The sequence below is a fragment of the Pleurodeles waltl genome, chromosome 3_1, assembly GCF_031143425.1.
Source record: "Pleurodeles waltl isolate 20211129_DDA chromosome 3_1, aPleWal1.hap1.20221129, whole genome shotgun sequence".
Classification (NCBI taxonomy): Eukaryota; Metazoa; Chordata; class Amphibia; order Caudata; family Salamandridae; genus Pleurodeles; species Pleurodeles waltl.
This window is the reverse complement of record NC_090440.1, coordinates 71,713,107-71,785,195: the sequence shown is the minus strand read 5'-3', so window position 1 is coordinate 71,785,195 and position 72,089 is coordinate 71,713,107. Positions and strand designations below refer to the sequence as shown.

General features: G+C 43.7%; 1 protein-coding gene across 4 annotated transcripts; it reads right to left on the bottom strand.

The window, feature by feature from the left end:
* Positions 1-13,189: 13,189 nt before the first annotated feature.
* On the bottom strand, positions 13,190-49,169 carry COMMD9 (COMM domain containing 9). 4 transcript variants are annotated; one of them, XM_069221825.1, is made up of 7 exons: positions 49,099-49,169; positions 35,872-35,997; positions 29,027-29,166; positions 25,486-25,520; positions 19,377-19,480; positions 18,605-18,765; positions 13,190-13,637 (listed from the first exon to the last, which is right to left on the bottom strand). In XM_069221825.1, the coding sequence occupies exons 1-6, from the start codon at positions 49,147-49,149 to the stop codon at positions 18,625-18,627; spliced, it is 597 nt and encodes a 198-aa protein (XP_069077926.1). In that variant the 5' UTR covers positions 49,150-49,169; the 3' UTR covers positions 13,190-13,637; positions 18,605-18,624. The 4 variants fall into 4 exon arrangements, with proteins under 4 accessions (XP_069077926.1, XP_069077928.1, XP_069077925.1 ...); XM_069221827.1 differs by having other exon boundaries at positions 18,611-18,765; XM_069221824.1 differs by lacking the exon at positions 13,190-13,637 and adding an exon at positions 14,633-17,515.
* Positions 49,170-72,089: the final 22,920 nt, after the last annotated feature.

The window sequence follows — 72,089 nt, the reverse complement described above, 5'->3', positions numbered from 1 at the left end:
GCCCTCCCCTCCCTGAGTTGCATGTCTATTTGCCAACTGATGCCCCTGCAGTGTTCTCTCCGTATTGATGCAGGTAACAAGTGGGGACTTAGACTTTGCCCTGTGGCCATGTGGCCAATGCGAACTGAGGACTGGGCAGTGTCCCTTTTTTGTACATTTGTATATATCTGTTGCATTGGCATATTTATTATTTATAATAATGTGTTGATATTATTACAATAACTTTAGCCAATTCCTGTAGTCCTTGCATTATTCATCCGATTTAGGGGGATTAACTTGTTTTCTTGTGCAGCTAGTTGTTATATGGTGTGTGTGTATGGGGAGTGTATTGTGTGTGTCACTCTCGTTTTCCTCCCCCCCCACCATGTGTGCTAGGCAGCTGTACTCAGCGTCGTTGTCTTCGCCGGCATTGTTGTTCGTGGTGGAGCAGGACGTAGAATATCATTGGAAACACTTGTAGTTCTGGGTCCATGGTGGCATGGTTCTTCCCTGTGTCTCCAATGGTGAGTCCTTTAACTTCTGTGCAGTGTTTCCACCAGGCTTTTGATGTTGTTGATACCGCTCCAGAAAAGGTGGCGGATTGTCTGGACATAATATTGTGGGGGCGAAACGTTGACTTCCGCCTGGCTGTAGGCGGCTACCGCCAAGGTGCCTGTTGTTTCTACCCTGGCGGTCAGTATGGTACACTGGCTGTCTTTCAGAGATCTTTCCGCCATGGTCATAAATTGGCAGAAGTTACTGCCAGCCTGTTGGCGGTATTACTGCCACTTTATCACCGACCTCCAGGGTCATAATGAGGGCCATACTGTCTTAACCAATAGTTTTTCCTGATGCTGTTGGCATTAGCAAAAAAATGCTTTTACGAATGCTGTGCTGCATCAGCATAGCATTTTTTTAAAACTCCAAAAAAATAGGATATTGCATAAATGCACACATATGCATCATGATGCAATGGCAACCCAGCAACTCTCATTTAGAGCACCATCAGGGTTCTTCACCCTAGCCAGTGTCTCTGGAGACAAATTAGGGGACACGTTGCGGTAAGGAGGTGCACAACGGTATATACCCATAGAACAAGGAGCCACCCAGGCAGCGGGCGCTAAGGGTCAGTACAGTGGCGCCGGGGTACAAAGCAATTTGGTAGGATGGTAAGGGAGTTCTACCAGGTAGAAGCATTTTGGCAAAGTAAAGAGGAGGAAGAAACCTAGAGTCCAATCTCCAGCCAACATAAAGAGCAGAGAAATGGTGGGGCTGTGATCTGTAATAAATGTTAATTGCGATGAAGGCAACTATCAAATCAGGAAGGCAGAATAACAAGCGCCAAACCCACAAAATGCCAGAATGAGAACAGTTCTATAAAACTGATGCAACAAGACTACCACAAATCATGCGCATTAGTAGCAAGATCTGAGCAAGATCTTAAGCCTCACCCACAATGACTCACATGCACCACCCCTAACCTTGTTTCCCACCACTCCCACATATCACTGAATCTTATCAGTGGATGACACATTTTTTCTCAACATTTATCCGGACTATTCCACACTCTATGGAAGTGTGGAATAGTCAGTGCTTGCCTGGTGGTGTTTGATGTGGGCTTGCAGCCCCAGCAGCTTTTCATGATTTATTCATGAGCAGGAAGTTGAAAAGTCTGCTGCCATAGGTCTTTGTTGATGATGGGGTTTGCGTTGGTGTTGACCTTAGTGATGCACCTGTGGACTCTTGCAGCCAGCATCAGTGAAAGTGTGTCCATCATTGACTTCTTCATTCTTGCCTGTCAACCCATGCCGGGTAGGTTTGGTGAGGGTCACTCAATACACACTGGTCACTTCTTTCAGGATATGGAAGCATCAGGGCCACCTGCAATAGTTCAGTTACTTTTAACTCTTACCTTTAGTTTTGTGAAGACGATGCTGGATCCTGTTGACCGTGTGATCACATATTAACTGCTTAGATTACAAGTATTCCATCAAGAAGTGCTTCTTATAAAGACAGTGCCTAGACAGCAGAGAGCGCTAAGTGCTTCTGCATGCACCTTGATGCACCAGAAGAGGGGAGTCCATGTATTGCCGTCTTCAACGCAGCGTGGTAAGGCTTATTAGAACAATAATGTAGGCGGGATCTAGTATGTTTAGGTACATAAACGGAAGCAAAGCTTGACAGCTGGAATATTGTTATATCTCTGAGTGATATGAGATGGGTAGTCACTTGCTTAGCTATCATGTGGGGCTTTAAGCTGAGGTTTAAAAGTGTTTAAGTGTAGTCAATGTATAGGAGATGTTATTTTTTTTATATACATGGATAGGTGTATTTATGACATATATTGCAACATTGGTTAATCAATAACCTCTCAGAGGTATGTCCAAAAGTGGGCAGAATATCTATGAGCAGGCCATCCATCATTAAAAGAGTATACACATCGTCTGTGCCATGAAATATTTGTGGCTCGTAAAGCCATAAGGACTTCACTGTCTTCAGACTAGTGTTGTTACATCATCAGAAATATGGTTCCATTTCCCTCATTGGTAGGACTATCTAATAAGCAAGCCTGATCGCCATAGGTAGACTGCGTCACATAGCCTACCTCCCTTTTGTGATCAGTCCCTGCAGACCATCTTCCAGCCCACCAGAGGGCGCTGCCCCGCCTGCAGTTTTTAGAGATCCCTGCCTGCCTGGGGGGGATCTTAGTGCCCCCGCCATGGCGCTACCTTCACAGCACTGGAAGTCTGCCGAGCAGACACCATGTGCAAAGCACCCGCTCGGCAATGGTTTTTGATCAAAGAACTCATTTTACCAAAATAGCTGTTTGTTTACTCACAACAAAAAGTAAATGGTTCCCACGTGAAGGGGGTGTTTTTTCCTGCTCATGGGGGCCATTCAACATTTCCCGGCCTGTTCCCTCTGTGCCTCGCACACATATGTGCTGACACATCAGGTACAGATGCAAAATGTTAAGCCAAAATGACTTTTTGTAGCTGTCGCCTGTCTCCATTTAAGTGAAATTCAGTGAGGCTAATAAACTCCACTGATCTTTTTTTTTTTTTTAAATCTCCCTCTTTCCTTTTTTCCAAATGTTCGAATCCATGCACACAGTGGACACATACAAGTAAAATGAGACTGTAGAGCTGCCTTTAATAGGGGGGGCATCTGTTTCTGTGGCCCAGTCTTTGTGTACCAGATGGACCACATAGTCAGGTGTTACTATCAGTGAAGCCAGCGAAAGCTCAGCCGACAATAAGCCAGCAGGTCCCTCGACTCCAAAATCGAGAGTGGGAACCACAGCTTTGGCACAGCAAGAGGCTACCAGCCTATGGCATTCCTCCTCATCTGCGAAATCCTAAATATGGCCCCAAATTAAGAGAGCAACAGGTTACACAAAGACTGACATCCAGCTTCACCTTTCTGCTCACAGCACCTAGACTCCCACCTACTGAGCACTCTCTCTAGGTGCAGGAGTGCCTTTCATCTGTGGAGAAGCAGCTCTGCTCTTTGTCATCTTCAAATAAAAGTGGCTACACATCCATTTTAAGGTTTCACCTGAGACAGTGCACGTGCGGTTCTGAAATCCCAACCCAAAAAAGCTTAAAATGGACTTACAGCCCACCGTTACTTATCATTACTTACCATTGGTTGACTTTGACGTTACTCTTGTTTCCTTGCCTTATTAGTTACAGCCTTCTGCTGATCTGTTTCCTCCTGAGGCTTGAAAGTTTGAACCTGCCGTGGAGCATGGTCCAAGTACAGCTTCCTGTCCTTCCAGTGGGCATGTGCTCCTGTAGGTACTTTTTTTTTACATGCACTCTGTAAGAGTGCATGTCTTTCCTCCAGTCCCTCCTTCCAAACACCGTCCGTGCTCTAGCCCCAAAACCCCTGTTGCCCCGCTGTCTGCTGTGTTGCTTCTCCCTCCCCCTCACTTCCCTTGTGTTGCTTGTCCCCACCTTCCTTTAGATGTATGTTGTGTTGCTGTGCCCCTACCCACCTCCCACGGTTTGCCCTGCTCCCATCTCTTCTGTTTGCCATAAAAACATTAAACAAAGCCAAATAGGTCTTGCAGTGCGGGCTGTTGTACAACACGCCTTAAAGGAAAAAAACGATATGATGTGGTCAACGGTGGGAGCACTATATCACTTTTTTCCTTTATGCCGTGTTGCACAGCAGCCTGTGCTCTCTGTGATATGTATAAAAAGAAATTAACAAAGCCAATAGATCTCTCATAGGCAAAACATACTGGCTTTGACAATGCTTGTTGTTACTGTACTAGACACTTTTCATTGTTGATGTCAGACTGGCAGAGTTTTAGGCCCAGATGACAAGTAAGAGTAAAAGTTTTTAGAGGCTAGATTGGTAGTATTTGGTAGCTCTTTTTTTTTTAGGTAATTCACAGCGTCAAGTGAAATCAAACAGCAAATTATTTCAGGTGGCACTCAGTAATACAAAATGTACTCATGCATGAAAAGTTGAAACATTAGTAAAAGTGATTGTTGTTTTAAAAGAACTAGTTAAGGTACAGATTTAATTGAATGCCTATGAATGTAGACAGCAAGAAAATTTTTGTGGTTAACCAGGTACATCAGAACTAATGAGGTATGTTACTGAGTAGATATGTTTTAGGGTGCGTAACATTAAGAAGGGGCCGGCCATGGAGGGTGTCAGAGGTGAGATGGGGTGCATGACAGACCAGTGGCTCAGCCAGTGTGTTATGGGTCCCAATGCAATGAAGGAAATAGGCCCCCTGACTGATGTTTGAACTGTGAAAAACAGCAATAATCAGGGTTCAGTAGGCCACTCAGGCCTGTGACCTTGGTGCCACTGCACCTACTGCACCAATGAAAGCTATGCTCCTGTGTCAGACATGGGAGCTTTTTCTCGATTTAGAAATGTAAACTCCCTGATTCCTGTCATCATAGCTGATCCCCAAGAGTCACCTCTCAGGTCCTGGGCCCTTGGAAGAGGTTTTTTCAGCTCTTAAAGTCAAGCTTTTGGGCTCTTCGCAAATGGACTACTTCACTCTGGAAGCTCGTCGCTTGCCTGGAAATCCAGCACGATTAGCCACAAGTTCATTCCTGCACACAGCATGTATCACTGCTTGTGCCCGCATGGCACCAGCCCGTCTGTCCTTTACGCCCGGCCCACTCCCCGCTGACCGTCAACAATGATGCTCTCCTTGCTCCCAGTGAACTTCTTCCTCGTAAACGGGACTCTTGGCACAAATCTTGAGAAGGTAAAATTTCAGTGGAACTAATCGGGAACTGTATCCGACCCGTGCTTCAACACGGTCTGACTTTGACCCGATCTAGCCTGACCAGATGGCCACGGTTGGCGCCTTCTGCTTCTAAGTGCTATTCCACACTGAATTAGAATGACCGCTACTGTGCTGTGATCTAGGCGCCGGTCTGTACAGCACCTCATGCAATCCTGGTCTCACCTGGGATGGGCAAGGACATGTGGACAGGGCCACAGACAGGAGGCTCAGGGTAAGCAGCCGGACCTCAGACTGAAGGAGTGCACCAAGGAGTTTTCCTCCCGGACAGATCTTTGGTTCTCATCTCCGGCTTCCAGAGCTGCTTTCACGTGCTGGGCACAGATTCAACAAGCTGCAAGCAGTCTGCCCATGCTGTGCCAGTCCTTCCAACGAACAATCATAAATGATATCCTGTCCCAAGCTTCCCACCCTGCGACAGTCACCCGCTGCGCATTCATGGCGGCCCTGCCTCGTGCTCTTTTCAAGCGAGCATCGCTTTTATTTAAGGCCCTGTGGCGCCCATATAAAAGTGCCCATTGTATTTAAAGACCCAGCTGGCCTCTGAAATCCTGCACGGCGTCGAGTGAATGGATGGAATTATGGGGCGTCTGAGCCTCCAAGCACAATGTGCGGGGTAAGCTCGCCATCTGGCGGCCGGAAATATAATGGTTAGTGTTAGACAGTTTCTGGATGTTACAGGCACTGCTTCTCCGGGCTCATGGTCCCTGCAGCCGACTACTGACTCAAGTGTCTGGGGTGCGTGAGAGACACATATCTCTGATAAAAAATAAAACCGAAATGCTAACTGAACCCATAGAAAGTGCCAGCACTATGCCAAAGGTTGTTGGATAAATAGCCCTACCCTAGACTTCTGCACTTTCCTGCACAGAAGTGCCTATCTGTGCAGTTGCCTCCTGTGTAGGGTACAGAGGACGCAAAATATTCCTAATTCTTCCTTATGTTGGTCATCTACAGGGCTGTTTTTTTTAACTTTGCATGCCATTACAATTGTAATTATTTCGGGTTAGCTGCCATACTGTGCAGATTAGATCTGTTACAGTAAGCACAAACGCTAAAATGCCCCAAAGTTGTCCTTCCCGGGCTGCCTCTTAAGCTATGTCTAAAATGAATTCAGTTTTGACCAGGCCTGGGCAAAATTAGATTTTTCTCCTTTGCGGAAATATAAATTGTATAAATTCCCCAAAACTACACGAAGTCACATATTTGTAAACGAAATTCCGGCGACTGCATTTAGCAATATTGATTTAGCACACGATGTGTCCTCATCATGTCCATATTTTGATGCAAGAACGCATTTCGCGCCAAAACAAGTGGTAAATCACGTATGACGAGAAAGCTGTTTGTGTTCACATTTCCTCCTGTCCTCACTCAATAGAATTTTCACCTGAAGTCTCAACTACATGGCGTAACGGAGTAATCTCGAGTATTTTGTTCAACAATCATAATGCAAAATGCCGGAAATTGCGCAAGATTTCGACCAGGCAGCTTTGTGCTTAAAGATACATCATTGGCAATAACTTTTCTCCAAGACTTGACTTGCTAAATTCTATTCAATTGTCGATAAAGTCACTGGACCAATGTGTTTTAGAGAGATCTATTCTCCACAAACTGTTCTCAAAATAACGTAAACCACAACAGTACATACACAAACCACAACCATCGCCAGTTGTGAAACCAAAAGACCACTCACTGAAAAATTGGGGGCGTCTGCAGTTGTTTTGAGGTCGGCCATTTAGCTTTCTTGCTTTGGGGCCCACCAGGCCCCCGCAAAAACATCCCTTTGGGTTTTGGCGCTGGTTGGAGTCAGGTGGGAGTAATGCTATTTGCATCTTGCAGTTTTTCCTAGTTAAGTGTGAACAATTGACCTGTGTGGCAGTAACCTTACGCCTGCTCCAGAGTGCTGAGAGAGGCACTGTGTCCTGCAGCTTTCCGCAGAATGGGTGTGTGCATGGACGTAGCCATCAATAGTGCTTCGGGTGCAGTGGCACCGGGACCCGCTGGTGTGAAGGGCTCACTGCACCTCAATTTGTAGCTATATTTTTATTACCAAACCAGCATAAAGGGGGCCAGATTCCGTGCTTGCAAATTGCATCAGGACCCACGGCACTCTGGTCACTGCATGTGTACTGATTATTCAGCCTAGGCCGAGAGGGGGCTATTGGCTCAAAACAGAAGACTGGTTCAGTCTAAACTAGACTGAAGGTGTCTGTGAGCCAGTCTTGACGTTTAAACTAGCACTGTACTTGTCGTCCTTGCATCTCTGGCGTCACATTGGTCACCTGGGGCAAATTAGATTGCTTTTTGGTGCCAGGCTAAAATCCTTGTGGGGTCAGTGTGACAGCTTTTGGGGCCAAGGACTGTTTTTTAAGTTATTTTTTTCTGGTTGTTGTGGGCAGAATACCAGGTTCCTGGGGCTCCGCATAGCTCCAAGCACACCATCGGTTCCAATAATGAGCTATGAACTTCCCTGAAGTGTCTGAGGGTTAGGACAGTCCATGTAACTTGAGAGGTGGAGCAGGGCTGGATCGTGACTGGGGGATGGGGTGTCACGCATTTCTAGACAGTCTGGATGTATAAATTGTGGAATCTCTGAAACACAAAGGCCTCTTGCATTTCACGGCGCCTGCAATGAAAGACCGCTCTTATAAAACGCCAGATGGATATAAACCACTTTATTAAATTACCATCTCGTCTGGGACGGGTTTATGGCCCCATCTCCTGGGCCATTAACAAAAGGCTCAGGTGGTCTGCAGGTGGGATCCCCTTCGCCTCAAAGGGCGTACCTCCATCTTCCCCTTGCATCCAGCACCCCAAGACTTCCAACTAATACCTGAAGCATACTCAGGCCTATATTTACAAGCAGCTTGCGCCGCGGTGCAGGCTGCTGACCCATATCTACCAGGCAATGCAAAGCCACTCTGCATGGCTTCTCATGGCCTTGTAGATTTGGAGCAAGGCAATGCAGCGCAAGTGGTTGTGTTGCCTTACTTTGCATCAGGGAGGTGCAATATCCATGGATTTTGATGCATTCCCAGATTTACAAGGTTTGTAAACTTGGAAATGTGTCAAAAGCCTACGACACCCCAGGGGTGGCCTAGGAGTGACACAATGGAGAGAAATATCTATTTCTCCCTGTTTTTTCCTCTTTCTATGTGTATTGCATTCTGCAGCACAGATAGGAGGAAAATGTCTCCATCGACTGTTTTTGTGCAGGAAGGTGTCTCTTCCTGCACAAAAACAATCATCCCTACAATGCAGACACCCTTGCACAATTGTGTAAGGGTGCAGGTATTGGGCCATGGCAGCAATTTCTGCACCAGCGCCGGGGGAGAGAACAGAAAAGTGCTGCATCTTGTAGATACAGTGTATATTCTGCCATTTCCCTGTGGCGCAGGGCGGCGTAGCAAGGCACTTGCTGCGCCGACCTGTGCCACGGAGCCTCGTAAATATGGCCCTCAGTCAATAAAGCTGGAAGGCGAAAGACAATCTCTTTTAACACGAAGGGAAAAGAAAACCACTTCTAACCCCTTCCTCCTTCAGGTAGCTCCTCCAAAGTCTAGCACCTCGAGACTATGCCAGTCCTAACGTGATTTACGAATCTCTCAAGGTTCTCAGATCTACGTAACTGACAGAACTCCGGACCTAGTGTAAAACAGGCCAAATATGCAGTTGTCTTTTGTATATTCAATATAATTTTTTGTGAAAAGTATTCTTATTCCATTATTTTCACTGAAAACACCACAGGAAATTCCTTAGCCAGTTTTTGTGAAGTAACTTTGACCTACACACAAGGCCTGTTCTGTGCTGCTTGAATTCTAAAGGATGTCCAGTGCCCTCTCATTCATTTTACTTAAAAATCAAGCTCCCAACGATTAGTGTTTTGGTTTCTCTCTAACCTGTCTGATATTCCATCCAGATATGTAACCGAACTGACATACAGCTAAAACCCTACCAAGACTGTTGGCTTTGCCAATGGTTGTTAGCTGTTTAAGATAAATGAGTAACAACGTTGTTGTAAATTAATAACATTGAAAATGTTCCTATTCTGATGTATGCTTTTTTTTCTCTCCCCATCTCGTCCATCTGCATATCTTAAACCACCTCTCTTTCCCCTCTTTTCACTTTTTCCTGAAGGCACTTTCTTGCAAAAAAAAAAAAAAAAAAGGAAGTGAGCCCCAGGTCCTAGGGCACCACATATGGGGCAAGACTGTCCTCCTTGTGTTTCAAAATAAAGATCCACTATATTCCTTGATCATAAATTTGTAGTGCCCTTTGAAGCTTGTAGTCTGTCAACGTTTCGGTAATACTTAAATCATCTCTGGGGCCCTTCCACAGGACTTGATGAAAGTCAGATAGTTTTAGGGTACTGCAATACTCTTGTGATGCCCTTCAAAGCAGGTCCAATCAAGTCATAAAGGACTGCACTCTGCATGCACAGCCCACATCAAAGCTGTACTCTTCAGGCTCGATAACACAAAGTGGTTCTTACATTGAGTGAGCAAAGGTCCAGACCGCCAGAAAATGAATTTCTAGTACTTCAAAATGAATGACTGAGTTTTCGCTGTAGTTCCCGGCTGCTAGATGAAAGGAGCTCCTCCATACATTCCCTCCAAACGTGAACCCTCAGGGGCCATGGGCTCACTTCCTTTGTTTTTCCTTTTTAATTGTGTCAGATGTATTGTATGTATGTTTTTAGGAAGGAAGGTGGAATAGGGTTATGGTGATTCATCTTGTGGGAGCATATATAGGGTAACTGTATGCCGCTGCTAGACTCGCCCTGGATCTCCCACGTCGTGCCCCCATCACACCTCACCTCAGAGAGCTCCACTGGCTGCCAATACACAAATGCTGCCAATTCAAACTCCTCGCACGCATTCAAGACACTGCACGACATTGGACCAGCCTACCTCAACTGCGGCCTGATCTACAAGACACCTACCTGTGCTCTGTCTCACTCTCTCGCACACACCACTCACATGCACCAAAGCAGAACAGGAGGCCTAGCCTTCTCCTACCTCGCACCCAAAACGTGGAACAACCTCCCTCTACACATAAGGACCTCCTCCTGACTTCTGAAATTCCACAAGAAGCTGAAGACTGGACTCTTCAACTAACAACCGGCAGATGACTTTCACACAGGCTCTGGGACCCGGATGCACCTCAGGTGATAAGTCACTCTTTACAAATTCTGATAACATAACATATTGTCTGTGACTTTTTCAATACTTCATTTCTCCTATATAAAAATTAAATAAGAGAATTTTTATATTTTGTGTTGCTCCCTTTGGAATACTTTTTTTTTTGGAACAAAAACTATTTGTTCTGAATAATTTTTGGTAATGTCCAAGAAGCATCTATTCAGGGATTTTTTTACTGGTTAACCCAGCCCTTTGCTACAACATTAAGCAGGGAACCCAGTGTATAAGACCATACTCGTTTTTTAAACTCATTCTCCTAATTGTACCTGTTAACCTTTGCCAATTGTTTTGTTCATGTAATAACTCGGTTGAATGTTTATTCTGCTTATACCGCTCCAGTATCACTTTGACGATAGACAACAGAAGTGGTTTTATGTTCAGTTCCAGTCCCCTTTAAATATATAGGAAACTTTCAGACCTAAAGAAGGTCACTGGGGAAGACCCTCTCTTAAAAATATACACGCGTACAATGTACGACGACATCAGCATCAATGTTTTGGACAACTTCCATTTCCACCCAATTCGCTAACCTATCTACCAAAACAATTATATATTTCCATTCTATTACCATTATATTTCCATTTCTGTTGATCATTCTCCATTGGACACATAAGATCAATGACCAGTGTTTCCCAAGACATTCTACGGCTTCTAATGCGACATATGATGGTTTTATTGTTACTTGTGATTTATTACAGTACATTTCACACAATTCCTGACTCTTCATGCTATAACCACATCTATATCTGGCCACCAGTACAACCCTTTAATTCTTTTCTTGCTTTAAATAAGTATTAGGAGACCTGTGTGACGTACATCCACAACTCTGTCTCATACATCCTTCAGTGGGATACATTTTCCACCACCCAATTAACTACACCCTCTACTGTTGATTATTTTCCTATCTCCCGGAATGCCTTTAATCTATTCTCTATAAATGTTTTGTCCGGCCACCTAGTCATCACACATTCCTTTCTTTTCTCTGTTGGTCAGAACCTTCCAATCCTTTTTTCTATGACTCATGTCCAGTGGCTCCCACTTACATGTCCTTATTAGCATCACACAACAATCATCCCATTCATCTACTGGTCACTTCTTCATCAAGAAAGGTTTTCTACTTAAAAAATCTGCCACCTTATATGAACTTCCGGAACATTATATGCATAACATCTAAGCACACGTCTTCTGAGATAAACTATTGATATAAAGAACTCAAGGCCATATGTACGAACACATTTTCCCATTGACACAGAATGGGAAAAACCCTTTGCTACATCTGGCCCTCAGTCCCAACAGATTCAAAGTTTCTTCTTTATTCCTTCTTATTGGTGTCTTTCCAGCCAAGCCAACACATGTTTCATCTGGGGTGTTTCCCCCCCATGACTTCTTCTGGGCTTATTATGACTGTCCTCTCCGGTAATCTTCATTTAGTAACTTTCCATCAGTAGTATTTTATTTGTGATATCCAGTGCTCCTTTTATTTGACTGTTCTTAGACGTATATTTGTTATGAAAATTACTTCTCGTCCACAAAGTTAAGCATGTCCTATATTTAAATCGTGTCTCCGTATTCTAACAAAGCTTCCAGTTCAAAGCGTTAAAGTATAATCCTGTACGTTTGTTGTGTCATCGTTTGGTCTGCATGTGCGCTTTGTGGCTCCCAAAAGTTGGCTTGACCGGAAAGACACCAATAAGAAGGAATAAAGAAGAAACTTTTAATCTGTTGGGACTGAGTTCTTTATATCAATAGTTTATCTCAGAAGACGTGTGCTTAGATGTTATATATATATATAAGGTTAACAACCATCTGATTGTCAATTGTACAAGGTTTGTAAGCGGAGGGACCTTGCTGAGCACCGTCCGGCGTAAATAAGATTTGACTTGAAGTCGATCACTCATACTTTGCAAAGGTGAGCACAAGTTCTCCAGCTTACCACCCCATCCTTGTGGAAGAACTTCCGGAACATACCTTACAGTGTAGTTATATTCCTGCGATCTCAGTGAAAAAAACATGCAACGCGGTGAAGCGCTGAGCAACCCAACCATTGTAAGTGGTATTAGCACGGCAAATCGCCCATGAGCTGCAGGAGATATTTTAGCCTCTACACATGCCCATGTTTCCCTTTCAATAACGGAATAATTCTCTTACGCTCGTGTCAATCAATGTGATCTAAATGAAATCCAAGCTCAATTTTCTTCCTCTTCAGACTGGTTGAGCACTGATCCTTTTTCTTTTCTGCTAGCATCAGTCATTTATATGGTTTTGAACTCTATCAAAACCATGGAGTGGAGGTGCCTTACAAACATAATATTTTGTGTTTTCAAATTCAATTTGGCATTTCCTAGACCAAAAAAATGTAATCTGTGCTTAAGGAATTGCCTGATGCTGTATGTATTTTTCAGCTAATGTATACACAAACCTGAAATAAAACTCCACCAAGTTCAAGAAGGCCCTTACATTATCTTTATTCATTGGAGGGGGTATTTCTTGCTACCTCAATCACATTTTGCTTTGGTCTAATCTCCTGACTTCCTTCTACATAGCCAATATTGGTCACGCTACTCAATACAAGTTTACATTCTTACACTCTGCAGTTAACTCTTCTCTTCTAAAATTCTTTTTTTTTTCAATAATCTCTCATGTTCCTTTTTTTGATTCACCCAATCAAAAGGTGTTGTCTTGGAAAAACAGGACATCATGTTTGATCTTGAAAAACTTGTAACACAACTGAGGTGGCTGAGGCCAACACAAATGGCATTTTAATAAACTGAAAACACTTTATGGGGTTGTGAACACGGTTAATCTGAAGCTCTTTCTATGTAATACATTTAGAGGGTATGCAACCAGCAGGTCAACTGTGGAGTACCGCTTTATTCCTTTTATCATGGGCAACAATTAATTATTTCATCAATTTTTAGTAGCCAAAACCTGTGCACAAGAATGTTAGGATTGAAATATCGGAGATCTGCCACTGTCTAGTCTGGTCACCACAGAGGGAGGTGTCCATTCAGATGGTCCTACTGACTCTATCATTCCTTCTCTCTGCAGTCTGTCCAGTTCCTCTTCTACTTCCTTAAGGATCAACAGAAGTTCATTCCTCACTTTGTGTATTTAAAGTTGGGCATTAGACTTCAATATTATTTTACTGGAAACGTCTTCTTATTCCACTATTTTCACTGAAAAAAACACAAGAATTTGTCGTCAAATAACTTTGATCTACACATGAGGCGTGTTCTGGTCTAATCCAGGAGAGGGAGGTGGGGGCAACTGTTCTCTTAACTTGTTTGTTAAATTTATCTCTACACACCACCTCATTTACAATTGTATAGGGAGAACCTGAGTCAGCAACAATGCTCAAATTCACTGTCCCCTAATTCTTATGTTATACTCAATCTTCTTTTTCACACATCCACCTGTGCTCAATACATTATCATTTATGCTCTGCACACATATTTCATCCTGTGAAGTACCAGAATCAGATAAATAATCTTGGTCTTCTATTACACATTTAACTTTATTGGCATGCTTGTTCCTAAATACCTAACATAGTGCCCAATTTTCCCACAATCAGAACATTTCTGCGATATTGCAGGATGTTTTTTTGCTTAAAGCTAAACGTTGCATGCTATCACATCTGTAACATTAGTTGTACATATAATTCTTTTCATTCACTCCCATCCTTCTTTTCATAAGGCTCCTCCTTGCGGTTGTTCTTGTCGTCCATTTTCTTAAACGTTTCGTGCTCATTTCTCTTCCATATCTCTGTGTTCTTCACCACGTCCCCCCAGCACAGCTTTGACACATGTCCTAGATACCTTTGCTTTCTTTAACCAAAGCAATGACATCCTCCAGTTCACATTCTCCTATTAGCCCACAGTCTGTCTTGGGTATTAGGGCTATTCCCATGTGCATGATTAGCTGATCTCTAATCCACTTGCCATATAATGCTCCTAAACAACAGTGATCACTGGTTCGTTCACTCTATAGTAATCTATATGTGATATTTTCCTTGTTTCGTCTAAATTTTATTTTATAGACCTGTGGCTACATACACTGTGGGGAAAACAGGTATCTAGATCTTACACAGTATGCTTGAAAACATCATCTTGCCCAGCAGTTCTCTTTTTTAATTAATTCTGTTATACACCTTCAGACCACTAGGACCTAAACATTGTAATAATATATATTTTATTTATTTTCAGATGTACATCCTTATTCTTCAACTGTACAAGTATACTTTGAAAAATGTCTTTCCCTGCATCCATTTTTCTGAACGTTCATCATCCACTGGCATAAATAGTTGTGGAACTGCAAAGTTCACACATTGGTTTATACTCATATTGAATAGTAATCAACAACTGCTGCCAAAAGTAAATAAAGAACGAATGAAGTTTTTCCATTTGCCCAGTCAATGAACTTCATATCATCAATGGCTGTGTCTTTCTATGCGCTATGAACACATGCAATCTCACCTGGTATTTCGCCTTACCTCTGAAGCAGCCAGTCCATTACTTCTTGCTTTCTTTTTTTAAGTGATTTTAGAACAACACTGCCCATTCAGTCACAGAATTAGTTATATATTGTGGGCTCCAAAGATAAGGATACGAATGAGCAACCTTATGTCACCATGGCCCGAGTCTGCAGTTGGACCTGATCACCCACTGTTCCTTGATGGTTCTGAGACAAGAAGATTGATCCTTCGCACATGTCACTCAGAACTGCAGGGATAAGCGAAAGGTAAAGCCATGCATGCTCCGTGCATTGTGGAAAGGGCACCATCTTCTGTGAACTTTAAGTCCAGAGCAACTGGCACAGGATATGGCCAAAGGTCACATGTGGTACCCACACTCCACTTGGCATAACCAAAGGCCCTGCATACTCTGCGCACTGCAGGACTGTATGGAGAGGCACCATACCCTGTTCACAAAGAAGCCGTACTTGTTATAAACAGTGGTTGGCAGCGACCACGTATACCACAGCCAGCTCGGTGCAATCAAAAACCATGACATGGAAATCTGTTTGGATGTGGGGTAGACGCAGGGCATGGTCAGAGGCCATCTACTACAGAGCTGGCTGGGCATAGCCACACTTTATGCCTAGTGGGTTCTGATATTATGATGGGTGCAGAGGAAAGGATATGGGTGGTGTGAGTTGAGCAAATGGTAAGGGTCGACTAGTCTAGAGAGGGCTATCCAACTAGGCAATGTTCATTCGTAGGGAAGGCTAAGGTTGTCTGACGTTCAGAAACCTTTAACTGACATTATTGGGATTACCCTCTTAAAGACTTTTCATCACCCTCAATTTTAAGTCAAGAGGTTGACATGTGTACATTCGGACACGTAAAGACCCATTCTGTTAGGTCCTATGGCTGACGCTCCATAGTTTGGTAAAATACAACACACACATCCCTGGGATGGGCATAATAGCATACAGCCCTACATCCATGATTACAACACAAGTATAAGATAAACTACCTCTAGTAGGGCCCCCTACATTCTACATTATTCAATAATCTGCACTGCCTCAACATCTTTAGTGAAGTTCTGAAAATAAACATGCACAGCTTATAGAATTTGTCTTTATCACTGCATAACAACTATTTAGCATGGGCACATGCCTAGATGTCCACTTGGTGGATGATGTAAAATCACCTTAGAACACATCAAAGTTTCTAAAATTAGTATGGCACTACCAACAAATGATTTATATTGTGACTAAAATCTGTTATCTCCCTTTATAAGTGCTTATTCTACTACATTGCATTTTAATGTGGACCATGTCCTCAAGCCCTGTAATGGCTGCCATAACATGTTATCCATGTCGTGGTCAGCCAGTCGTGGGGAAGAGTCCAGACGCATGCCCCATGGAGTCAGGGTGCACTCCCCTTGCTGTCTTATCTTTTTTAATTCATGCTCAAGATGCAGGGAACCGGAGCCCTCTAATGGCTGCCACAACATATTGTTCAGGTAGTGGCCAGCCAATCAGGATTGACAGGGCCCCTTTAAAGTGGCCAGTCAGAGAATATCTGGACATCAACTAGTCCAAATATCACTATCTTTGTAACCCCTTCATGACCACTCAGAACATGACTTTCAATGAAAAGTTCTCGAAAGCGTTTAACCAGATTTACACCAAAAAACAAAAAGCACACTTTCTGAGTAAATTTCCAAGTCTTTGCCAAATTTGGTGTAATTCCCTTGACCTGTTTATTCTGTATCGCTTCCCAAAATGTCTTAAGGGAAGTAACAAACGAAATCAACCATTTAGGACTTCCCTTATCTTGGGCGTGCTTGATGGATCAGAGTTCCAGTGACGCCAGGAGAGCCGTTCCCTGCCACAAGAGACCTAAGTGAAAGTCCCAAAACCGATCAAGAGTTAATTCTCCTAGGAGAGTTGAAGAAAGAGGTCGAGAAGAAGTAGTTGCAGAATAGGAGGAGCAAGGACACTCCAACCTGTTACATACAGGAGGAAAGACGATGGTTGCCTGACTCGAAGCTCCAGGTAAGAAACAGGAGTGGGGGAACTGAAGTGGAGGCCAAACTTCAGTGTTGCAGAAGCAGAGGTAGTGGCATTCAATATGGGAATATAAAGGATCCGGAAGAGTTCATAGGCATGACTTCCACCCGTTGACCTGAAGAAGACAAAACATTGCTGGCTTGTGGAAGTTTACAGTCAGCAATAATGGCTTGGCCTCTTGGCAACCCTTGTTGGCTTTTAACATGTAGAACCATAAGGAGTTGTGGAAAATCTCAAAGAAGTAGCAGATACCTCAATCTTCGGGATCTTCGGGTGCCACAGTGTGAAATATATAACACAAGGAGTAGAAGGCTTCCTAATCCAGACAATCAGTCATAAAATCAGGGAACTAATGTAAATTGTCTTCACAATTCTCAGAATAGGTAAGACAAGGTAAGGAAAGAACAGTGACAATGAACATCATCAGGTGACCCATTAAAAGTGAATATTGTTTAGCAGTAATACGTTTATTACTGCTATAACACCTCTCCAACAGCATCCAGCACAAGGATTGCCATCTTTCTCACCATGTATGTTGCTAGGAGAAATAAAAAAATATATAATGTCAGAAACAAAACTAACTTTTGATAGGAAATTAAAATGGTAGTAAAATAAATCATTTAAACCAGAAAATAATACAAATAATGTTCTAACTAATAAGTCTAGTGCTGGCCTGTTAAATGTCACTGGTCTTGTGACTTTTTTGCTAAAAAACAAAAGGTATAATATAACTGAATTATAGCGCACCATATCTGCCACTTAATGTAGCATGTATTTTACCTTTATTTTGAGACTTAGGCCCTGTCTTCCCTTTATTTTTTAATCTTGTCCTTGGATGCTGAACTTTCTAAAGTAAAGAGAACAAAGTATTGCTGTATCAAAACTACTATGAAAATACAATTAAGGATGATTATAAGAAGGGGATCCTTATGCTGCTTGAAATAACCCAGAAGCAATAAAAAGAAAACAACAACTACTTCCATCAGTTAAACAAGAAAGAGTAAATACCAAGACTGGGCTAAGTAGCCAAGACACATTCCTAGAGATTTAAAAGTAGCATGTCCTACTTCTGTGCTAATTATTTTGAATACCTTCCCTTTGGCAGACTTCTCACAGAAATTAACAGAGAACGCTGGAAACAAAGACTCTTCGTCCTTGCGGTACTGCATGGAAGATGAGGCTGGATTAGGCTCAGGGGCAATAGCAGATCTATTGACTGGAGGGGGCCCTAGACCAGATCATGCCATGATGCATGGCCATGGGGTAAATACCCTTACTGGGCCAGGGTCGTGAACAGCCATGGAGGCTGGGGCGTGGGCACTACCATGTGTATGGTACAATCACAGGACAGAATCTGAGGGGACAACGAGAAGAAAGGGTCCTGGGACAGGTCCAGCTTTCCTTCAGTGAATTGTGTGGAAAATTCAACCCAACTCGCAATTTCAATGTCCGAAATCAACTTAGTAAAAACAAATCAAGAATTATTTTTGATTGCTCTGTGCACAACATGAACAGGTATGAGGATATCAATTCATTTCACATAGCCTTTTATCTGTGATCTTCTCCAAAGATAGAAAAAATGATATCTTGGGAGACAACACAAATGCAAAAATGTTTTTTTATTTACATTCACCAATCTGGGTTCCATCACTTGTTCGCCACTGTAGATAGCTGGTCTCGTATCCGCCCGAGCCCGTCCAACATGGTATCCAGCGTCTCCTTGCTCAACTCCACGGTTACCGCTGATACCAAGGGCTCGTTCCCACAGAGGCTGGCATCCTCCTGGATCTGAAAAATAATTAAGCGTGAAAGACAGTGATAATCCGACCACAAGGGCTTCTTCGGAGAACATCACGAATATTCCTTTCGGTTTTCAGGCTCTTCTCTAGAAGGCCCAATCTGGTTGGATTCACAAATGTCGACACCAGGCTCTCCGAATGTGACAGCAGGTAGGGACTGCAAGACCCTTCCACTCCACCCCTCATGATTTTGCAGGTGGTGTTTGGCAAAGTTTACAAATCTTGCATGAAGTTATAAAGATTGTCCATTTCCAAACTCTTCACTATTTCCACAACAAACCTTGAGCTGGGTGATTATTTTGACAAATATATGTTGATAGTCAGAATTTTCCCATAAATAAACGGGTTTGGTGGGTTTTTTTCTCCCTCGAAACCTACTTTTTGCCAAATTTTAACTCAGCATTTTTTTAAACTTTGCAAATTTCATGAACTTAGTGAAGGAAATATTGAAAACAAATTCACAAAGTTGTCAGAAATCAACCTTAAATATTTCACACACCAGGGGGCTGAGTAATATGGCAGCAATCATGGGTAATGTTTCTTTCTACTGTCCTTTGAGGTATGACGGTTTGGTATTACAATAGTCAGACCATGTCTTACCTTCATCTGGAGCAGGCAGGTGGGCACAGCCATTCTGCTGATACTGTCTGACGAGGTCTTGATGTCCACTCGCCAATCCATGTCAACGAGACGCGGCAGAGAAACTGCAGGAAGAGAGACACACAGTATAAAGGTTATAAACAATGTACAGAAAAGCAGAAATCATAGTTAAAAACATATTTTGTGCATATGTATGGCCCAACCTTCCTCTCACCCATGTAGCATTGATGCTGCTGAACTACTCTGGGTTTTAGCTCAGGCTGCCCGTGTCAAGACTCCACCTGCATACATCCACCCGCTGACCCCAAGAAGGCAAAACGTTGCTGACTTGTGGAAGTTTACAGTCAGCAATAAAGGAGCATATTATGCAGAATAAATAAAGTCAGCCTGCTTGTGGAGGATGAAGGGTATGGTTTAGCACAGCCACAAGCTTTCAGCTTGTGTCCTTTAAGCTAATACTCATTTGTGGTAAAAAAATTTTTACATCTTATAGTCGCCCTGGGCGAACACGTATGGTCAAGAGAATAGATTGGCTTATTGTGAAAGTTGTCAGATATAACAGCTCGGATGTGATTTTCAAAAGATATGAAAAAAAAGGATGTTTGCCTTATTTATTTTGAATGCTTTTGAGGGATTAGTGCTTTAAAGGTTGTAAACAGGTATTTTGTTAGATGAAAGCTCACAGATTAGCAGATTGAAAGAGCAGATGCCGAAGACATACTGTGACCAATGCAAAAGAAAAACAAAACTTTTCAGCAGCGTTGCTGAGAAGGTAGTTTTATCTCCATCACCATGGTGATTCCCTTACGTACAGCATTTGATTGGGAAGAAGTCGTGTGCGTGATCTAAGCCTAGGCCTGATCAGTTTATTAAGGAAACCTTATGGCAGGCGCACCAGGTCTGACACATTTATTGTGAAAAGCATATGTAGGAAATCAACATTTTGTGTATTGTTACCTGGGTTTTTTGCCTTTTGTTGAACCCTATATTTGTGCTCACTTTAATGCTGTGTACTTTACCCTGCTAACCCGCTTTAAAGTCCAAGTATTTTCCCTTTATATATGGTTGAATTGGCACACTCCTAATTGATATATTTAACTTGCCTGTAAGTCCCTATTATATTGCACAAAATGTACTCAGTACCTGGACGTTTAATGCCACTAGAGGACTTCAGCACCTACTGTGGCATCCACTACAGTGGCAGTGCAAATATGGCTCCAGGCCGAGTATGGTAGACTGGCTGTAACAGTCTAAAACATGTATTGCGACCTGCCAAAGTTGGTAAGGTAAAATCCTCCCTTTTAAATATAAGTAAGTCATCCCTTTGAAGCCTTGTAGCCCACAAAGTAGAGTGTATGGTATTTTAAAACAGATCAACATGTAGAAAATCAATATTACCAGGTCACTACAGTGACAAAGGCCCTAAAAGCTATTTGCACTGTGACAGGCCTAGCTGCCCCAGGTACAAAACCAGAGCACAGAGTAAAATACTGCACCCTAACTCTGGAAAGGGGTCGGCTAGAAAAATAATTAAACAACTATTTTTTAATAGTTATTAAAATCTATGTAATGGTGAAGTTGAATTTTTAATAAATACTGAAAAACTCAGCTTTAGAAATGTACCTGCCTCAACTGTGAGAAGGCTAATTAGAGGCATGTTCGTGGTCTTGAATAATTGGGGAAAAAGGTGTGAAAGTGCCCTAGGAGTAAACAATGAGCTGACCTGAATGGCTGGAGATGATCCTATAAATTCCACTGAATATGCAGGGTGGGGGCTGTGCAACTCCTTTTTGACACTATAGTGTTAAATCCTGTTTGACAGGTCCTTTGAACCACATGTAACTCTTGGACCATGCATGATAGGAAGATAACAGCTTGCCAAGACAACTCTTGTGGATCCACTGTGTGGTTTCTGGAGGACCCTTCTTTTGTCCCACCAAGCTGCTCTCTCTAGGATTGCTCTGAGTACAGTGCTTGCCTCGAACTGGATCGCAGTAGTAGGTGTTGGAAGACACTAAGATTACTATAGTGCACTCCCCACACACACCCGAACCCTACCCCGCAGTGCCCAGGTTTCATGCAGCGGAAGACTTCCACTGTCTTGAAAATGTCCTGACACGTGGCATTTTGGGCCCGTTTTCAGGAAGCCAAGCATGAACTATTTCAAAAGAAGGCAGGTAAGGCCTGGAAACTTTTATCCCATTGGGCAGGGAGCAAGTGTCACATATCCAGGCATCCACTTCAGAACTCTTTCTGGACCTGCAGAAGATGAGGAGAGGACTGGACCTGCTCTATATGACCTAAGAGGGGCCCTGAAGGCTGGACCTTGGATTGGACCTGCTCCCCCTTGTACCTAGGACAAAAAAGTGTACTCCAAGAGTGGGTTGGCTGACTTCCTGTGAGACTACACGGAGACCACGAGCTTCAAGAGGCCTTTTCCCAGAAGTACCCAGCTGACCAGTGGCAACTAAACCTGGAATGGATCCTGCTTTTGGCCTTTTCCTTACATCCTGTGAGTCTCTAAGTGACTCCCCTGGGGTCATGGGGTTTTTAGAAGTGTACTCCGGTGGTGGACTGGGACCTAAAGAACTAAGTCCGAAGGAAATATCTTTGACCAGGACATACTTGGTTGGTGAACCTGACCTGAGATCAGTGCAGTCAGCCTCAAATCTCACCAGAGTCCTTGCCTAAGATGACCATTGACCAACATTGGTACTTAGAGTTTTCTGGCACTATTTCTACTTAAGAAAAAAAATCACACATCTCTGGTTTCTCTTACTGGATTTTTGCTATTCTGGTGTCATCTTTTTTTAATTAACTTTGACTCTATTTTTCTAATTTAGTTTGTGATGTTTATTGTTTTGCATTTTGACTTTAGCTCTGTTCTGGTACTGTATAAATACTTTACCCACTGCACTAAGTTAAGCCTGTCTGCTCTGTGCCATTGCTACAAGGGGGTTAAGCTCAGGTTAGTCACTGGAGCACTCACCCTGACAAGGGTTGCGATTAGTCCTGAAGTGGGCAGTCGCCCACCACAAATAATAATCCAATTTCAGACAGCATACATTTAAGTTAAGGGTGAATTGTTATTACACTTTATTAAAGCATGCAGACCTGTATTTAGTTACACAAACTAGAGGATGCAGTGTAATAATCCGTGTTGGGCCATCTTATGAGAAGGTTTGTTTGTTTCAACAACTGCAGTTTTGTATATATTTGTAATTTTATGATCATGTACCTGATGGATGTCTTGTGGCAAAGTGAATCCTCATTATAGTAGCCCTGAGTTGGTTATGGTGGCAAGCCAATGATAAAGGCTATAGGCCTGATTGGTTCATTTGTAAAAGTTATGACAGATGCCATAGGTCCATTCTAAGTATCATAAAAAGTTACAACAAAGGAAATAGGCCTGACTTATTTATCAGGAAAATCAATTTTTAAAGCCAATTGGCTTGTTAGAGTGGATTGTTAATATACCATGTCAAAGCCTGTATACGGGTATTTTTTTTCCAGAGAATCACAATGATAGTCTTAGCAGGCAATGGCTTGAGTGTTTTTTGGCCTCTTTGCCTAACTATTGACTGCTTGTAGTATGATAAATCTTGCTAGACACTATACACACACACGTACACACTTTAGGTCATATCTCTTCAGCCATTGGTCTGTGCCAATTTAATTCATACCCTGCTTCTATCCAGCGTAGGGCAGTGGGTCACTCTACTTCAGGCACTGCCTCTATTGCCTTGAGTGGTGGCATTTTGCCTGATGATGTGTGCACCTATCTGAAAATATGTGCCTTTCAGCGCTAGGGCTGTTACCTAGCTGCTCATTTCACCTGCAGTTTCCTGCATTCCATGCAGCCACTGCATTTAAACCAGGCAACCATTATGGAATGGAATTGCCCATAGTAAAATGTTTTACTGTCCAAGATGGCCAACATGTTATTTCAAAACATGGTGGCCGTGTTGAAAATTTAAAACAATGCACTATGTACAACACTATTACAAGACAGCCGTCCATAGTTATCTTTAATTTCATTTTATGGTCTGGCTTGACAGCGCAGCTGCCACCAAACAATTATGTGAGCATCACAAGGAGAGGTGCTTTGGCTCCGCCCACATGTTGATAGCCTGGAGTACATGTTTTGATGGGTAGTCGTGTGCTTCCGCAAAAAAAGGGTTTGGCCTCCAAACACCTGTGATTCTTTTGTTTATTTATCCAGCTTCCTGTGGTTGAACTTTCAGGAGAACACACATGACATTTGAATGCTATTTAAGTGTCTTACATAACTAGATAAGGTATGTGTTTCCTCTGGCAGCAGCACAGATGGGAGGAGGGCAGTCATGAACCTATATGGATTTTTAGGTCTGGCTTAACAGTGCAACTGTTACCTGACCTTTTAACTTAAACCAATATTCTACAGTTCTTTGCTTCCACACCAATACATATCCATTACCATGAAATCAACGTGTAATGCTTCACATTACCATACAACTTCTTTTAAAGCCAGACCTACTGGCATTGGCAATGCCTGTTTTTATTGCAAGCACACACTTGCCATGTTTCTTAAAATAAATATTACATTCCCAGCTCAATTTCCCATCATTATGATTTTGAGTTTAAAAGGTTGAGCATTCTTCTGTGAAAATATGCATTGGTACACCTGCATGTGCCATGGCTCTTGAGTACCAACCCTTGTGAATGGGCTACAGGTGCCTCTGCGGTGTACACAACAATTGTGGGGGCGGCATCGTCTTTAATGAACATTACAGTGGATGGATTACATGACACTGTCAAGCCTTAACAGGTTCAACAACGTCTTGTGAACGTTTAACACCTATGAATATGCCAACTATTGACTCAGAGCCTTAGGGTGATCATGTCCTTCGCAGGTTTATTTGAAGTCGCTTTAGTTTGTAAAGAGAGGCGCTCCTCAGTGCAATGTTTCATACGCACAGATTCTCTCTGTGAATTTTGGAATGAACCTTATTTACACCACATGGTTTGAAAGCAAGCACGTTTTCTCTTTCTCTACTTTTATTCTTTAGATTTATTTAGCATATTTTGGTCGAGTTTGTGTGTTTTATGGTGGATGAGTATGTGTGTTTTATTGTGGATGGGTAAGTGTGTGAATGCAAGAATGAGTCAGTGGATGGATAAATACATGCATAAGTGTAAGGATAAGTAACATAGTACATTTATGATGACTTACCAAGTGCCCAAACTCACCAGAGACTAAAGAAACACTTTCCCTTACAAGCCAGAACAATTAGCATTGGCAATGCTTGTCAGGTTTTGACTTTCAACAGGTGGTAATGGGGTCGAACAATCAAGGTACACTCTTAGAAGATTTGTCTGAGGGTACCAAGCCTGGTTTAGAAAGCACACATCACTCACAATAAGTAAATGTTACCAACGTCCTTTAAAATAGTATGACTCTTAATAGCTTAGCGCTTCGATGCTAAGGCCGGAATGCGCTATATAAATGCCCTTATACATACATACATTAATACCATTAAGTAAAAATGCTCAGTAATTTTAAACGGTTTATGGCGTTTACCAATCTTTGACTAGTCTCAGGAATAAGACAGCTTTTAAGTAAGGAAGGCCATGCAATGATGAAAGCTAGGTAGTTTATTAAGCTACTAGGAAACGACCCCTGGCAGCAGTCTCCTCCTCTGTGAGCTGCCAAAATCCCCAGATAGAATTCCTACCAACAACATTCCACATTCTAATATCTCAAGTGAAGATAGAGCAATAAAAGCTTAAGAAATACATGAATATGAATGTAACACATTACATGCCAGAATTAACTATGACAGTTGCTCCAACCACATATAATCAGCAGGATGAAAGGGAGGTACTTGGGAATATTCAGGGTTACAATCCTGCATATATTTAACCAAGGATTAGCAAAGTGGAATGTCTATTCTTAGGTACCTTGGCACATACATATCTTACTGCTTAAGAGCCTCTTTTGAGTCAAAATTGCAAAAGGTAGATGGCCTAAACTCAAGCAGGTCTGCACCTTAAGGGACAGTGTGGATATTACATTGCCTGACTCGATGTGTGGACATTGCTGAGAAGGTTTGAAAATATAGTAACTTACTTTGGCTAGCTTCTGCTTCCTGTCTCCAGCTGGACCTGTGAAGTTAAACACAAGTCATAAGATCCTTCCTTTCCAGGCACTGTTTTTCCTTTTAATAGTGATTTCTATTTAAAGGAGAGCTCCTATCAGCATTTGACTGGACTTGTGGAAACTCTGGCAACAATAAGGTTTATGCTACAGCCAAAATTTATTTTTGACTTTTGAGCCGGGCTTAGGCAGATGGATGGATGAATGGACAGATGCATTTGTGCATGCACATATACCCAAACACCATTTAATGTCACAGACCAGCCCATAAGAAATGTGGCTGATTATGAGGCCAGGAGATGACCTTTAAAGCTTGTTAGAACAGTCAACATAAGCGGTGCTGCAGTTTTACTAGTTCTATTGACACAGTACCCCATGACACATTACTTCTTGGAATGAAATAATTGGTATAGATCACATCACTCTAAACTGGATTTCTTCTTACCAAAACAACAGAGAAACATACTAGACTCACACACCAACTTCATCTTTAATTTTCTACTGCATAGAAACAAGAGTTCCACAAGAATCTATTATCTCATCTCTACTCCTGAACATATTCATGAAATCACTGCTAAATCTTATCAACAGTTTTAAACTCATCTGCAACAACTATGCTGACAAAACACAGATAATTCTCAAACTGGAAAACCTCAAGGACGTAGGTACATCAACACTAAACACCTGTCTCGTAGCCAGAGATCAATGGATGACGTTGAGCCAACTTGTGTTGAATGCTTCAAAAACGTAACTACTGACCTGCAGGTAAAACTATAACCCTATATCTTTCTGGCGAGATGAACGGAGAACTTGGACAAAAATACCAACAGTGGTGAAAAATCTGAGAATTTTGTTTGACTTTGCTCTTTTCATCAATACTCAAGTGGACAGGTTGTCCCGATTAATCTCCTACACAATGAAAATACTTGGACGCATCTTTCATTTCCACTAAAAGTATAAGCAACGATTATTCATCCTCTCAAAACGTGCCTATGCAAAAGGACTATAGCATAGCACTCCACTCTCAAGTGTCAGAAGGCTACAAATAATCCTAACCTTAACAGCAGTGAGATTACTTATAAATGTAAATATACAAACCCATATGTAGGCAGTTTGGAAAGCTCCAAACTGGCTCCCAATAGCAAGATGATCCTCTTTCAAACTACTGTGCATCACTCACAGAGCTATGAACGGCAAAGGACCAAACTTTATTCAAGCAAAAATCAAAAAATTGTCACAACCCGGGAATTTATATTCCAGATTGCCACCACATGTATTATTCCTGCTTATAGGAAGAAAAGCATTGGTGGTGCTACTTTCTATGTTCATGTAGCAAAACCTTGTAATTCCCTACCTGCAAGGATCAGAACCACGGAAAATTACTTCAAGTTCAGACGGATATTTAAAACCTGGTTATTCCCAATGTGATGAAACAAAGAATCCACACGTTCTCATTTCCTGCCTACAGGCAGATACACTTTCCAGACCCTCTAAGATCAAGGAAGTGTTACATCAGCAGAATACCATAACAACCAACCCCCAATATCAGAGAGAATCACACCACACTAGAAACTCAACACCCAAGCATTTTCCTCAACAAAACAAATATGTAACATTATGATAATTGCAAATATCAATGATTGTCCACTCCTCAAAATGTCAACAGACACGCCTCAACAAATAACTATCTGGACGTACCACGTAACTCAACACCGCATATTATAAAAACCAGTACAAAGTGAAACAATGTCAATAATGTTCAATATCCATGTAAAAAGGAACAGACAGTATCAACATCATGAACGGCCAAACAGAACAACCTAAGGCAGAACAACCGATATCACCTGCCCACAGGTAATCAACTTTCAGCCGTTCTTTCTACTTCCTCAGATTGGATCCTACCTCAACACTGCAAAACTCCTTGTGTGACAATAACCCGATTTAATCTAGGGTTTACTCTCTCCCTCCAGCCTTTCTATCTGAATGTTACTCTTCATACGCGGAAACGTCTGTGTGCCCCAGAGTTAAAGCTACCCTTGCACACGCATGCTGCCTTACTCTCCGTTATATCTCAGCAAACTAACTAATTCCTTTCTTGTGGATCATGAAGTCTCCTTCTGAGTAACCAATCCTGGAATACCAAAACCTTTTAACCTATCTACTCCTCCGGCTCAGATAAATGACAATTTCTCATTCTATTTAACCCCTCATTGCTATCTCACAATATCTAACCTTCTCTGCCATATCTACTCACCCCTCTTTTTCACTTGCATTAATTCAATTTAATACTGCAAACTAAATCGTATTACCCTGATACCGTTCTACTTGAAAATGGAGGAAAATCTTCAGTTCCTTAGAGCACAAGACTAAACTAGTAACCAACAATTCCACAAAACTAATGAAAAACCACTGGAGTAACCACTAACTTTAGGGCTACGGAGTAATGTGTTACCTGCCATAAAGCACTTTAATGCCTCATCAGGATAGTAAGCGCTATATAAATGTAATTTCAATACAATGCAATACAGTTGTGTGTGAATCAATCCAATTTGAGCTACACTCAAGCTCTACTGGATGTAGCGATAACTCGGTCCGAATGTTTTTTTTTTTTTTTATAAAAATGTTGGCCTCTTTAAAACGAACACATTATCCCTCTAGGACATCAAGCCTCTGGCAATCAAGCAAAGAAAATATGAAAAACAATTTCAACTAAATACAGTTGTTGCCTGTTTAAGCAGTCCACACACCCACCAGTTTCCAGCCATCCAGAGTTTATCCGCCAGATGGCATATACAAGCCAGTGGGAAATAGACATTTTGCTGGAGGATCTTATTTTGAGGAATGGGAAGGATGCTCATTCCGAACGTTCCCATATTGTCCCTGCTCCAAATATAGAAAAGCAGTGCCGGTGCCCCTGCACGTGGCCTCACACGGCCCAAAACAACATTAGTGAATGCTGGTGGATGTAGTCAAACAGTCTGAAGTACAAAATATGGTTTCAGATGTTGTATTTTTAATGTTCGCTTTAAGGATCGCAACCATGTCTCCCTGCCATACAGTATTCTCTACCCACATCATGTCAACCACCAGAGCATGTCTACTGCTAGGTAGACCACTTCTCACCCCGCCCAACTCCTTCGCGAAGGCCTGGCGTCTACTTCCACAATGCTCAACTATCTCTTCTCAAGTGCAGACACAATAGCTAGTCTGCTTCCGAGGTGCCATTTTTCTCAGTTTTCCCCAATGCTGGATATGGGAATGGTGGTCACAACAGGACTAGATTTCCTGCAGTTAACCACCAGTGCAAAAAAGAGAAAAACTCTTTGAAGCCCCAGAGCAATTGGTTCCATCAGACTGGCCCTTCCCTAGCCCTAATGGTCCTTTCAAGGGAGCCAAACTGTTCAAAGCATATCAGTCTATGAGACAAATCTCCTAGCCATGGCAAGTGGCCTCACATGCCCACAATGTTATCTCAATCCCTATAAGCAGCTTCTTTCAAAGCTCAAACACTTACACGCTTTGCAGGATTATTTTGGTCAGAAGGTTCTTCAGACTCTGGTGAAATGTTTCTGGAAAGAGGGCTAAGATCTCTTCAGCGGAGTTCATGCCTCGGTACACGATGTGTCGGGTGAGGTGGTGTAGGGCGCGGATCAGCTGCAGGAGGAAGAAACGTGCAAGATGCAGACAAACATGCATATACTGAAGGACAGTTGTATCTCTAAAAGAAGGATGCAGAAAGGTAAAATTCCATCACAGCAGACACACTTCTTCCTTCGCCTTCCTCATTCCTGAGGGTCTGCATAACAATTTGCTGAGTAACAAATTAACAGCACAGATTTGCAGCATTTAATTTCTTGGACGTGCTCTGCTGAATCAAAATGAGACAAGGAAAACACTGTTGATCGTGCGTGTACCCTTCAAATGATGGGTTTGTGGGCATCATCGTGTGAGGTGAGGGTTGTCGTGTGGTCTTCGGCCGTGTTTATGGTGGTGGCTCTTGCTCCCCACTAGTAGCCTAGTCACAAACATTAAAGCACTACAACTAGATAATAAAGTTACTCTTTTTGGAAACTTCACTCTCCAGAGGTAGCAAAGACAAGCAGTCAATCCTAACACTAGGTGATAGTAGTGTTTTAGAAACTCAGTCACAGAGTATACCACAAAATAGGTTCAATGCACACCTAAAACTAGCCTTTCAGTGAAGAATAGAGTTCTATACACTGGTATGCCAAACAGGGCAGAAAAAAACCTAGAATAAGGTAAAAACTCCTAGTGTCAAGATAGTACTCCAAGTGATTTTAGATTGTAACAGTTAGGCTCTAAATTACTTTTAACGAAATCTCTATGGTCATTGTTCAATGTTCACCCATGAAGAATGGTTTGAGTGTCCTCAGAAGTCCTTCAGGATTACCCATATTATTTTCTTTTTGTTTTTTAAAGGGGTTGAATAGTAAGGTAGAAAAACAATATATTTCATAGGATATAGTCTAGCTTCAGGGGTACCAAACCTCAGGGATCGACTGTAACCGGGTCAGTTACAGTTACATTTTCTGACTCAAAAGGGCATCACCATAATGGTAATTTCAGTTTTTACAGTATTCATTTTATTTTTTGGAAATTAGGTTCCATAGAACAAGAGTTGACATCAGAGGAGATTGGGTCAAAGAGAATAGATGGCTGAGCTTAACCGCTAAAGGTGACGGATGCACATCTGTAGAAAGCGATACTAGGACACCCGACAGAACTACAATGTTGGTATCAAAGAAAGAGTAAGCCGACATTAGTATAAAAGCTTGGGTGGTTCTACAGAACCTTCGCAAAGAATGGAAAGAGTGCTTAGGGCCTGATTTAGATATCGGCGGAGGGGAATACTCTGCGACGAATATCCGTCCACTGTATTATGATCCCATGATAGCCTATGCGGATCGTAATTCGGCAGACGGGATATCCGTCATGTTTGTGACGCAGAATTAAATCAGGCCCATACTTTTCCTCTTCTTACAATCACAAAAATGTGCAAATCCCTAAAAGGGGTGCTCACCTCCCTCAGACAGGCTTGGTTATAGAGTAATGGAATTAGAGAGAAAAAAAAGATCTCTGGAAAGAACCAACTCCGAGCTGGGCAAATGAAAGGAGATTAGAGCAAACAGAGATATTACGAGACAAAAGTGAAGACCTTGAAAATCGTACTTGGGCACTAATGTCAGGGTAAGAAATGTATTAGAGGAGGCAGAAGGCACTGAGACTATGACATACACGAAGTATCTCTCTGGCAATATCCTAGATCTAAAGGAAGGTACATTAAGTGGGCCCTAAACAGCAAACACCCAACAACAGATCAAGCGATACTGTGGCCAAGCTAACTTTGTTTCAACAGAAGGAACTTCTTATCAAAAAGGCAAGACGTGAGGGTCTACTTAATTTCAACTGGGCAACAAGAATACGTTTGCAAGATTTGGTGCATTCACTTTAATGAAAAGGAAAAAACTCTTAACAATGGTGGAAGAACTAAAGAGAAGGCGACTCCCTTTTCCCATTAGATGTTGCTCTGTGGTAGACAAATTGGAATGAATGGAAACGGTCAGCATATTAGAACAATGATAGAAGAGAAACGACTCCTGGAGATAGCAACAGAGGAGGCTGAAACTGAAAAAACAATGAATGATGGAGCGCCACAAATATACAACTCGATGCATGGGAGAAACCAGCACATTACAAAGCAGGCGAGTCAGTTCCAGGGATCGGAATAAAGTTTGAATAGCTATGCCCGAACCTGGGCTACTGATCCACACTGTGGAGAATTCCTGGAAGGGGCGCTTTGCAGGGACAACAAGACAAAGTGCTCTGAGAAGCCTCAAGCGACACAATTTGTAGACAATGCAAGTTTCAGACAGTGCCTTAGAGCAGAGAAAATATGAGGGAGAGCGAAGGCTGGAGGACAGAAATGGAGAGATGGCGTGGGAAAGTCAGTGAATGTCTCCTCTGATGTGGGAGCTAGTGCTGCGTTTCATTTTGAACACTGATGATCGCCAGTGAAGGTGTAGTTTGTTACTGGGAGGGGTAGAGAAGGGCGATTCAATGGTAGGGGAAAACATGTGATGACTATATCAGGTAAAGAGCACACAAAGACGCACACCTGTAACAAACATGTGTCTCAAGGGCCTAAATATCCCAATTAAAAGATTACTGCTATATGGCAGCATTGAAGAGATGGGTTTAGAGCATGGGTACTCGCAAACATTTTCCCAGGGGGCCACAAAGTTTGGTCTGTGGTGCGACCGAGGGCCGCATTGATGCTAGCAGCATGTGATCAAAGGGAGGAGGGGGCTCTGGGTGGGGAGGGTTTGTGGCGTTATGGTGGCGATAGGGGGCAGCAAAGCATATGGATCTAGTGGCTGAATCGCACAATGTGAAACCAGAAAACCTGGCATTAATCCCAGCTTCCCCACTTTACCAAACTGCGTGATCCTAGACAATTGTCTTATTTCACGTTCCCTTCTTTTTCTTCATTATTGTATGTAGGAGGACCTCACAATGCATGACTTTGGCATGTGCGCTTTGCAAACCTTTCTCCTGTGTTTGATTTAATAAAACTATAAAGTTGTTCATGTATAACAGCAAATCAGGCCAATCAAAGAGTGCAGATAACAACTGACTTGCCTCTTAGTTCACTATTGGCATTGTTATCAAGGTGAGGGTAAGAATGAATGTCGGGGTGAGGGAAAGTTTCTGAATTTATGTTTGAAATCTCTCATTTAAAAAAAATACTTCTCCATGCACTGATATAATCTTATGTACTTAGATTAAATGGTTCTGTGTGTAAATGAAATACACTTTTTGAATTTTTAAGAACACTTATCATAGTTGTAGACATTTGGTGCAAGATTTCTTAAAGAATAAAAGTGTTCCTGCAGTTAAAGCGGTGCAGGACAAATTCCTTACTTCCTTTCTTTATCTACAATCATGTTTGAATCAAGTGTCCCCTGTTAAATCGAGTAAACAGCAGCCTAGTGCTACTGCTACCCTGGGGGCCGCATGTAAAGGTCAAAAGGGCCCCCCTGCATCGGACTATTCATGTAACAAACATGTAGATCCTTCTCATTCCGGCTTCGGGACTTGCCACAGCAACTAAACTGTATTGATGGGAGATGGTGATGATATCAGGCACAGCTGAGGTTAGGGCAGACCGGTAGCGCTCATTCTGCTAGATCTCTCTGCAGCATTCAACACTCCGTCTCATGCTTTACTTATCCAACGCATGCATGCGGTCAGTATCCATTCCAAGACCCAGCAGTGGTTCCAGGCTTTTCTTATTCAAAGAAATCAATCCATATATCATCTCCCATCAAATCAGACCTTTTGTTTTTAAATAAATCAAGGAACCCGTCCACTTCCAGGGTACTCTCTTTGTCCAACCCACTTCAAGCTTCACATGACAACACTGGCTGCCATCATGAGAACATGTGGCTTTGTAATTGATGACTTTCATCCCATTATCTACATCCTGGAGAACATTATACCTAAGCATAATGGTGGCTAGGATTTCCAGATGTCAAAAGCCAAACTGAGAATTGTAAGTGTATGGTCACTGAGATATCCAGGTAGACACTGAGTGCATATGGATATGGCAGTTGTGAGAAGGTCCCACATGGGATGTTCTGTGGCTGTCAAAAGCCCTGGAGGCAACAGAGGCTGTATTGTAGTCAAATTACGAGCACAGCGTTAGAAATATGGGATGTGGTTGCACTAACACTTCAGCTCCCTGGTACCCTAAAGACCTTGCTGACAATAAATGATCTATTCGCAGACAGGGAAGAAAAACAGAACTGATGACCTTATGATACCGAAGTCCATCTGCACAACATGCAGACAGCTCATCACATCAACCAATGCACAGTATTATAGCAACACCTAGTCAAGCCACTAACAGAAGTAGAACAATTTTCAGGACAATAAAGCACTGTATCAGCCCCCTGCCAGACCCACCTATTCCTCACTCCACAGAAAAGTGCAAAGCCACTAACCTCTTCCTTGATCAAAAAGATACAGAAGGTCCGGGAACGCTTTGACAACACCAAGCCTGTGTTATCTCATTCCCGTAGAATCCAGAAATGGTCACTCTTCAAAGCCCTACCTCTTGACGGTCTTGCCAACATACTCAAATCCCTCAAAGCCACTTTTTATGAAGATGAACTATAACTATCGTCCATCATCAACGCTCTCTTAAGAGACTCTTTCTCACCTTTACTCACTATTGTCAATGCCTCCCTCAATCAAGTCACCTTCTAGAAGCTCTCAAAACAAGACATTACAACCCACTCCTAAAGAAACCCATACTAGAGCATGATGACTTTGCCTACTACCAGTATTTCACTCAATGACCATTCATCCGAAAGATCTTTGAAAACTACTTCATGTTCAACTTCATGATCACATCCATGCAACTCATGTCATGTATGACACAAGTCTGGCTTCAGATCACACTGCGGCAGAGAGACTGCTACCTTACACATCGCAGCCACACATCTTGACCACAGATGAAGATGGCCTCCGTCTCCTGATATTGCTGTTCCTCTCAGTTCCCTTTGATACAGTCGACCATCCCACACTCATGCACACACTGAAATCTTTAATGGGATTTGCCAGCAATGTCCCTTCACTGGTTCTCCTCCTGTCTTTCCCACCGATACCAGCTTGTTCACTTGGGCAGCTCCAGGTCCCAACACATCCCTGTCACCTGCAGTGTCCCCCAGGGTTCCACATTGTCTCCTTCCATCTTCAATCTCTACATGGCACCCCTTCTGCTCAAATCACAGATAACGTATCAAGATTCACCATTATACCGTTGATACGTAACTCTACTTCAAATTCCCCCCTGCTTCAGACATCCAGCGCCTCAAACAGTGTCTGCACATCATCTAGTCCTAGATGTCCAGTGTTTACCTGAAGCTCAACCACCCAGCTAAGGGCAACAAACAAGAAGCAGAACAAACCTGGCTCAATGACATGAATCTTGCCAGCTGCAAACCCCAACTTTCACTGAATGCCAAGTTACTTGTATTCACCCTGGACACCAACCTCAGCTCAAGGAACACATCGCAAAAAACAATGACTGCTTTGTGCCAGCTCTCTTTTCTAAAGAAAGTGAAACAGTTTCATCCAGAAAGTGACTTCATTACTGCTGTTCAAGCCTTCGTACTCTCGCATATGGATGGGGTAACACCCTGATCCAGGGCCTCCCACACTCCACACTGGCATCCTTTAAGGGTATCCTACGCGCTGCAGCACATCTCATCCGTGGCATTTAGAAATAAGACCACATCAGTCCCATCCTGATTAAACTCCATTCGATTCCCTTACCAGACGACATCCTCTTCTAAACAAGTCGCATCATTTATAAAGGAATTGCGACCAGCACCCTCGCTTATCTTGCAAACAAGTTCAACATCCCGGGTGCTTTTCCAAACACCCACAGACAGTACAAGAGCAAACTGCAGACTAATATGTGTAAAAATGAAAAACAAGGCGGCAGGCCTTTTCTATCTATGCGTTCCCAATGTGAAACAACATCCCAGAATACATTAGGACCACTCCAATTCATGAAAACGTTGAAGACTTGCCTCTTTAAAGAACACTACATCACAATGGATTAACCACTCATAAACTAGCTACCTCTCTTATCACTCGTTGACTTTATGCTTGTCTTTGACCTTCTACGGAGTTCTGCTGGCTTTTGGCTAGGTTTATGCTACAGAAATACCATGTGCATACACACAGAGTAAAGAAAGGACTGACTACCTTCCCTTCCCCATTAACGCCTGTAGGAAATCTGCCTTTTCTGTGTGGTGATTATGTGTTTTTGCCTTTTTTCTAGACCCTATGTTTTTGCTGTTAGAACTTTGTGTGGGAATATGCATGCCAGATTCTGAGGATAATCACTCACTGTAGCATGAATTACATTTGGACTCATTGCAAGTACATTTATATGGTGTGTATATGCTAAAGCCTCAGCTCCGAACTCGTCTTTCTATATCTATGCTGAACAAACCTCTTTTGATACATTACTTTGTGCGTGGGGACGATGTCTTCAGTTATTTTTGAGTCTTAGTTTTAAATGTTTGTTTCAAGATTCTTTGTGGGAAGGGGCTCAAGACAAAGTCTATGTGGAAATAAATGTTACTATATGAAGATAAACTGTAGGGAAAAAATTATAAATATCCAGAGATAACTTAACACACTGTTTCACTTTGACAAAAAGTAAGAACATATACATCATATATGTTGTCAAATGCAGATAGAAACAAAAGAACATTCCAGGAAGGGTCCTTTAAAGCATAACTCAGTGCCCCTCCCACTTACCTTATCAGCCTCCTCTGGTGTAGCAGAGAGGCTGGAACATGTGCTGTCAATCAACCTGGAGGAGCCAACTGTGGATGTTGCAAAGCAATCGCAACACAGCTTTCTGACCACATCCTTGGAGGAGGCCTGGGAATAGGAGGAGAACATAAAATGTTTTCCAAAGATGGGTAAATTGTGTGGGGTGCAGTAAAAAGGACAGCCCCTCCCAGACGTGCGATTGCCCCCGCTAACTCCCAGGCCGTTGTCAGGTGCACACTTTTTACCCTTTTACACACAAGAGCCACTTCTTGGTGCACAAGGGCCGCAGTTTATTCACATAACAAAAATCCTAAACAACACAATAAACGATCATCTCAATCTCCATGAATAGTTCATATTTATCTGTTCTTGTTGGAACTAGGATCTGATTTAGTCCATCTTGCCACAACAGCAATTCATAACAGTGCCTTGAATGATTCCCCCCTCCTGGGGGCACCTAGCACTTAGGTGGCTTCTAGGCTTCCCCTTGCTGCTCAGCTTTGTGTGGATGGTCCTTGTGCCTAGCCGGTGCTGCAAGTGCTGTGTCTGTCCTATGCTGACCCCTTGCTGACCGTTGGCCTGCTCCCAGTGGCCCTACCATGAGGCATCCCAAGGATACATACTTGAGCAGCTCCTCTTTTAGACTTTTGCACTCATCCTAGCTGTTCTTTTGTGCCGTCTCTGCCCCAGCCCCCTCTGAAACCATGGCTGGGTGCCCAAGTGCCTGGGGTGGGTGGGTGGGTCACTGCGCTAGGTGCAGGACCGTGCCGCCTCTCGCCCTTTAATCCCCGCTTCTGAACAGAAGGAACTTCTTGTGATTGGGCCTTTTAAATGACTGGCCAATCCCAGCATTTGCCTTTTCGCAGGGTTCTGCCCTCAGTAGGTGTTCAATGTGGCCCTCCCCAGCCAGAGGCTCCTCTCTGCCGGTGACCAGCACCCCGCTTTTACTGTCAAAGAGCCCGGGCGTATCAGACAACGTGGACATTCTGTGTCGCATCAATAAGGAGGACACCAGTGGCCTATGGAAAAATCTGGAGGTTCCAACACACGCATAAGCCTTTGTAAGGACGATAGGGCTGAGGCAGAGTCAGTTACATATCAGACGCTCTTTTATACACTGTGCATGTCAGAAAGTCTCTTAAATTTCCTGTTGGTCATCTCAAATCTGCTTAAAACAAAACAAATCCTAAAACGAATAGCTTGCAAAACATACAGCAAAGTTCAGGTATGATAATTACAACATGCACCTTAAACACACCGTTTTCAAACCTTATTACTGATAAGAGTATTGCCTTCCCAGGTCCAGACATGTGGTAGGAAGTGCTTCAAAGAACAATTCTCTATGAAAGTTTGTACTTTGAACAAAGTAAGAAAGAGTAAATCTTTCACACAGTGGATGACTTTCGAGCTGGCTACAAAGCAAACAAGCATTTACAATGCAACGGGTCTCGCGTTTGCTCATGTTAGAGCTGATTGCGCTGTAAACTCCTAACCCGACTTTTCACCTATCGGGCAAAAGTGCATTTATGTACATAACCCGAAAAAGTGAAATTAACTATGTAAAGTGCTCGACTCCTGCAGAAGCGAGATCGCGCTCGTAAATTAGAGAAAAAGAAGTCCACGAGCCCGATGGAAAACAGCGAGACTCGCATGTTTTCTGTACTTGGTCGCTGCGCTCGAGGAGGGCTATCTACCGGAAAAGGCATGACCTATGCGTGCCTTCGACTAATGAAAGCAAGCAGATTTTATTAGGCAAGCCCACGAACCAATAAAAAACACTGACGTGAAGTTGACAGGGCTCCGAGCCCTTTTCTAAATGCTAAAGCGTCTCGCTGCGATACGCATGCGCGAGCGCATGCAACGCAGGCTCGACCCTAAAAAGACATTGAGGCCCATTCCCAAGAGTAAAAACGTCTAACATCAATTAGAACAAAGTCAAGCGACAAAGTTTACAGCACAAACAACTGCAATCTGATTCCTCAGTTCATTTGGTTTCACTGTTGGAATTTTCAATTGCAACCACCAGAATGGACTAAATTGTTAAATAAAAGGCAAGGACGGAAGTACTACATGCTTCGTGATATGGAGTCATTTAACAAACTTATTTACAAGCAAGGCTCTACCAGCTGTTTAACAAGTTCCAAATATTTTCCATTGACTTTTCCCAAACAACAGGTAACTGATCCTTCACCCCGACGGAATTCCAGTAGCTCCCCTTACCAGCTATATCATCCACAAAGCCATTACGACTGGCACCCCTGCCAATGCGGCATATAAGAACAACATCTTATTACTCAATAAAATCTTTAAAAAAAAAAAAAAGAACTCTGGGGGTTATTACAACTTTGGAGGAGGTGTTAATCCGTCTCAAATGTGACGGATATACCACCAGCCGTATTACGAGTTCCATAGGATATAATGGACTCGTAATACGTCTGGTGGTATATCCATCACTTTACTGTCACTTTTGGGACGGATTAACACCTCCTCCAAAGTTGTAATAACCCCCATTATCTTAGGCGGATTTTTCTTCATCCCCGCATTCAGGTCTCCATTAGACTTGCCACAAAGATCTATATAAGCAGGATGTAGAACAACAGCCCAGTTGGTGCCCATGAGGACACGGCAATGCCCTGCTCAAATTTAGGTAAGAGCTGAATACTCACCTCTTTGAAGAACAGTACATCATGGTGAAGTAATGGTGCCCTTAACGCTCTTTGAAAAAAAGCTACCATCCAATCACACGTTTACTGGATCTTTGCCTTGAACTCTGTACAGCGCTCCACTGCATCTCGGCTAGGTTTCAGCTCTATAAATGCCGCAAACATCACAATTTACAATCAGAAATTCAGGAGACAAGAGAGGCAACGAACCGATGTAGATCTTTTGGTTCCTATTTGTTTAGAGACAACCACCTTGCAGCAGGGCCCAAGTTCTGCTTCCAGTCTATGCCTGTGCACCTACAGGGTACTTTTTATGGGCGAGCGCAAAGCGCTCCGTCCGATAATCTCTCTTTGGGCTTCAAACCACGCCCATGTCACGTCAGTCACTTTCATTGGTCCGTCGGCTTGCCTTTTAAAATCCACTTGCTTTCATTTGTGAAAGGCGTGCATACGTCATGCCTTTTCCGGTGTTTAGTCCACCTACACAGCACCGGTAAACTACTAAAAACATACGAGGCTCGATGTTTTCAGCCTGGAGTCCGGACTACTTTATCCGTTTATTTTCCACGCAGCGCGATCGTGCTGCATTTTACAACCCTAATCGCTCTAACTTGAGCAAATGCGAGACCCGTTGCATTGAAAATGCTTGTTTTATTCTGTTGTGTAGCTCTCCATTACAGTGTACCATTTTAAAGGCTGTCTGTGTAGCGAATCAAACCTCCACGCAATGGCCTCAGTTTCTGATCTGTCCTATATTTACGGTGCTCTCATCCTCCATGACAACAACATGCCTGTCACAGTAAGCCTCAGGAACCGCAGTGTGCAACATGGCGGAGCACGCGTTGTGGATCGCTCAGTGTATTTTAAATACAAAATTATAAACCTAATGGTAAAATTCCATATTAGGAGTGGTTTTCGTTGGGACTGATACAATGGAAAGTCGCAAAAGTGCAATCTGTATGGGCTTCTCTTAATATGGTCAAAAATAAATCAATACACTAGTTATTTTTTTCCACTTTCGAGCTTGGCACTGTAGTGTTCTATTGTATTTCAGAAATACTTAATGATAAACCAACCCAAAGATCCCATTTATTCTATACAAATTTGGTCCCTTAAGTCCATGCTTAAGTAGCACCTCTGGTTATAAAGCTTCCACTCTTCTTGAAGGTAATTGAGCACTTTAACAGTATCACCAGCTGTCAGCAGCTGTGACGCCACATCTTCTTGCCCCAAACTCCCTCCCTAGAGTTGCATCCACATACAACCCCTTCTGTTCAGTACAAAAACATTAACAAAGCTAACTAGCTCCCGCAGAGGTATTTGGCTTTTTTAATGTGTTTTAGACATATTGCCCAGCATTGCAGGCTAATGTGCAATATGCATTTAAGGTTAAAAAAAGTGATATGACACGGTCAATGCTGGCCGCGTCATAGCTCTTTGCTTCTCCTTACTCCAAGTCATGTTGTACAGCAGCCTGCTGCTGTGAAACAAGTCTAAAAACATGCATTGGCCCTATCGAGGGATCACAGTTTGTACTGTAAGGTGCATCTTGAGCACAACTCCCATGGTAGGGACTACTGGCTTGCCTTTGCACTGTAGCGCAAGGCTGAATGTCACACAAAGTGGGTCATTTTTTGCACATGCACCAATGACATCACTGACACAGAATTATTTTTTTGTCATTCGCAAAGCACAGCAATTTGTTCATACAGAGCTCCATTGCGTGAAGAATGGTGAATCTAAGCTACATTTTAATATTAATTTGGTAGGCTCACACTTGCATACTGCTGAAATACACTAGGGCCCTCATTACAACCCTGGCGGTCTGAGACCGCCAGAGCTGTTTTGGCTGAAGCACCGCCAACAGGCTGGCGGTGCTTCAGAGGGGATTACGACCGCGGCGGTAGTGCCGCGGTCGCACCGCCGGGGCCGGCGGCTTCCCGCCACATTTGCCCCGGCGGTGATAATCCGCCAGGGATTACGAGTCCCTCTACCGCCAGCCTTTTCCTGGCGGTTTGAACCGCCAGGAAAAGGCTGGCGGTACGGGGAGTCACAGGGCCCCATGGGGGCACCTGCAATGCCCATGCCACTGGCATGGGCAGTGCAGGGGCCCTCTGACTGGGCCCCGTGCAGCTAAGCGCGATTGGGTGCAACTGCACCCGTTGCACGGCCGCAACACCGCCGGCTCCATTTGGAGCCGGCTCCCATGTTGCGGCCCACATCCCCGCTGGGCCGGCGGGGATGTCATAATGGGCACCGCGGGAGTGCGGCTGCATTGGCGGCCGCACAGCAGTTACAATGTGTTTCAGGATGTCCTCCTTCCCCATGTGATTCTGTAATCCCCAAAGTCTTCCTAAAACAACTAAACACCCTACATGGTACCTTCTGTTTGCACTTCTCTCTTACAAATAAAAAGTATTTTAAAATTTTCTGGTAAAGAATGGGTCCTAGAGCTGGTGTGCCCTTTCTTAAGGTAACCGTCCGCTTTCAAAGTCCACAATTACTTTCAAGCTTAGACACCTATCTCCCTATAAGATTATATGGGTGAAGGAGTGACATGTTCTGCCCCAACCCTTTATCTTCCAACAGCATTATAGGCAGTGGGAGTGTACCAGAGTGGAAATTCACTGGAGATAAACAACAGTAGCACACAGCATACAATAAATGGTGTTAATTGGCCAGTCGTTCACAGGGCAGAAAACAAAACAAAGGATTCGATTGCAAAGTCTCCAGCTGAAGGCAAAGGCAATGCCAACCTCAAAAATAACAAATAGCATTGGCATTGCCAACTGCAGCAATAATGCATCACACAGGCCACTTGACTGCACCAGCACTTCTAACTGCACAAATAGTGCATAACATAGGCACTGCATGAGTACTGCCAACAGCACAAATAGTGCATCACTCACGCATTATGAGATACAACATTAATTCACTGCACTTGTACTGCCAGCAACAGAAATAATGCACCATAAAGGCACTGCCATTCACAACTGTATCCAACAGCAAGTGATATGAACTGTAGAAATGATGCATCACACATGTATAATCAGATACAGTCTTCCTTAACTGCATGAATAATGTCAGGCCCAATGGCAGCATGCCTCAGGAAGCACAGTATGGCTGGCAAAACGTGGCTGTCAGGTCATCCCTGAAGCCAATACGAAGCCCCACAAGGAAGCAGAGACAAGATCCCCAGCACTGACCCAGCTTTTTATAGGGCTGTGCTTCCAGTCTTTTAAAGAAGTCAGGAGAGGAACTGAGGTGGGTCTACCTCTTTTAGGTAGAAGCCTACCAAATAGCGCAGCTGTCAGGGTTGCTAATGAAATCTGGAGGATATTTGGAAAGCTTTCCTGGGAATGCATTCCCCTCCATTACTTACCATTGACTTTGTGGTTTGTAAGTCACATTTGGTTGCTTTTTATTTGCTGGCTTTGTTTGTTTTAGGCTTTCCAGCTTGGGTCATCCCTTGTGTGGCTGATAGATTCCAACAGTGCTCAATTTCTGTAAATAGGCCTTTAAATCGTGTTCTTATCTTGTCACATTTACTGTGCATTCAAAGACAGAGGTCAAATGTCAAGCTCTCTCTTCTGAGCGAGCTTGGCATTTACTTTTCTTTGTCTGACTTCAAGTTAAGACGATTTTTTGTACAATCATGGTGTCACTGGGGGTGTGCTGGATGGAAGGCTGGATGTTGTTATTTTTTCTAGCAAATAACAAAAAGTAAATATCCGTAAATGAATTGTGCAAATATTTCAGAATATATATGAATTGGGGAAGTACAAATGAAGCACATTTTTTGTAATTCTGAAGTGTTGTGGAGAAACAAAAATTTAAATACGATCAAAAAATAAATCAATACACTAGTTGATTACAGTTCCACACATTATAATTTGTGCACAGTATAGTTTTAACAGTAAAACTGTATGTGCACATGTAATGATCATTTCAATTGAAGATGTGTTGTCTGTAATGGCACTGCGCTATCACACCATGCATACTCCACTTTACACCACTCTACATCTCTCCACCCCACTGCAGTCTCCTCTGCACAACTCCACGCTTCACCACTGTACGTCACTCCACACTGCATCACTGCACTCTACTCTGTACCACTCCATGCCACTTCACTCTACACCTCTCTACTCTAAGCCAATGTACTCTAGCCCTCTCCACTCTACTATGCACCACTGCACCGTTTGCCACTGCACTCTACTCCACTTTATTCTAAGCCACTCTACTCTACAACACTGCACTCCACCACTGAACTCTACACCACTCTACTCTGTGCCACTGCACTTTACCCTGAAACCATGCTACTGCATTCTACACCACTACACTCTTCTATGCACCACTCTATGCCAATATATTTTACTCCACTCTCTTCTATTATGAACCACTGCACTCTGCACCACTCCACCCTACAACACTCCACTCTGTCACTTTACTCTGCAACACTACACTCTGTGCCAATGCACTCTATGCCAATGCACTCTACTCTGTACCACTACACACCAGTGCACTTTACTACACTATTCTATGCCACTGCACTCTAGCGTGCACCACTCCACGCCTCACCACTTCAATTTACTCTGAAACAATGTTCTCTATTATTGAAGAACCTTGGAGTGCGGAGAGGTGATGCCGTCCCCAGTTTGGGGCAGTGCTGTTTTTGTGTATTTACAAACTACTATATGCCACTGCATTCTATGCCACTACACTCTAATTTATTTTGCACCATTCTACCCTACACAACTGCGCTCTATGCCAGTTTAGTCTAAACAACTACACTCTCCGCCAATGCACTCTACACAACTTTACTTAAAACTAATGCACTCTACGCCAACTACTCTGCACCAATGCATTCTACACCACTATACTCTACACCACTCTACTGAATGCAACTGCACACAGTACGCCACACTACACCATTGCATTCTATGTCACAGTACTCTACGCCACTTTAGTCTACTCTGCACAACTGTACTCTACATCTCCCCACCCCACTGCAGTCTCCTCTGCACAACTCCACGCTTCACCACTCTACACCACTCCACACTGCATCACTACACTCTACTCTGTACCGCTCCATGCCACTTCACTCTACACCTCTCTACTCTACATCACTCTACTCTAAGCCAATACACTCTAGCCCACTCTACTCTACTATGCACCACTGCACTCTTTGCCACTGCACTCTAGAGAGCACCACTGCACTCTATAACACTCTACTCTGCAAGTATGCACTCTTCGCCACTAAACTATACACTATCTACTCTACGCCACTGCACTCCACCTTGTGCCGCTCCACTCTTCACCACTCCACTGAACGCCAATGCACTCTACACCACTTTACTCAAAATCAATGTACTCTATGCCACTTCACTCTACGTCAATCTATTCTGTACTTTACACCACTTCCCTCTAGGCCATTCTACTCCACTCTATGACAGTGCATGATATTCCACTCTATGACACTCTGCTCCATTAAACTTTACTCAATGACACGCCATAACTCTACTCCTCTCTATGCCACTCTACGCCACTACTCAACTCTATGATGCTCTACACAACTCCTTCAACACCACTCCATGCCACTTTACTCCACTTTAATCTACGACACACTACTTCACTCTATGACACTTTATGCCACTCCTCCACTATACAACGCTCTGTTCCACTCCACTCTATGTCATTTCACTCTACTATACAACTCCACTCTGTGCCGCTCCTCTCTACGACAATCTACTCTGCTCTACACCACTCTACTCCACGCAACACCCTCTACTCGAGTGGTTCCCAACCTTCTGACTCCCGACGACCCCCAATGAATCAATTATGGAAACGGGGACCCCAAAGCAATTTGTATGATTTAAATTTCAAACATTAAAACAGTAATTCGCAAAGAATACACAAACAATTACACACCAAATACTCAAATTACTAAAGATATCATTATTTTATATTGAAAAAACATGCAAAAATCACATTTTGATGGGAAGGTTGGTGCTGCATCTCGGTGACTAACTTTTCAATGTTTGGTTTTATTTAGGAAAGCTGAATCTTTAGGTCAGATTCTACACTTCCAAAGCGATTTTTGTTTTTATTTTTTAGGTACATAAGATCGGAGAAAGCTTTTTCACACACACATGTGGTGGTGAAAGGATGTAAAACCATAAGGGCTTCTCATATCTGCATAGCCTCTCTGTGACATGTAATTCTTTTGTTTTATACCACCTCTCATACCTGTGTAGGGTGTTGGAGCACTTTATAGGGGCTACAAGATGTAGGATTCACGTCATCCACACTTGTAATCATTTTCTAAGAGTGCCTGGTGTAAAGAAGCACAAACTCAGGGTTCAAAACATAACACAGTGGTTAGCGTTGACTTTAACAAAGTAATATATTTCTACGCAGGCAAACCTTTTTTCAGCAGCAAAAGGATAATGAAAGACTGGAGAAAAAAAAATTATTTGTGCCATGCAGTTTGCATGCAGCTCTTTGATGGCAGTTCAAAGCTCACTGTGCTAGATTACGAGTGTAACTTAAGAACTGCACAGTGACAAAAGAATCTTTGTGACAAAAGCAGTAACCCACTGTGCTATGAACATAAAATACTGTTCTTTGCATGATACACACTCTTTGAAGCAGGCATATTACCCATCTGTACACCCTTAGGTGAGTCAAAATTGACAATAGACAAAACTCCCATCTCTTTCCAGCAGGTACATTATTCACCAGAGATATCTTGAACCTTTTATTTTTGCCAGAAAGCTGCTGGTTGAAGGAGGAACTTTCCAGTGCCCTTAAATTGGTGCATAAATGAAGCAATATATATAAAAAACATGCATGTATTTCTGTCCAGAGGCCCCAGCTGGAGAATTGCCTTCCTGCCGTCCCAGGCCTGCAGACCCCCTAGGAATGTGTCACGGACCCCCTGGGGTCTGAGGACAACAGGTTGGGAACTGCTGCTCTACACCACTCCACTCTATGACACTTTATGACACACCACTCTACTCCACTCGACACCCTTCCTTTCAATGACAGTCTACCCCCTCCGTGACACTCTACAACATTACACAACTCCATGCCACTTAACTCTATGCTCCACTTACCTCTATGCCACTCCACCCTACTCCACCACACTCCACTCTCTTTTATAGAACTAACTTTTAGCCACGCTGAACAACAGCCACGCTGGAGTACAACATGGCTGAAACATATTGGCAAAGCCGATAGCTCTTCCATAGGTAAGACCTATTGGCTGTGCCAATGCTTGTTTAAGTGATCCTGCTTCTCTGTCTGGCTCCTCGTTTGGAGTCATCATGGGTTGCTCGTTACAGTGCTTAGTGCCGGATTCCTTCTCTGCTACTGCCTTGGAGGGTACAAGGTGGCAGCAAGGTAAGTAAATAAATATTGTTTCTCTGTTATGTGTGAGTTAGTGTTTCTGTTTGTGATTGAGAATGGTTGAGATTGTGTGTGCATGTGTGTGTGAGATTTCTGAGTGTGAATGAGAGTGAAAGTAAGTGAGAATCAGTGTGACTGAGAGAGTTTATGAATAACAGAAAGTGACTGAGAAGGAGTGAATGCATTCGAAGGAGTGATGGGAGATTGTGAGAGGGAGCAAAAGTGAGTCAATAGTGTAGCTATAAAGTGTGCAGCAGGTGCAGTTGCATCACGGCTCAGACACCTCAGGGGCCTACTGGAACCTACTGATTAGCACGTGTAGAGGTCTTGTACATCAGGAGTTGTGAGTGACAGTAAGTGAGTGTCAAAGGGTGAGTGTGTGTGTGTTACTAAGTGAGACTGAGAATCAGTGAGTATGAGTAGGTCTGTGTATTACAGTTTGTGGGAGCGTGTATGAGTGGGAATGACTAAGTGAGAGAATGTTAGAATGAGTGAGAGGGAAGAGATTAGATGAGAGAGGGAGTTGGTATGAGTGAATGACTGTAAGTAAGTAAGTAAGAGTGGGTTTGTTTGCATGTTTTATAGTTGCGAGTCTACCACTGGCCATGACATATGCAATATAAACTGGGCTTATGGCGGAGCCCAAAGTAACGTGCTGCCGCTAGCACTATGTATGTAATTCTTGGTATACCAAATATTGGCAAAACCAATAGGTTTCGCCTTTGTCTTTTTTTCTATTAACTGGCCTACAAATATTAGAGAAATGTTATAATAATGTTTTTTTTAATTAAATAAAAAAAAAAAAACTTTATAATAACATTTTTCTAATATTTGCAAGCCATTCACATAGAAAAAAAGACAAAAGCGAAAAGTATTGGTATGCACGTTAGAAGAAAGAAGATAGAAGAAAGACGGCGAAAGAGAACACGGGAGAAGAGAGAAGACAGGAGACGTGGGCAGAGTGCAGACGTGAAAAGAGTGCAGACGTGAAAAGACAGAAGACGGCATGCGATAAAAACGGCAGCAAAGAGAGAAGCCGGTATGCAGAAAGAAAAGAGAAGACGGACAGCAATGAAGAAACAAGACAGAGATGAAAGCATCGAAGAAAGAAGACGTCAGCAAAGTTAGAAGATGGCCTGCTGGAAGAAAAAAAGAAGAAACGAAGAAAGAAGACAGAAAAGACGGTAGTGAAGAAATAAGACCTCAGCGAAGAAAGAAGACGCCATGCAAGAAGAAAAAAGAAATATCTTCAGCGTCGCAGCCAGGGGAAGGACACTGGCCAGTGTCCAATAGGAAGTGACTGGAAGGAGTACTTGGTCCACAGGCAGGTCTAACAAAAGATTTTGCAAGCATGCGCGCAAGCGCACGTGGAGGCGAAACCTAAAAAGTGTGCACAAGACAAAATGCAGACTGAAATACTGGAAGTAATACTTGACATATTGGGATATCTATGGCAAAATGCTGGTGCAGGCACACTGGGGGAATTGTTTGCCTCAGAGTGGGCAGCCATGGCACATAGGAGAAATGGAGACAGGTAGGTTGGGGGAAAGCAAATCATAATTAAAAAAAGGCTCTCTCTGAAATACTGGATGTAATTTTTGACATACGACCCCCCCATGAAATATGGGTAGTCGGTCGGAAGACTCCTGGTCGGTGTCTGCTGCCCTACCCAGCTCCTCTGGCTGCTGCTGCTGCCTCTGCCTCTGACGAACTGAGAGTCCCCTCCGCAGGCTCGTACCTGCGCCTCATCCCTGGTGGTCTAGTGACCATCACAAGTAAGCATTTTCCTTTTCTTTTTTTCTCTCTGTCGCTCTTTCACTCTTGCATTTTCTGCCTTTCTCTTCTATCATTTGCCTTTTCTTTTCTTCTCTCTGTTGCTCTTCACTTTTGCATTTTCTGCTTTTTTCTTCTATCACCCCTTGTTCTTCCCTAGTGCTTTTTTCCTTTCTCCCCTCTTCCTCTGCACCCCACCCCACCGCGAAGCACCTTTCCCACCCTCCCACCTGACTGGTCCCCCCACCCCCTCCTTCTTAATGGCGGCTGCGCGCCGCTGGTATGCCAAAGGCAAGTCCGTCTGTTCCTGGACTGGCTTTCAGGTGAGCCCCCCCCACCCCCCCAGCGCCTTGAGACCCTCACGGGTTAGTAGCCGCGATTTATAAGCATTGATTGATTGTAGTATCAATGGAAACATTCTGGTACTGTAAAATTGTATCTAAATCTTGGCATAAGGGATGCCCATAAGAAAATGCTGTCATTGGCACAGTGAAGGAAATTCTTGACATATGGGTAACTCTCAAGGCGCATTTTGAAAAAAGTGGGGTGAACTCCTGGGAAGTATTACACCCACCGCTTTGAAAGATCACCAGTCACCCCTGCTACTACCTGTGAAAATAATGCATCCAAGAAGCACTCTCATCTGCAAAGATAGTTCCTAGAATAATTATTGCTAATTGTAGAAATAATGTATTGCACTGAATGTTTCAGCTGTGCCTATACTTCAGCAATTATTCATTTAAGGAGCAGAGCAAACAGTCGACCAAATGCAGTTGACAAAATAATTCAATGCACAGAGCATACATTCCCTGCTGCAGCAATAATGCATGGCCCAAGCATTGCAGCTGCAGTTACAGTACCTGGAATGAGTTCTAATACCCGTAGAAATAATACAGTGCACGATCATTACCGGATCCACTCATAATGCAAACAAACATTTCTACAAGCACTACATTACCGAAATGCACAGAATGAAGTCATAATACAGCAGCCTGCATGGCGCATGCATTGCCAGCTGCAGTGACGACGCAAGGAGTGGGCACTGCCAAATACAGACACAAGGTACTGCTTGCACTGCAGTGAGAGTGGAAAAGTCCCAACTTTCAGGTACTTTTTATCAAAACGTTCAACTGAAATTCACTGAGATTACAACTCCCACATTGCACTGCGTTGCAAGCTGTCAGCCCTGGGCTGGGAATCTGTGACCTCCGTTAACCAGCAGTGATAAAGATGTGGCACCCCAATCACAATTCACAAGGGTAGTCCACTGCCAGCTGCAGGGATCACGGACCGCACGAGTGATGCCAGCAGCGCTAACACGCCTCTTCCAGGCGCTATAAGCCCCACCGTCAGCCCCGCGCCGCACCTTCAGCAGAATCTGCAGAGCTGCAAACTGCTCCTCTCCCAGGGCTGCCATCTTCAGCCTGTCATGTGACCTGTGCCTGACGGAGAAGTGACTCAGGGTCACGTGATCCCGCGGTGCACCATGGGCGTTGTAGTCCGTGCGTGAACTTGCCGTCTGTAACTTCCCAGTCCCCGACTTTTGCATAAAAATGCATGAATGCGCGTGCATGTCCCGCAGGAGAAGGCTGCTGAGGTGCCTCAGTGAGTTCAGGTGACTGAAGCACAGAACTCGACACCGGATACTGCCAGGTGCTTAAATCTAAAGTGAATAACATGAGTTTACTTGTGTAATAATAATGAAATCTGCTTTAATGATGTGGCTATGTTGCATTGTTATTACATATTTAAAAAGTGTTTACATTTGATTAGTTTTTGCTGTTGCTTGCCCCAGCCACCCCCCCTTGCAGTCTTGCTTGCAAACTGCAGATGAATTGACAGCTATGAAAATATAGGGGCATATTTAATAGCCTCTAGCGCCATTTTCAAGCCAAATTAGCGCAATTTTTTATGCTAATTTGGCGTTGGTCAAAAACTCCACAACATATTTACAAAGTGGCGCAACACATGCATTGCGCCACTTTGTAACCCTTTGCGCTACATTATGCCTGCACCAGGCATAATGTATACAAAGGGGGCGTTCCCCTATATGGGGGATGAGGGGGTGCGAAAAAATGGCACAAGGAAATCTAGCAGATTTCCTTGCGTCATTTTTTCGGCACTTTTGACGCCTTCTCAGAGCAGGCGTTTAAAGGGGGCATGCCATTGAATACAATGGGCCCCTATGTACTCTGCAGGAGTAGCACAACATTTTGGTGCACTCCTGCGGAGTACATCAATAGCGTAAAAAATAAAATGATGCTATTGCCCCCTACCCTACGCCATGGTGAGCCATACTTTAAATACAGCACACACATGGTGGCGGTAGAGGGGCGCTAAAGGGCGCAAGAAAAGTTGCCCTACACTGTGTGCAATGCCACTTTTCTTAAATATGCCCCATAGTTCTATATCTGCTGTCAAGGACTTCAGCAGTGGTTATAAAAATCGCTCTGCAAGAAGCATATACTAATGGGGGGAAGGGCTAAACTTTGAGAGAGCGCGCCTATAATGTTATCAGCACATTGATTCCACACATTGACCTCATTGACTAGAGAGTGATGAGAACAAAGGAATGATAGAACAGAGAGCCTGTGAGCATTGGGACAACCCACTTCAGTACATCAACCTCAATTCCAATGTGTGATATCACTACTAGACAGGAGCTATTTCTTTCTATGTACTATTCCTGTTTTATAATCTGTAGAGCACACATCATCCCAGGAGACTGGGTGTAGGGGATTCAAGGAGGATATATTGATGCTAGCTGAGAGACCAGTGCTTAATTTGTGCTTGTTGTTTCCGGTGCGGAGCACCAGCACTTATTTTTGAGAGCCGGTGTTTAATTTTTTGCGTCAAGCATTTATTGCAAGCAAAAGACACATTTGAGAAAGACGGAGGAAGAGAAAAATGAAAAAGCGTCACAAAGGAGAGAGGAGAAAGCTGCAGGAGGGAGCTGAAGGGGCAGGGAATTACTGTAAATGGATGGAAGAGGCCCCAGATGGCTTCAGGATTACGCTGCCTCACTATTCCGTGTTCGCACATTTATTGGAAGCAGCCGCATATTTGAGGAGGGCTTTGGGCATCGGCACATTTTTATTTACAAATTAAGCACTGAAAGAGAAGCATATGTCGAATTGACAGGCATTGCACTCTAGCTCTAAATTTAGACATAACAAGGGTGCTAAGAGGCTATCTTTAGTGACCACCTTCTATCGTGACTGTAACAAGATTTTCAGGATATTACAAAAAAATGGGAGTTCTTGGGCTGACGGATGTGATTTTGGCTAAACCTGTGACTACATACAGAAGAAGTCAGACTAAAAGAGATAATGTAATGAGAAATTACCTGGATCCTTAGCCAAGCATGAACAGTAATTGGCTATCAGTCACGCTTAAGGGATTTTATGTGTGTGGTGGTGGTGGTACTGTTTGTGTTATGGGCATCAATAAGTTAAAGGACTTTAGTTATAATACGAATAAGGACTACCACGTTCAGCAGTTTGTCAATTGCAATAATGCATTTGTTGTTTATACCATCGCATGCAATTGTTCCAAAACATATGTTATAAGTGCAAAGAGAGTTTTGAAAGTAAATATACAGCAACATTGAAGAGCAATTCAGTGCCAGGATATAAGATCCCCGCTTGCACAGCATGCTAAGGAGCATCATGCAGGTGCATTCAGTTTCCGGTTAATTGGGATGCAATACATTGAGGAAGCTGTAAGGGGGGGCATGGAACTTAGGGCCAGATGTACCAAAGGATTTGACCCATTCTGTGTCTATGGGAAAAAGCTTTCGTACATATGGCCCTTAGGCTGCAACAGATGGAGGCTAAATGGATCACTCGATTAAGGACTGTGAGGTAGGGACTGAACCTGGAAAATGAGCTGCATTGTTTTTTGGAATAATATTGTGTATTTTATGATTTTCATTGGAGATTTTGAATTTCTGCCGTGTGGCATTGGGGGAAGGACACAGTGGAAAGCTTCCTGGATGATTTCTCAAAGGAAGAGGCAGGGTTTAGAATTGTGGATCTGATTGTAAAGAATAACTAAGGTTTGTGGGTTGACAACCTATAGACTGATCAGGTATTTGATAGGAGATGAATGGGCCAACTGCTGAAGATCAATTGTTTTTTGGATTTTGGAATTCAAGATGGATGGAATTATCGCTCTGATCTTATTGAGATTAATACTTGTTGTTAAATTCATAGGGTTTGCTTTTTCAGCATGGATAGTATGTGTTATATTAATTTGACAAATTCAACATGATTGTTTTGGTTTACTGAGAGGATGTGTGGATTACTGCAAATTAGATTTTGTGATGTCAGATTTTGTATAGTATGATTGATTGAGAGTCCGCTCCCAGTATAATGATATGCTTTATACTGAGTGAAATAATTGGTGGTTTTGTTTGCCATTCTACATCACAGGTTATGGGGATTTTTGTTTGTGTAAGGAAGGTTTGGTAGTTTCAAGCCATATGGCAGTCGGATCAGCTAATGGTCTCCTGGACTGGTATCTGGGGTGGGATTGGACTATACCCACCTGACTATTTTCAGATTTCCGACACCAGGACTGATGGTCTGTTTGCTCCAATGGTGTGTTTTGGTTTGCCCTACTATATCACAGGCTAAGGTAATCTTGCCGTTCACAGAAAGAAAATTGAATTGGCAGTTTGGGGATATACGGTAGTATGGTTGGCCAATGGTTTCCTCCAATGAGTACTCATGCCTGGGATGAGATTGTGACTAATTTATGGGATTGGATAATACCTGATTATGGATACAAGGTTTGGTTAAAGGTTTGCTGCTATCAAATGGTAAATAATAGAGTGAATTAAGGCTACATGTGGAGTGAAAGGATTTTCGTCCTGTTCGCTCCAACTACATGGAGACCTGTGGAGAGAATTAATGTGATGAACTGAGTGTGATGTCTGGTGGCCTGGGGTGGTTGGATTATTTCAGATTTCAGACACCCATATTGGTAGTCTCTTACTCCTTCTACATTGAGATTTGTGGAGTGAAAAAATGTCATGTGGTGAGCGTAATAAATGGTGTGTTTTGGATTACCCTGTTACATCACAGACTACGGTAATCTTGCTGTTCACAGAAAGAAAATTAGATTGCTAGTTTGGGGACATAGGGTAGTATGGTTGGCTAATGGTTTCCTCCAATGAGGACTCGCGCCCGGGATGAGATTATGACTAAATTGTCGGATTGGATAATACCTGATTATGGATATCGGGATTGGCTAAAGGTTTCCTCCTACTAAATGAAGAATAATAGAATGAGTCAAGGCTATATATGGAGTGAAATAATTGGTTGTTTGAATTGCCTTATTACATTGCGGGTTATGAAAAATATCGCCTTTGTAGAATGTTAAGCTGATTGGTGGTTTTGAGGTATGGAGTATTTTGATTGGACAATGGTTTCCTTAAATGAAGGGTTGCACCTACGAAGGGATTAGGATGAACTTGGTCACAACCAGTATGGTGTGGTAGCACAGAGTCACAGGTACAGGTTGGTGCTGATACAATATGAGGCGTAATTAGTGTTGCAAGTGGAATCTTGGTTTTGATTATGTTTTTTGTTTGAAATGTGTCAATTGGAATATGATTTAGTCTTTTGTGGAAAATTTGGTTGGTTGGTTCTTGATGTAAGGTTGGATATGCTTGTGGGAATAGGACTGTGGTGACTGGGTTAATGAAGATGTGATGTTTGGTTTGTTTTTATTATTGGTTTTGTGGACAATGATGTGACTGGATATATGGACAGAAAATATTTCATGTGATGGGTTTGGTTCATCTGTACTTTGACTATGAATGCCATAATGTAAGTGGATTGGTGATGGGGTTGCCTTATCCTTCTTAGGACCCACTTGGGAGAGACACTTACCAATGGGAATTACACTCATTGCCTGAGCATATCTGATGAGTTTGCATGAAATGGAACAGAGGAATTCAGTGGAGTATTGGAAAGTAAGTGCAAACATTTTACACCTATAATATGAGTTTATTAACATGGTGACATTTTTGGAATGGTAATCAAGAGAACGAATTTTATTATGTTGATTTATAAGCAATGAGCAAAATAAATACTATTTGTGGAATTTCTCATATTTAAAAAATTGGGACAGGGCAGTGGGAGCCGTGGTGGTGTTGTGTTACATGTAATAATGCCATTAAGATGTTTTATGCATGTTTTTAAGTGTATTTTTATATGTTCATTTTCAGCCCTGATTAAATCCGTCCGGGACGAAATTAGTTGGCTGGGCTGAGTTGTTTTGTATGAAAATTTCAAATAAAGGAAATTGGACATTATACTACGGTACGGCTCCTGTCTTGTAATGGATCTTGAAAGGAACACTACATTAATCATAACCTACGGATACTTGAATGATTAATTTTGGGGCTACGGTGTGCCTTTCCTCTATGTGGGTTTATTTATTTTGAAAAGGATGGTTTTGTGAGCAGGGGAACCAAGTGGGGTTGACTGCACTTCAAATACTTGGGATTAAAACACATCAGTGCAGCTATCTAGGGATTACACTGCTTATCTCTCTGGATTTTTTAAAATGTTGGGTTCAAGTACCCCTAACAATCCATACTCCTTCCTCTTTCCAATACTCCTTAAGCCCCCCGCATGTCCCTCTTCTCATATAATGTGTTTTAGGAAGATGTCCCAGCTTGATTATTGGCAGCCCAGCCCCCTCCCGCGTCATACTAGGTTTCACTTTCCAATGAGTGCCAGTTGCCATCTTTTTGCAGCTGTGACATTCACCAGACGTGACAAGGTGAAACCACTGGTGTAACAGACATGGAGTGGAAGAAACTCTCTGGCACACCTTCTTCAGTCACATCATGCCAACTTCTTCCTTAAGATGCGCTGCCCTCCCCCATTAATGCCCAGAAGAAGGACCCTTTTTGGTGATGAACTGATGTCTGGCTGGGAACAGGCTAAACCGTAAAGGCTCCTTTCAAGACAACTGGAATCAGGCCTTTCCCCACAGACAGTCTCCGCTTCCAGGGGCAGACTGGCCTGTATGGATCTGGTAGGTTGTGTTGGCACACTTTTTTCTTTAGCACATCCCTTGAGCTTGCTTTGGATTCTTGTAGGCAAGCTGCTCATGTGTGTGATTGGACCACTTTGTCCCTCTAACTGGGAGAGAGTTCTCCGATCCTGCAACGTTTACGCTGCGCCGAATTAAATCCAATGTCTTTGTGTAGCTGGGTCTTTCCCTAACTGAACTATCAATCACAGGCCTGTCCCCCTCCTCTAAACTGACTAATCGATGCATAAAAATGAGGGGCCTAGCGATGGAGAGGCATTTGAAAGGTGTGAGGTCGAGGACAAGGACAGTCCAAAGAGTTTGACCTTAAGAGAGGGCACAGCCATCAGGTTTGCAGGGAAAGACCTTCCTGGGGTGTTAAGAGGCAGGCCATGCCACTAGCTGATTGCCGGACAGCAGCGCCCAGGCTGCCAGCCTAGGCCTCTGGCTGACTCCTGACGGGCTGATGTCCGTACGACTGTGACATAGCAATGGTCACTTGTGGCCATTTCATTAAACAAGTCAAAGCTGTTGCTCACTCATGAAATGCGATGGCTGGCTGAGGTTTTACAGGATCGATTCCATCGATGCCTCGCTCCAGTGCAGAGGTCTTCAAACTGCGGGGCGCCCCCCCCCCCTCTACGGGGGCCATGGCTGCATTCCCAGGGGGACATACGTGCGCCTTGAACTACTTGTAAACCAGGGGGACGCACGTGCGCCTTGAACTACTTGTAAACCAGGGGGACGCACGTGCGCCTTGAACTACTTGTAAACCAGGGGACGCACGTGCGCCTTCAACTACTTGTAAACCAGGGGACGCACGTGCGTCTTCAACTACTTGTAAACCAGGGGACGCACGTGCGCCTTGAACTACTTGTAAACCAGGGGACGCACGTGCGCCTTCAACTACTTGTAAACCAGGGGACGCACGTGCGCCTTCAACTACTTGTAAACCAGGGGACGCACGTGCGCCTTCAGCTACTTGTAAACCAGGGGGACGCACGTGCGTCTTCAACTACTTGTAAACCAGGGGGACGCACGTGCGTCTTCAACTACTTGTAAACCAGGGGGACGCACGTGCGCCTTCAGCTACTTGTAAACCAGGGGGACGCACGTGCGCCTTGAACTACTTGTAAACCAGGGGGACGCACGTGCGCCTTGAACTACTTGTAAACCAGGGGGACGCACGTGCGCCTTCAACTACTTGTAAACCAGGGGACGCACGTGCGCCTTGAACTACTTGTAAACCAGGGGACGCACGTGCGCCTTCAACTACTTGTAAACCAGGGGGACGCACGTGCGCCTTCAACTACTTGTAAACCAGGGGACGCACGTGCGCCTTCAACTACTTGTAAACCAGGGGGACGCACGTGCGTCTTCAACTACTTGTAAACCAGGGGACGCACGTGCGCCTTCAACTACTTGTAAACCAGGGGACGCACGTGCGCCTTGAACTACTTGTAAACCAGGGGGGCGCACGTGCGCCTTGAACTACTTGTAAACCAGGGGACGCAAGTGCGTCTTCAACTACTTGTAAATAAAGAGGCCTGGAAGCGCGGTTTTGTTTATTTGGCGCACGTACAGGCTGTCTTCGGTTACAGTGTGTGAACTGCAATCCTAAAAGTCCTGGTTAGGGCCAATAAGTTGGGTCACACAGTAAAAGAAGTGGCTGAAAAGAGCAACATATTCTGTAACTTTTGTTTTTATTATTTAACTTGTAACACGTATGAAAATGAAAGATAAACGCAAGCTAAACGAATGGATGGGAACTGTACTATTTTAGGTTGTGAAACCTTAGTTGGCTAATGCAATCACTGCAGACGCCCTGTCTGTGGCAAGACAGTCACACAAAGTAATCCCAGTTGTGCAGTGTGAAATAGCGACTGTATTTATAATGCTTTGAGGTCCCAAATGGTAACAGAAAGAATGTAAATATGTCAGTCATTATTTATAGCTATATATATTTTATTAATAAGTAATCGGACTATACCTCAACACATTCCTATAACTGCCCATCACGAGGACACACTGCAGAACTCACCTGTAACATCCCCACATTACGTCTCCAGAAGAATAAGTATTTGTCACTGTGGAGCTCCAACTGACTCCGGTAGTTAAAGCCTACACTGGCTCCCAAGCACTCTATACAGGGAGTGCAGAATTATTAGGCAAGTTGTATTTTTGAGGATTAATTTTATTATTGAACAACAACCATGTTCTCAATGAACCCAAAAAACTCATTAATATCAAAGCTGAATATTTTTAGAAGTAGTTTTTAGTTTGTTTTTAGTTTTAGCTATGTTAGGGGGATATCTGTGTGTGCAGGTGACTATTACTGTGAATAATTATTAGGCAACTTAACAAAAAAAAATATATACCCATTTCAATTATTTATTGAAACCAATATAACATCTCAACATTCACAAATATACATTCCTGACATTCAAAAACAAAACAAAAACAAATCAGTGACCAATATAGCCACCTTTCTTTGCAAGGACACTCAAAAGCCTGCCATCCATGGATTCTGTCAGTGTTTTGATCTGTTCACCATCAACATTGCGTGCAGCAGCAACCACAGCCTCCCAGACACTGTTCAGAGAGGTGTACTGTTTTCCCTCCTTGTAAATATCACATTTGATGATGGACCACAGGCTCTCAATGGGGTTCAGATCAGGTGAACAAGGAGGCCATGTCATTAGATTTCCTTCTTTTATACCCTTTCTTGCCAGCCACGCTGTGGAGTACTTGGACGCGTGTGATGGAGCATTGTCCTGCATGAAAATCATGTTTTTCTTGAAGGATGCAGACTTCTTCCTGTACCACTGCTTGAAGAAGGTGTCTTCCAGGAACTGGCAATAGGACTGGGAGTTGAGCTTGACTCCATCCTCAACCCGAAAAGGCCCCACAAGCTCATCTTTGATGATACCAGCCCAAACCAGTACTCCACCTCCACCTTGCTGGCGTCTGAGTCGGACTGGAGCTCTCTGCCCTTTACCAATCCAGCCACGGGCCCATCCATCTGGCCCATCAAGACTCAGTCTCATTTCATCAGTCCATAAAACCTTAGAAAAATCAGTCTTGAGATATTTCTTGGCCCAGTCTTGACGTTTCAGCTTGTGTGTCTTGTTCAGTGGTGGTCGTCTTTCAGCCTTTCTTACCTTGGCCATGTCTCTGAGTATTGCACACCTTGTGCTTTTGGGCACTCCAGTGATGTTGCAGCTCTGAAATATGGCCAAACTGGTGGCAAGTGGCATCGTGGCAGCTGCACGCTTGACTTTTCTCAGTTCATGGGCAGTTATTTTGCGCCTTGGTTTTTCCACACGCTTCTTGCGACCCTGTTGACTATTTTGAATGAAACGCTTGATTGTTCGATGATCACGCTTCAGAAGCTTTGCAATTTTAAGAGTGCTGCATCCCTCTGCAAGATATCTCACTATTTTTGACTTTTCTGAGCCTGTCAAGTCCTTCTTTTGACCCATTTTGCCAAAGGAAAGGAAGTTGCCTAATAATTATGCACACCTGATATAGGGTGTTGATGTCATTAGACCACACCCCTTCTCATTACAGAGATGCACATCACCTAATATGCTTAATTGGTAGTAGGCTTTCGAGCCTATACAGCTTGGAGAAAGACAACATGCATAAAGAGGATGATGTGGTCAAAATACTCATTTGCCTAATAATTCTGCACTCCCTGTATTTGGCGATTGACCAATTGCACAAATTTACCTTTCAGGTAGTAGGGATGAGATTTTTTGTTTTACACAAATGGCCAGAAAGTCTGCTTTGTGCCTCAGCAGTGATGGCCCACTGGAGTGGGCAGGGCAGACAGCCTGCTTCGCAGAGCTGTGGGTATGATTGGTGCATCCGGTGCTGTGCCACCAGGTCCAAGTGGTATGGGGGGGGCAGTTAAACTCCATGTCTTTTTTACTATTCTTCTTGATTTGCAGTATGGTCCAGGGCCACTTGCTTTGGGCCTCTGACGGAGTGGGGAAACTGAAGCAGAGGAGAAGCCTTACCTTGGGTATCAGGGAGATGATAGTGACTGGGATGGGGTAAGACAGCAGCTCTAGTTTTTAGCAAGGGGCGGAGGAGACATGCCAACTGGTAAAGCAGTAACTATCATTGGTGAAGCAGGTGCAGTGGTACTGGGGTCCAAGGTCTGAGGGGCCCAAGGCATTACAGTTATGTCTTTGTTTTCAAAAAAATGGTATGGGGGCTCATTTTCCTTGCTACCATTAGGGCCGAGGGCACCCTTTGTGCAAAAAAGGGGGCAAAAGATGGGAGCTCATTTTTTTCACGGCGGTATGGGAGCTACATACCGCCGTGCTCACAATACACACACACATACAAAACTACACCACATTGGACAATTCAAACTACACACACCTGATACACATACACACACCACACCCCCACACCACTATAAAACACACGCCCACACTACCCACAACCCTTTACGACTACAAACAAGTGCCACAAGAAAGTTAGCAAGACCACAGCCGACCACAGCCACACACCACCATCACCTATACACCATCCACGCACCTCACATCACACACCCCAACACATCACCCCACACACCCTCACCCACACCACTCACCCATGGCACCACAACGACACCCCAGATTCTCTGAGGGGGAGCTGAGGGTCATAGTGGAGGAAATCATCTGGGTAGAGTCACAGCTATTCGGATCACAGGTGCAGCAGATATCCATTGCTCTGAAGATGGAGCTATGGCGGAGAATCGTGGACAGGGTCAACGCTGTGGGACAGCACCCCGGAACAAGGGATGACATCAAGAAGAGGTGGACTGCCCTACGGGGGAAGGTGCGTTCCACAGCAACAAGGCACCAAATAGCTGTACAGAGGACTGGCGGTAGACCGCCACCTTCTCCCCCACAACTAACAACATGGGAGGAGCAAGTCTTGGCAATCATGCATCCTGGGGGCCTGGCAGGAGTAGGAGAACGACTGGACTCTGGTAAGTCAAATCTCTATTACTATCACCCCCTCTACCTGCATGCCATCACAAACCCCCACCCTTACCCACACTCCCATCACTCCACCACCTCCTACACACTTCACCATCACAACCCACCCCTCCCAATACCAAGCCCTGCATGCAACACCAATGCATGGACCCCCATACCACTGCAGAGCCTCCCCCTCAGGAAACACAATCACAGTACCCACCCAGCGGGCCCATACCTCTGTCCCCAGGACACGTCATCAGCAGTGTGTCCACCACTACAGGGACCCCAGGCCACGCAACAAACACAGGACAATCAGGGACCTGGGGTCAGTGGACACACGGTTCAGGGGACAGAGGCACAGGACAACAGGGAAGCTGTGCGGACAGGCCAAGGGAACCGACTCTCCAGGAGGCACTCATCAAGATCCTGGGAGCATACCACCATTCCCAAGAGACGATGGGGCAGATACTGGACAAGTTGTCGTAGAACCACAGGCTGCAGGAGGGACAGTACATGGGGATCAGGGAGGACTTGAAGTCCATTAACACCACCCTGGTCTCCATCGCAGAGGTGCTGGCAGACATGGCCAACACTATGAGGGAGGCAGTGGCACACCACCGGGCCCCTACCACTAGTCAAACCGATGAACAGCCCTCCACCTCCGCTGCCGCTAGTGGACAGGAGGCCCCGCCACAGGACCAACAGGCCACCAGCACCCCTCCCCTGCAGATGGAGAACCACCACGCAAACGGTCCCTGCGATCCATGTAGGAGCCAGAGACTATTGCCATGACCCCCGCGAGAAAATAAGACCACCCTGTCGCCCTGTCCACCTAGAACTGCCATTGCTCCACTTCCTGTGCCCCCTTGGACAATACACCTGTGATCCACATAGACTGGACTCTATCCTGGACTTTCCTCCACCATTAACTCAGTCCATTGCACATCCACAAGTATGGAGTCTGTCAAATGATTGAACTATGTATCCGTTTAACAAGGTATAAACACTGCAATACAACTGTATAGTAATGTATATATAGGAATGACCTGTAGTTGGCTGCAGTCAACACACCAGAAGCGATAGTGGGGCATAAATATCTGCAAATAGAGATGCCAAAGGGTACAGTGAGTGGCCATAGAATTGGGAAAATCAGCCTGCCAGTGACAATGTCAAACACAAAACAGTAATTTAAATTTGAAGTTACACTGCCTTACCTGTGTCTCATTGGAAGTATTGTTAAATTATTGGCCTTCTGTTGTCCTCATCCTCTGCCTCCTCATCTTCACTGTCCACAGGGCCCACTGCTGCCACACGGCCATCTCCAGCTTCCTCCTCCTGCAGAAAAGGCACATGGCGTCTCACGGCAAGGTTGTGCAACATACAGCATGCCACGATGATCTGGCAGACCTTCTTGGGTGAGTAGCACAGGGAACCACCTGTCAGATGGAGGCAACGAAACCTAGCCTTCAGGAGGCCGACTGTCCTCTCTATGATTCTTCTTGTTCGCCATGTGCCTCATTGTAACGTTCCTCTGCCCTTGTCCGGGCATTCCTCACAGGGGTCAGTAGCCATGAGAGGCTGAGGTAACCAGAGTCACCTGCAAATATCAAGGCCCAAGGACATTGAGGACTGGGCAGTGTCCCTACATTTGTAAATATGTATATGCGTTTGGATTTGGATGCACTTATTCCTAGTATTTTTTCGTATTACACTCACTTTCTTCAAATCATTTTGTCCTTGCATTATTCCAGACAGGTACGGGGGAATATGTAATGTTACTTAATCTGTTTGTGTGTATGGTGTTGGGGGTGGGGGTGTTGCGTGTTTCGTGTGTGTGTCACTCTCTTTTTCCTCCCCCCTCCCTTGTGTGCTAGGTGGCAGTATTCACTGTGGTTGTCTTCGCCGGCGTTGATGTTCATAATGCAGCAGAAGGTAGAGCATGGGGAATATGTGCAACTCGGGCTCCATGGCGTCGTGGTTGTTCCCTGAGTCTCCACAGGTGAGTCCTTTGACTTCTGAGATCTGTTTCTGCCAGGCTTTTGATGTCGTTGGTACCGCCCCGGAAAAGGTGGGGATAGGCCTTTCATAATACAGTGGGCAGTACATTGTCTTCCGCCTAGCTGTAGGCGGTTACCGCCGTGGTGCTTGTTGATTCCGCTGTGGCGGTCGGTGTGTTAAAGTGGCTTTTTGTCTGAGCGGTTTCCGCCGTGGTCATAATTCCATTTTTGTTACCGCCGGCCTGTTGGCGGTATTACCGCCGCTTTATCACTGACCGCCAGGGTTGTAATGGGGGCCATAATATTTAACGGCTAGTATGATAACATGATCTTCAGAAATATGTATGCAGTCCATTGCAAGGGAAAGATTAGCTTGGATGATCGTCTCAATGCCTCAAGAGATTCAGTACAAAGTTACCAGGTTTAGAACTGCACATAATGATCATCAGAATCATGATGATAATTTCTACCCACTAGTATGTCTTCTTGGCTTTGCTCTGTGTTATGCTGAGTAAGTATTGCATGATCTGGGGTTAGTGAGTGGTTGATTTCTGCCCAACAGCATGTGGAATTGGCTCGTCATTGTGTGATCTTCACCCATGTTGTGTTGTGTTGTGTTGTGTTAGGCTAGTAATGAGTGGACATGGCCCAAAACAATTTGCTTTTAAGGCATCCTTATCTGGTCTTGAGCCATTGCTGTGATTTAGGCCAGTGCTAATCCTGAACCATCGATGTACTGTCTTGTGCCAGTGACATGGGAGCTTAGCTCGACCCTGTCTGATCGTGGCTCAGTCATTTGAGATCTTTGCTCAGTGCTTGTTTCTGCACGGAGGAAAGATAATGAAAAATACAGGGTAAGCTGATGAAGAGCAGCTCTTAGGGCCCGATTTAGAACTTAGCAGAGGGGTTACTCCGTCACAACGGTGACATATCTTGTCAGCCGAAACCCAAATCCCATTGGATATAATGGGATTTAGATTTTGGTGGACGGGATATCCGCTTCCTTTATCCTGATGAAAGCTGAGAAGAAAATACCATTTTGCAATGTATATGCCTCTAAAACTAATAGGTACTCCCAATATATTGCCATGTATAGAGTAGGCTGTGTACTGTGAGTGGTCATGGTCCATCCACCTATCTTCCCCTATCATCGAAGGAGATCGAGGGTGCAGCTTCTGGAGAGCAGTTTCAACACACACTCACCCAACTAGGTAACACCAGTTCATACCTGTGCAATCCTAGAACCCCCCCTTCCACCCGCCCCCCCTTCAGCACCATAGTTTTCAAGGAGTCGTCATTTTAAGGGCTCATCCTCATTTCTTTTGCACGCAAGGGGCATATTCAGGAGGCCCATTGCATTTATATGGACCGGCCACACCAGGCAATGCAAAAAGGATCCTTGGAACAAATTTGACCAATTTTGAACAGTGCGCACTGGCCATCACTGTGTGTGATATTAGACCTGGACAGTGTTGTAGGCCAGGTTTATGTGATCCCAGCACTGTGGTATATTGGGTATTGATAGAGCAGTATGTGAATTTATGCCATTGCTATATACTAGACAAGTGCTGTGTCATATTGGGTGGGCGCGTTGTGATACTAGGCTCAGTTTTTGTGATACTGTCACAACGTTGAGCGATCTTGCCCATCTCTTTCTATTTAGATGGACTGAGACAGCACTTTATAGTGAGATAAGTGCTACTAATGCTCCAACATTATGTACAGGGAATTGACCATACATCTCATTAAGGGGCAGATTTAAGAGCCCTGTAGCGCCACATTAGCGTCATTTTGTTTACACGAACGTGGCCCAACGACTCCAAAATTGCTGCGCCAAATTTACAAAGTGGTGTTATGCATGCACTGCGCCACTTTGTAACCCTTTGTGCTACATTATGCCTGCGCCAGGCATAATGTATGCAAAGGGGGTGTTCCCCCGTTAGGGGGCTGAAAAAATGGCACAAAGAAATCTAAAAGATTCCTTTGCGTAATTTTTTTCTGCACTTTTAACGCCTGCTGAGAGCAGGCATTAAAAGTAGGCACATCATTATTTATAATAATGGGCCTCAATGGCTTTGCAGGATTAGCTTCAACATTTTTTACTCTAATACTGCAAAGCTCTGAACTAGCGTAAAACATGTTGATGCTAGTTCCCCTAACTACCGCCATGGTGTGCCGTATCTTAGATACAGCGCACACATGGTGGCGTTAGGGGGGCGCAAAGGGGTGCAAATAAAGTGGCGTTGCACTTGGTGCAGCTCCACTTTTTAAAAATTAGGGCCCAAGTGTTAACCAGCTTTGTTGAGAAGTAGATTTGATTGCTCCTGATGTAGAGGCATGTGTATCTTCAACACGAGACATAAGTGCTTTTTAAAGTTATCCAGATATAGTGACTGCATTAATGGTTGTTATGAAGGTGCAATGCAACTGGCATAATTCTGAGCTGGTTTATGAAATTAACTGAAAGTGCCCCTACTTCTTTTCTCTGGCTGCTTAATTTGAAAGCATCCAGCAGGGGTGGACCAAAACGCATGAAAAGGCCCATACTGGATGTAGCTGCACACTGTAAATAAGGTGTGACGGGGATGTCTTTCAGTGGCCATCCTTTCTTTACAAGGTGAAATGTGGTAGGCCTTTTAACTGTACTTAAGGTAACAAAGAGAGATGTGAAGACCTGCTGGGAACAGGACCTAAATCACAATGGAAGCCTTTAAACCATGAATGCAGCCAAGCCATCGACCCCAGAGGGTTAATAGGTGGCCTGCCCATGGAAACTGACTGGCATAGCAGCATTATTAATTACTTCAATACCAGTTCATATATCAAACACATGCAAAATGTATTATTAATAAAATAGAATAACTTGTAACACAACATGAAGGCCAAACACAATGATATGTTAATATTTCCTGGTTTCGTAAAATTTGCAGGCAGATTCATAATGCCATAATCTTATAGGCCTGCATTTGGCTGGATATTTATATATTTGCGAGTGCACACAGAAAGAAACAAACAGAGTGTGCACACAAAACACTCCACAAATTTCCTTTACAATATCTCCTGATTGGCCGAGATTCTTTCCTCTATCACTTACTTTTCTCTCACACACAGACACCAACACAAAAGCAGGCAAACACCCTGACACAAGCAGCCACTCACTCAAAAGACTCAGGTGGGATTAAAGTCATTTTACACCCCTAATATCCTGTGGCTTTCTTAATTGGCGCAGTCTGGATGCCTGGATTCCAGTGTGTGCACTGTGATAGTGACCCCTCGGCAATATGCAAATAAGCCTCTGCTGAACAGTTCAGCAGTAGAGGCCTCTGCTGAATAGTTCAGCATTGGAAGCCTCTGTTGAACAGTTCAGCAGTGGAAGCCTCTGCTGAACAGTTCAGCAGTAGAGGCCTCTGCTGAATAGTTCAGCATTGGAAGCCTCTGTTGAACAGTTCAGCAGTGGAAGCCTCTGCTGAACAGTTCAGCAGTAGAGGCCTCTGCTGAACAGTTCAGCATTGGAAGCCTCTGCTGAATAGTTCAGCAGTGGAGGCCTCTGCTGAACAGTTCAGCATTGGAAGCCTCTGCTGAACAGTTCAGCAGTAGAGGCCTCTGCTGAATAGTTCAGCAGTGGAAGCCTCTGCTGAACAGTTCAGCAGTGGAAGCCTCTGCTGAACAGTTCAGCAGTAGAGGCCTCTGCTAAACAGTTCAGCAGTGGAAGCCTGTGCTGAACAGTTCAGCAGTGGAAGCCTCTGCTGAACAGTTCAGCAGTGGAAGCCTCTGATGAATAGTTCAGCAGTGGAAGCCTCTGCTGAATAGTTGGAAGCCTCTGCTGAACAATTCAGCAGTGGAGGCCTCTGCTGAACAGTTCAGCAGTGGAAGCCTCTGCTGAATAGTTCAGCAGTGGAAGCCTCTGCTGAATAGTTCAGCAGTGGCTCAGCTTGGGCTACAGAGACAGAGGCGCTTTGGTTGTCAGTCCGCCTCCTTCTTAGCAGCACTAACAGCAATGAGCCTCTACCATTCAGGAGTACCAGTACTCTCTTTGGGCAGCAGAGAAGTGCCTGTACTCAAAGTGATGAAAATAAGAAGTGCCGGTACTCAGTGCCTGCAATGGCACGTACAGACAGCAATTTTTGCATTTTCTCTTGTGACTTGTGCAACTTTTTCCCTCTGCCCATTGTGGAAGCAAACACCTGAAGTTTGGGTACCTACCATAATTCCGTTTCGTAGGCAAAATGGAGTTTGCACCCAAAACCAGGATAATGGTCGATTCATGATGGCAGCAAAAACACTTGACTGACAGGCCTTTTTGCAGATGTGTGCAAATAATGGATGCAAATTCCCCCAACGCAAATACCATTTGCATTGGCCAGCGGATGGCATGTTTACACTCACTTGTAAAAGAATGGAGCACAAGAATGGGGATTACATGCTACCACTCTGTGCATAGTAGTCCCTTCTGCACTCAGGTGTGCACAGTCCGGGTCTAGGCGAAAACTTAATTGCACTTATCCCTTATTTTGAATTAGTGTTAAACCCAGGGCTGGCTTTAGAGTTAGAGGTGCCCGGTGCAACAATCTATTTATTCCCACTCCCCCTGCAATGGCTTCCATCTCCACGCATTCCCTCACTACCACCTTCCAATAGTGCCACTCATCCCTCCACAGCCCCTTTCTCTTGTGCATTCCTTTTGTTTCACATGTTATATATATAGGACATTTTACACAAACCAGTGAGGACTACTGTTCTGTGATCTGCAAGGAACACTCTCTTTGCAGTTGACATCTTAACCCTATTTTATGATAAGTCAAAACTGCCACTAGACAAAAATGAATCTCTCTCCAGCAGAAGCATTAATCACCCACGTTATCTTGACATTTTTATTGTTACCTTAAAACCTTTGGACAGACAAGGAAACAGCAGATGCTATTAAAACCAAACGTTTTCTCTGAACACAGGTCCTCTCCCGAGGTCAGAGCCAGGAGCAGCTGCACCAGTCGCACCATCCAAAGCTGGCCCTGGTTAAACCACTAGCAAACTGCAACGGGGGGGCCGGTTTTACACCACACATGATTCTAATGGCTTCCTCAGTGGACTAACTGAAAACAAGTCTTCCTGACACTTATTGTGATATGGCAGACGAGGTCTGGATTGCAAATGATGCTATAAGCCATCTGTAGTCATTTATTATGAGAGGGTATGATAGTCCCAATGCCTCCTAGAGCAGCGTAGATTTGGTGCCACCCTTGACGTCACAATCATGATTTACATGTATTCACAAACCTGACATATAGTGTGTTTTAACAATTAACTAATGTAAAGTGGTGCACTCAATATCAATAATGAAGTGGATTCACTGTGGTATTAGGAAAATGGTATTCAGTGTGCCTTACGCTTAGTAAATGAAATATAACCAAAAAATGTAATTTCATAACCTTCTTCATGTTATTTGAATGTATGTGCATTACAAACGATAACAATTTATGGAAGGTGTGCCTTAATGCTCACTGTCTAACACTGAAAAATGCAGTTCTCAACCACATTTACATTTATACATTAACAATTGTGTTTCATTTATATTAACAGTAACTTGAAATTTCTTTTGGGAGAATTTTATTGATATTATATGAATGCTGATATTGAAATGTGCATAGTTTAATGTGAAATGAAATGTGCATTGCTGAATAATGTTTAAACTTGACTTTACTAGGCTTGAATTTCTTTAACGTGATAAACTGTATTTCATTTTCTGCTAATGTGTCATTTCATTGCAGGTGCATTCAGACGAAATGTTAGTTTGGAAGTAGATGTACTATTGTTTTACTAATAGAGAGTCTGAGAAAAAGTCCTTAAGGTGAAGAAACAAGGGAGATCGAGAGTAAGAAGACTGTCCCTTATTCATACATGTTGCAAAAGATGTCCAGAGGACCAAGGACAACCACGTTCTCAGGACTGCAGTGGGATGGAGAGCTGATCTTGCAAGTTACGCCATGGGACGGGAGAATACAATGGAGCACGTGATGGGGCAATAGAGGGCGTTACCTGGTTGGATTTTGTGGTATTAACTAGGGGCTTCCCTAATTGATTGTAGGACACTTTTCCCTTGGACTTTGAAAGGTACAGACCTCTGACTTCTCCCTTTGCCCCCGTGCGTCATTGAGTTTGACTTAGGCTCACACATAACTCTTTAAGAAGCCTCTTGACTGAGCTTCTGAACTGCTGATGCCTTCCTTTCTATCTTTCAATTAATTTTTGTCTTATTTCTGCTCCTCATCTTCTTATCGCCATGCCTTTTCTAAATAGATTTTTCTTTTTGCAATAGTTTAGACTTAAAGGAGATTTCCCTATTTGCCCATGGTTTAACTTGTTTAGATGACTTGTACTAATGTGTAAGAAGAACTGACCAACGATTGTTTTCTAAACATCAGATATTGTTTTTGATATTTTGTATTGCAATGACTGAATTCCTAGTTTGTCTTATGCTAATTTGTCTAAACATCTTCAGAAGATTTGGCTACTCAGTTGCTATTCTGTACCTTAACAGTGTGTTTTTGGGATTTGTTTGCATTAACCTGAGTGCTAATTTGTAATAAAACCCTTTAACTTTATTTCCGATCTGGGTTTTCATTAGGTTTTCATTTCATTGAAAGCATTGCGCCACTTTGTAACCCCTTGCGCCACATTATATCTGCAACAGGTATAATGTATGCAAGGGGGGCGATCCCCCACAGGGTGGCCCAAAAACATGGCGCAGTGAAATTTACAAGATTTCACTGCCAATTCTAGTGTCACTTTTTAATGCCTGCTCAGGGCAGGCGTTAAAGTGACGCTAGTGCATTAACCTATGGGCCTCCCTGTGCTTTGCTGGACTAGTGTCAAACTTTTTGGTCTAGTCCAGGAAACAGCTACAGTAGCGTCAAAAATGTTGATGCTATTGTCCTAATGTGTGCCATGGTACACTGTATTGTAAATACAGCACAGCTATGGTGTAGCTGGGGGCGCAGGAAACAGGCGCATCAGAGCCAATATGCAGTTCCTTGTAAATATGACCTTAACACCTTGCAAACATTAAGCCTAATGCTAAAAAACTGCCTTTGTAAATCAGTGCAGCTAAATTTTCAAATCCAAAGTCTGAATTCACAGGGCACACAAGTGTTTTGCGATTCATAATTACCAATGCAGTCAATGCAATCCGAGGAGCAACAAGAGACTGGGAGCACCAAATAGGGGTCCGCTTGCGTTTGTCAGTGGTATACAAAATGGAGCTCATTTATGTGGTTGCAATGCATGTAATGGTCAGCGCCTTCTGAGGGCAGGTGGTAGCCATTCGCAAGCGTAATATGTCCATATTTTACAGCTTAGATTTGGCTTGTGCAGTCTAAGGACATCTGGAGGACCAGTGAGAGGTCCTGCATGCTGCCCTGAGGTCACATTCACAGTGTGACACTGATTATGGCATGGTGCTCACTGTCCCTCAGTGATAGGGTTTGCAATGCAGACACATTGTGAATGCAGATGCCAGGTTGAAGGTCTGTTGTCCCATGCAGGCTTCTTTTCTGCAACAAGCTGCATGCTGACTCCGGCTCCATTGATATCAATGAAGCGGGCAGTGTGTGGCTTTTTGAGAAAAGTCCATTTGCACTGCACGGGGTGAGCACACCTGACACCACTAATGGTGAGGCTGGTGGAAGTCCAGTGCAAAGTATTGTGCAACATCCAGCCTCTTCCTGCATCAAGACAATTATCTCTACAGAACCTCATTGAATTAATCTTTTGAAGTACCTTGTCAAGGACCTGTCCCGCAACACCATTTGCTTGATATTGGATTTACCTTGCCTGAAATAAGACTTAAAGTAAGCAAGGTAAGTACGTTTAGGATTAAGGAGAGGGGAGGTGTGTACAGTAAGTGGCAGGTTTATGCAATGGCGCAGGAGACACTATGGCCCAGATTTAAGAGGGCCTAGCGCCTTCTTGCGCCACATTAGCGTGATTTTTTATGACGCTAATGTGGCTCAACGAAGCCACATTCGCCGCGCCAGATTTACAAAGTAGAGCAATGCTCGCATTGCGCCACTTTGTATCCCCTTGCGCCACAATATGCCTGCGCCAGGCATAATGTATGCAAGGGGGTGTTCCCCCATTAGGGGGACCGCAAAAATGGCACAGTGGAATCTATTTTCCGAGATTGCACTGCGCCATTTTTAGCGGTTATTCATAATGCCTGCACAGAGCAGGCGTTAAAAGGAAGCACACCATAATTCTTATTGGGCCCCTATCTACTTTTCAGGATTAGCCTTAAAATTCTTGGCGCTAATCCTGCAATGTACTACAACATCTTAAAAAATGATGACGCTATTGTCCTCAACTTGCGCCATGGTTCGCCGTATGTTAAATACAGAACACACGTGGTGGCGTTTGGGGGCGCTAACTGGGGCAAGAAAAATGGCACTGCATATACTGCAGTGCCACTTTTCTTAAATTTGGGCCTACATGTCTGGTTGGGACACGGACATCCTTGGGGACAGCTAACCTTGTGGTCTGTCTTGGCTCTGAGAGTCAAAGCACGAGCCAAATAATGGAATGGTGAAAACCAGAGATCAAGGGCCAGATGTACCAAAGGATTTTACCCATTCTGTTTCTATGGGAAAAAGCTTTCGTACACATGGCCCCAAATGTCATGAAAAATATAAGACTCTAAAATGGACAAAAGTATGTATTAACATTTTGCAGTTTCTCTATTAAGTGCGTATAATTATATCACTCAATTGAGTTACAGTTGTTGAAAGTAATATCTTTTTAACTTGAAACATTTAAGAATACCTCCATGCCTTGACAACGTTACCCCTAGTTACAAAAGACATGTCAGAGCAAACTGTACTGCAGTGCTTAATTTGTAAATAAAAACGTGACAGTGCCCAAAGCCCTCCTCTTAAACATGCGTCTGCTGCAATTAAATGTGGGAACACAGAATACTGAGGCAGCATAATCCTGAAGCCATCTCGGGCCTCTTCAATCCATATAAATCCACTCCCTGCCCCTTCAGCTCACTCTTGCAGCTTTCTACTTTCTCCCTTTGTGACACTTTTTCGTTTTTCTCTTCCTCCATCTTTCCCATATGTGTCTTTTGCTCGCAGCAAATGCTTGAGGCAGAAGAATAAGCCCCGGCCCTCAAAAATAAGTGCCAGTGCTCAGCACCGGAAACAACAAGCACAAATTAAGCACTGCTGTACTGTCTGCAAGACATCGTGGGTTTTGTTAATCATTCATTTGCAGTCATGGAGATGTTGAGCTTCTCCTGAAATTATTCATTTTCTCAAGTCAGCAGAGCCAGAAGTAACATTAAAATAAACAAGCATTTGCAAAGCCAATAGATCTTGCCTATGAGCGCTATTGGCTCTGTCATTGTCTTTTTGCCATGCTGTACAGCAGCACGGTTGTTGTGGAGCAACACTGAAAGTTAGAAGAAAAGTGCTCTGATAGTTGTACTGGTGTTTTCAAACTCCTTGTTCATCTGACACTGCATGGACCCAACTGACTGATTTTGATGAGGGGGATATGTCTGTGAAGGCCTATGTGGAGTGCCTGGGGGCCCTTGTGACACCTGTGCACCCTTGCAAAATATCTCCTCGGAAGGGTGCACCGAATGTGTACCATTTCTTAAGTGGTACACAGACGGTGATCCCCCACCGACATTGGTAATATGGCATAGGGATGCAGGCCAATGCATTTCTTCATTTGCACATGGGCGTGTATCCATGCAAATGAGGGAACAGGCATGAAGGAGCCCGCATTCTCCATTTAGCAGAAGAGGCTGCAGACACTTTTGCTGCTGGGGTGAAAAAAACAAGTGCAAACACCATTTCCTGCAAATTTCCCAAGCAATACAAATGTATATATGTACAGCTTTTGGTTAAAAAAAATTCCCAATTAATTTTACCTTTTGTTTCTTTAAAATAAATGTGGCATGCCTTAAGATTCCCAGTTTTCTATTATTGATTTTATACCTTATTACAGACAAAAAACTGTTTATTGTACTATCTGTGTTTATTTTTAAAATACGAAAAATACAGAAAAGTGATCTTCTTTTGTGTATCTTGCCATGTTGTCAGTCATGACAGTCAGTCTAATAACTGCACATATTGACCGCATGGAAAGTTTAAAAATGAATACAGGGCCATATTTACAAGCCCCGTGCGCCACCAGTGCATCACTTTTTTTGATGCACCGTTGGCGCAGGCTGCAGGCCCATATCAAAAAGGCCACGCAAAGCCACTATGCGTGGGTTTTCATGGCTCTGTAGATTTGGAGAGAGGTAACGCAGCACAAGTCACTGGTTTGCC

Bases quoted from the DNA above. Each gene is read 5' to 3' on its own strand.
- COMMD9 (XM_069221825.1), bottom strand. From the start codon at position 49,149: ATGGCAGCCCTGGGAGAGGAGCAGTTTGCAGCTCTGCAGATTCTGCTG. The intron at 35,998-49,098 runs GTGCGGCGCGGG...TCCTATTCCCAG, and splicing joins CTCTGCAGATTCTGCTGAAG to GCCTCCTCCAAGGATGTGGT. The intron at 18,766-19,376 runs GTAAGACATGGT...ATTATTTTTCAG, and splicing joins CCTGCCTGCTCCAGATGAAG to ATCCAGGAGGATGCCAGCCT.